We start from the raw sequence: 72089 nt of genomic DNA on the forward strand, positions 1-72089 counted from the left end.
CCCATTGCCAAAAATTGATCGTCTGGTTGATTCTACGGCTGGCCATGCCCTGCTGAGTTTTATGGATGCCTACTCTGGCTTCCATCAGATTCCTATGTGGCCGGATGATCAAGATAAGACTTCCTTCATTACTGAGAAAGGGCTGTATGGATGGCTCAGGATGCCTTTCGGCCTAAGAAATGCTCCGGCTACATTTCAGAGGCTCATTAATACCGTATTTCAGCCACAGCTCGGCCGAAATATGGAAGCTTATATCGACGACATGATCGTCAAGAGTAAAGAAGAGAAAGATCACCTGGACGATCTAAGGAAACCTTCCTCACCTTGCGAAAATTCAAGTTGAAGCTTAATCCGCAAAAATGTTTTCGTGCGTAGTTGCTGGGAAATTTCTGGGATTTTGGTTGATCAGAGAGGGATTGAGGCAAATCCCGACAAAATTCAGGCTATTATGAATATGTCTTCGCCGTCCAAAGTCAAAGAAGTTCAGAGGTTGACGGGCTGTTTGGCTGCTCTTGGACGGTTTCTCTCAAAATCAGGAGACAAATGTCACCATTTCTTTGCTACTATCAAAAAGAATGCCAAGTTTGAGTGGTCGGAAGAAGCTGAGGTGGCGCTTCAGCAAGTAAAAGATCATCTTCGGCAGCTGCCTAGGCTGATCAGTCCGGCCGAAGGTGAAAGTTGTATGTATACCTGGCTGTATCACCCTTCGCGGTAAGTGTAGTCCTCTTGGCTGAAAGAGACGCGGTGCAAATACCCGTCTTTTGTGAGCCATGTGCTGAAAGATGCTGAGAACAGATATTCTCATCGAGAAATTCGGCCTGGCTTTGTTGATGGCTAGCCGGAAGTTAAGCCTTACTTCTTGCACAGCATTCTTGTATATACAGATCAGCCACTTAGGCAAGTGTTGCATAAGATGGATGCCTCTGGCCGAATGTTAAAATGGGCTGTTGAGCTTAATATGTTTGATTTAACATTTGAGCCTAGAAAGGCAATCAAGGGCCAAGCTTTGGCTGATTTTATTGTAGAGCTTACTCGGCCACGATAGAAAGCGTCCAGACCGCAGCAGGAAGGCGTCATTGGACCCTTATGGTGGACGGATCCTCAACTGCAACGGATGTGGGGCAGGAATCATTTTTCAATCTCCAGAGGGGATAAGTTTGAATATGCTATGAAGTTCAAATTCCAGGCGTCCAATAATGAAGCAGAGTATGAAGCTCTCTTAGCCGGCATAAAAATGTCAAAGCGGCTGGGGCCTTGGAAATTGAAGCTAAAACTGACTCTCTGCTGGTTGTCAGTCAGGTCAATGGTGAGTTTGAATGCAAGGAAGCGTCCATGAGCAAGTATATGAATTTGGTCAAGGAGAGATCAAGTCTTTAAAGAGGTTCGTCCTAGATCAGGTGCCCAGATCAGAAACCATCAAGCTGATGCCCTCTCTAAACTGGCCAGCTCGGCGAAGGAGATGTTCCTAGAACGGTCTTTTGGGAGGTAAAGGCGGCCAAGAGCATTGAGGCCGGAGAAGGCTGTTTCTCAGCCGAGATGATGAGTGGATGAGTCCAATCATTGAGTTCAAGAAAACCGGCCGCCTGCCTCTTGATCCCATGAAGGCCAAGTATGTGAAAGCAAGGGACAAGTGGTTTGAATTGTGGAATGAGACCCTATACAAGAAATCTTATAATCGGCCTCTTCTCAAGTGCATCAGCCGAAAGGAAGGTCTGGACGTTTTGAAGGAGTTGCATGAGGGAGCTTGTGCTTCTCACATTGGAGGAAGAGCTTTGGCGAGAAAGGGCTCTCAGGACGGGCTACTTTTGGCCGTCCTTAAAAGAAGATGCACTCTTATGCCAAGAAGTGTGATAGTTGCCAAAAGCATGGTAATATCCATCAAAAGCCGTCCAATTACTTGACGCCCATTCTCTTTCCTCTTCCCTTTGCTAAATGGGGGATGGACATTCTTGGGCCTTTTCCTATTGCTGCCGGCCAGAAGAAATTTGTAATAGTAGCTGTAGACTACTTTACAAAATGGGTTGAAGCTGAAGCATTAAGGGGCATCACCACCAATGATGTCAAAGGGTTCATCTGGAAGAACTTGATTACAAGGTTTGGCATGCCCCAGTCGATCGTCTTTGATAATGGGCCGCAATTTGAAACACCCAAGCTTCGTCAATGGTTGGCTGACCAAGGAATTAAGCCCACTTTGCAGCAGTAGCTCATCCACAGGCTAATGGGCAAGTGGAGGCTTTTAACAAGATTCTTTCGGCCGGAAAAAAGAAGTTGGACAATGCAAAGGGGCTTTGGGTAGAAGAATTGCAGCTGGTCTTATGGTCAATAAGGACAACGGCCAAGAATTCCACGGAGAGACTCCTTTTATGATGGTTTATGGCTCTGAGGCCGTCCTCCTATTGAGGTTGAAGAACCCACCTTAAGAGTAATGATGTACTCAGAAGATGCTAACTGGGCAGCTCTTAGGACGGCTTTGGACTTAGTTCCTGAAGTCAGGGGCAATGCTCTGCTGAGGATGCAACTATATAAGTTAAGAATGGCAAGAGACTTCAACAAAAGAGTTGCAAGACGTCCATTAAAGCTGGGGGCCTCGTCCTAAGAAAATGGAAGCGGTCGGCCGAGCCAAAGAGTTAGGCAAGCTTACTCCTAACTGGGAAGGACCCTATAAGATAATCGAAGTAGTTCAGAATGGCACCTTTCGTCTAGAAGGATTGGACGGCGTCTATTCCTAGGACGTGGAATTCTGACACTTTGAAGAAATACTTTGTTTAGGCATCCTCTATATTGTAATCTTTATGATATGCATTACAAAGAAAAAGTAGAATGTATACATGTATCTTGACTATTCGTCAAGCAAATTCATATAATACAGCTCTACTTCTCTATAACTTAGTCTGATTTATTTGTTAAAGTTATAACGATCGTCCAAAGTCATTAAATTTAACAAAGCAAACAAGACAATGCACCTTTCATTGGAGGTCGGCCAACTTTGTTATCGTCCTTAAATGGATAAAAATGCAAAATTTGGCCGGTCGTTTACTTAAAGAGTTGAACACCTCCCAAACAAGGTTGGCTAGGATTAGGACGCCTTAGTAAAGGTGTCCTACTTTCCGTCAAACAGCCACAAAACTTCGAAATAACAACCTTAGTAAAGGCATAAGTTATTTCATAATTTAACAAAGATGGACGAGTTACACAAACTCTTAGAAAAACGTCCAAGTTATTTAAAAATTATGGTCTTAACTCCTTGAACAATGGAAAGTTATCGAAACTCCTCGTCCAAGAAGGGGGGCATATATAGGGGCATAATTTATAAATTGACTAAGTCTTTGTCCAATAACGAACAATACCCAGATTCTGGCCGAGCAAACTTTTATACTTGGTAATTTTTTTGAAAACCCAAAAGTTAAAAAACAAGTCTTTGCTTAAAGCATCTGGTGATGAACGTCCAGAAAAGAGCTACTGGGTCAAATAACAAATGCTTGATGAATTACTTTTATACTTGGGCATTAATGAATGTTGTAGATATAATCGGCCAAAATGTTATGACGAGTTGCTTTTGTACTTTGTATAATCATGGAGTTGTAAGACAATGCGTCAAAAATAGTAAAGCATAGAACAAGGGGGATTGAAAAAGATAGCTTCTCATAAATGTAAAAAAGATGATTACAACCTAAATTCATCTAAGTACAAAAAGAGAAAAAGTTACAAGTGGCTCACGGCCAAGATACAACAAAGGAACTAAGCGGCAGGAGGATCATTGTCCTCTTCATCCTGGGCCTCAGCATCGTCCTCCCCCTCTTCATCTTCAGAAGATTCTTCAAAGACGGGAGGGTCGGCTCCGGATATAGTCGCCTTATGCAAAGCCTCTTGGAACTCCAGCCGACGAGTATATCTGGGGATATCCTCCTCTTCGGCCATCATGCCAAAAGCTTGCACCGCCCATTCCTTTGAGGTGTCTATGACGGTTTTCATAGCCTCTTTGGCGCCAGCAATGGTCTCGGCCACCTCATTACGAAGAGCTTGGTTTTTGACCTTAAGGACGAGGTTCTCCTTGAAAAAATCAGCAGCCATCGTCATGACTGAGTTCCTCTCGTCCGTCAGGACACATTCCAATGAGGCCCGTTCGTCCAGCATCTCCGTCAACCGAAGAAGGTAGACTTTGATCTGAGACTCTAGCTCGGCAGACCGTTTTTCCAACGCAACCTTGGTCTGCTGATGCAGCACCTCTTGCTGGGCCATAGCAAACTGGGCATGATCAGCAGCCGCCGTCACATCGTGGACGAGCTTCTTGTTCTCTTTTCTGAGCTCCTTTGCCCAGTCCTCTGTTATCATGCTGCGAGCAAAAAGCTGAAAACATGAAAGGATAAGGCATGTCAGGACGAATGAAAAAAGAAGTAAATAAATGTCAAGTATAAAACATAAGCGTCTAGAAAAAGAAAGATGTACCTCGGCAGCAAGCTGAGACATGTAACCTACATGCCCAGACGATGCTCCCCTTAACCCCTTAATATAAGGTTCGGGAAAGCACTTGAACAGCTTCGTCCTGAGCTTCTCACGATCGGACGAAGACATCTTTCCAAAAGCTGGAGAAGATTCATCGTCAGAGAGGCTAGGGGAGCCGTCAACAGCTGGACCCTTCCCTTTATCTGAAAGGTTAGACTCGTCAGTACACCTGATGGGAATAACCACGGTCTGTTTGTTGGACGAACTCATCGGACGCCCGCCAACCCGTAGTGTTCTAACTACGTTGGAATAGTAAGACTCACCAGAGGAACGGAAAGCCGTCCTATAAGCAGCCGGCATCTGGCCTACGAGTTGGGCCACTGGCCCAGAAAAGGCGGACCCGTCCACAGCCGTGTCCGGCTGAGAAGATTGTCCAGCATCGTCCAATATGACAACCTCGTCAGGTTGTGAAGGTGTGGGCTGCTCGGCCGGACCGGTATAGGCCACGAGGGCCCGGGAGTCAGCTTCAGCCGGCTCTTCTTTTGCCTCCTCCTTGGCCGGTAGCTCGATCACGACCTTGGGAACCGGCCGTGTGGTCTTCCTCTTCTTAGCAGTAAAGCCCTTTGCCTTTTTTGAGGGAGGGGCCTCACTGGTGCCGGCCGGCCGTTTCTTTGCTGCGGCTTTTTCGGCCAGAGCCTTAGAGGTTGGGGCATTTTTCTGAAAAAGGAAAAGATTAGAATACACGTCAAGGTATCAACCAAGACGGATTGTTCCTCAAAAGAGTAACTCGTCCAGCGCTATTCTAGACGGACTGCCCCTCGAAGAGGCAAACCGTCAAGGTATCAACCAGGACGGGTTGCTATTCAGATGAGTAACTCGTCCTATGCTATTCCAGACGGACTGTCCCCCTAAGAGGCAAACCGTCAAGGAATCAATCTAGACGAGTTGCTTCTTGAGAAGATAGCTCGTCCAGTGTTTCTCTGGACGAATTGCCCCATGGGTAGGCAAGTCGTCCAGACACCATCTTGACGGGTTACCCTCCAAAGAAGCAGACCGGCCAGTTAAAAAAAAAAAAAAAAAAAAAAAAAAAAATGTATACATATACAATAACTTACCAGAGTGTCGGCCCTCTTTTCGGCACCTGACTTACTGTACTCCTTCCATAGAGTATCCGCAAATCTGGACGAGCTCATGTCTCCTATCCAAGACTTCCTTAGTTTGCTCCTGGCTGAATCTGCAAAAGGGAATAAAACAAGTGTTGGACGAATGATAAGCAAGTCTAGAAATTTTTACTTGGAAGATTCTTAGTTGATATACCTCTGTCCTCGTCCTGCCGTAAGCCGGCAGCGACTAGGAAGTTGTCATGGTAAAACATTTCCTTAAAAGGAATCCAATTGGACGGACCCTTGAAAGAAACATCTTCCATAGTGTACTCCGAAATCCGGAAGTACTCCACCATCTCTTCGGCAGAGTTACTCTCCAGTTCCAGGTATGAGGCCATCCGTCCAGTGTTTGTGGTTGTTCGGCTAAAATACCGAAGACGGTTCGCCACCGCTTTATTGGGCGCCTGGACGAAGAGGAACTCGCCCTTCCATGAGTGCATCTTGGAAGTCTTATCCCAAGCCGTCAAGAATCCTTGACGATTGCACACGCTCAGCTAGCTTCCTTCAATGGTCCTAGGGACCTTGGCAACATAGTGAATATGGGTGAAAGCGGCCAGAGAAGGGTCCTTTCCCTTTAAGTTGCAGACGGCCAGAAAAGTAAGGATGTTTTGCCAAGAGTTAGGGGCAAGCTGATTATGTCCTATGCCGTAGTACTGAAGAAGTTGGCTGATGAAAGGGTGAAGGGGAAAGCGCAGGCCGGCATCTAATGCCAGCCGATAAACTGCAAAATGGCCGGAAGGAGCACTGAAAATAGTGTCCTCTCGGCCGGGAAGGACAAAGTGGTAGCCAGGCATGGGCATAGCCACTGAAAAAGGTCTAAGGTCTGAGCCTAATCGTCCCAGCCATGTGTTATCGGCCAGGATGAACCTAGGGTCAGAAAGGGGACCTAGCCGCCGTCTTATTTCAGACGAAGTGGTTGATGGCTCCTCTGAGCCATTAGCAGGGTCAGAAGAGCTAGCCGTCCTCGGCTCATCTGAGATCGTCCTATGCATGGACGGGCTGGCTTCTGGGGAGCCCCTGATTTCTGGTTCCTCCTCGGCATGTTCAGGAGAAGGAGTTTGGTAGGCAGGACGAGCGCTTTGGGTCTCTCGTTCTCCATCGGCCGGAATTCGCCCAGTGGATTCCTCCCTTTCAGAGCTAGAGGCCGGCATGGTTACCCCTCTTCTGATGCGAGCCGTTTGCTTGACGCGCGCCAGATTACCCTGCACAGGTAAAGACTGGGTCGTCTGACTTTGCCGTCCATGGCTAAAGATAAAGAATGCATGCCCGGCCGAGATAGGACCAACTCTAGAAGATGCCGAGGAAGTTAGGCCCTCTGTTCTAGGGTTAGCACCAACCCTTGAGCGGCCAGAATTGTTCGAGGAAGAGGACGAATCCATTTTCTTAAAATATGTGTGCAATCAAGAAAAAGAGTTAAGAAAATACCTGTAGAAGAAAGTTCGGACGAATGTTGAAGATGACTTGAGGCCTTGGACGAACAAAGTAAGAATTTGGACGGGAGTTGTTCTTCTCTCTAAAAGCTCAGTAAAAATCTGCAGAGTCTCTCTCTCTAGAAAATTTCTCAGCGATGTTAAAATGACTCCAGGAGCGACTAAGGCACATATTTATAGAGGGTGAAAATGACCCCCTCATCCGGTGAAAAGTAACCGTTGTGCCCAAGGTTGACCTATGGAGACCGGCAAAATCGCGCCTCTTTTTTGAATGAAGGGGAAGGGTAGTTTCAGGTCGGTTAAAAGAGGAAGATTAACCGTCTTGGCGCCCAAAAGATAATAACTCCCTCTTTTAAGGGGCAAATGTTGTAGCCTAAAAATCAACGGCTCTGGTACTGACACGTGGCCTCATCTGAGTCCTACATGTGGCCTATCTGCAGGGGAATAAAAGTACAAAAGGGCCTGAAGGTGATAGGCCTAAAAGTACGTTTCTCTGAAAGTGTACTAAAAAGACCTTCTTCTGGCCCCAAAAATTGTACTTAGGCCCAGTAAGCATGATTTACACCTTTATATGAAAGTGAGGTGTACTGACCAATTAACAGCTGCCACGTGTCCCAAAACTTTGATTAGCCAATCAGATGCTCTCAAATTAGGGTGACATCAAGGCACAGCAGTCATTTCAAACAGTATAAATAGTCCTTGATTTCAGGGTGAAAGGTACGTTTTTTCAGAGGATAGTACTGTTACTCTATCATAAATTCTTCTCTCTCTCTCTCTACCTTCTCTCTCTAAAAAGTTCCTTTACATCCCTGATATCTGACTTAAGCATCGGAGGGGGAAATACCACCCAAACCTCCAGGGTGGGTCCCTTTTTTGCAGGTTGCTGGTCAGGAGTTTGCTTCGGGATTTGAACCAATCATTGTTGCACAAGTCTCCAATTCTAAGAACCCATCTTTGGGAGTTGTGATATTAATTGCTAGTTTTATACTGCATAACAGCTATGAAATTACATGAAATTCTGGAAGATCTGTAATTTCGACTGGATTGCTATGAAGAGTGCGTTTGAGTTTTCTATTTTTATTTTTAATTTTATCTCCCCTTCATCTTCTGGTTAGGGTTAGAATTTCTTTTTTCTATTTTTCATTTAGTTTATTGATTGTTCTCCATCGTTTCTTTTTTTTTTTGTATGTTTTAGTTATAGATCTGATGTTAGTGGTAATGGTGATATTTTTTTCTTGTATTTTTTTTCAATTAAAATTATATAAAACAAGTTCTTCATTTCCTTTTCAATTATATAAAATTGCAATTTGCATCACACGTAGCCCAAGGTGCAACGGAAATCACTCATCTGAGTCGCACCCTAGGCAATGTGCGACGCACATTACCCTTTGAAGCTTGGTGAATTGGGCTGGGGAGAGCCATCTGCGTCGCACCGTATACAACGTGCGACGCAAATAGCTAACTAATTTGCGTCGTTTTCGCATACGACGCAGATCATTTCAGGTCATCTGCGTCATGACCTGTGCCGTCGGACCCAAGTCCGACGCAAATAGGGGTCCAGGGTCCGACGCAAATCGACGTTTTTGTACTAGTGTGGGTATTTCATCTAAATTTAAAGATTTCATGAAAATCATAGGGATGGAATCATTTTTTCCCTTGCACATTAATACCTACCCTGTGCTTGTTTATGAATTCTACAGTAGTCTAGCGGTCACCAAACCCCGCACCAGACTTGTATCCTATGTGTCCTTTAGACTGCTTAATCAGGACTTCTGTCTAACCCTCGCGGAGTTTGCTAGATTCCTCCGAGTCCAATGTCGGGGGAGATTGGGCATCCCCCTAACTACCACCATCATGACGCCTATTATGCCATCACGGTGATGAAAGCGACTTCACCCTCTAACATTGTAATGCCTACTTCATCCACCAACCCATCTTCAAAATTTGGGTAAGATTCATGTCTAAGACACTGTTTGGGCGGGTAGAAGGGAAATTGATCTGCGGGGGACGAACTGTACTTCATAGGAAGCTATATGCTTCAAGGGAACCCTCACTGATTTCAATACAACATGCCTCATTGTGTTGCGCTCCAAATGGAGCGTATTGCTAGCGCATTCCCTAAAAGGCGAGTTGATAGTACGTTGACCTCTCGTGCCATAGTGAATGGGGGGTTGGTGACTCTTTTTTCTAGGGAAATCCCCGGTTTTGATTAGACCCGCTGCCAACTGGCCCTAGGACCTACCCTCATGGACTATGCTTACCTAGATTCCCTCCACTGGTTAGAGCGGGCTGGGGACACATACAGGCACATTAACGGGGTATTGATTTTCCCACCCATATCCCAAAGATACCTAAGCGTACCTTTCACCGCCGCCAACCCCATTCTGATGATATCGCCTCTACTTGTAATGTTCCCCCTCCCCCATCTTCAATTGTTCATCCTTATTTTGATTTTATGGATACGATGAGCATGCTCTAATAGATGGAGTCTGGCATTAATGCAAACTTTGCAGCCATCCAGAGCATCAGCCAGCAGGTTGACGTCAATTCTACAGCTCTCCTGAAAATCAGTCAGAGTGTAGATACATTGGCCAATGATCAGCATTCACTAATAGAAAAAAGCTCATCTAATGCGGTCAAAACCACTGATGCGGTTTTGGTTGAAAACCGCATCAGTATAGTAAGAATCTGATGCAGACCTTACATGACTGTTGTAATCCCCCACAATTTCAAAGAATTTTCATAAATATATTAAAGTATTTATGTAGTAATATTTAAATCCAAATGAGTTTGGAAAATGATTTGACTTTTAAAAAGGGTTGTATTTTAAAAGTCAACTGAAATTATTTTTCATAGGTTAATAAAATTTGAAATATTTTAATTAAGCATGTTTAAATAAGAGTTTTAAATATTAGAAGAATATTGAAAAGGAAATTTAATGGAATCGAAAGCCCAAAAAGTGATAAAAAGGGAAAGAGTCATTTGATGACTAAGGTCTTAATTATCCCATCTTAATTAAAATCTCTTTTCCTAAGCCCACAAGTAAAAGCCTTTATATAAATATCCTAAAAAATCCCAATTATTTCACCTTACCACTTATTTTCTCCCAAACCTCACGTGATTCTCCTTCTCCCTCTACTCGACTTTTCTCTCTCCTCTTCGTGCGCCATTGACGTCCTTTTTCTCTCAAAGATTTGTTTCTTCTTCTCAACAAGAAACGTCACGAATACCTCTCAAAGACCGAAACACCACCGCCGGATTATTATTTTCGTGGCTGCTGTGCTGCCGGCATTTCTTCCTTCCATTATTGTGGTTGTTTTCTTTCTTCCTCTCCAAGATTTCCATTAAAGTACTAGTTTTTATATTATTTTATTATTATTTATCATATTTGCAAATTAAATTACTGTTTTATATGCACATATATTTTCGGTAATCATGGATATTATTATAATAAATTTCAGATTTATTATGTTAAGTTTATTTTAGTTTTAATCATGAAATTTATAGTTTTTAGGGTTTTTAATTGCTAGAAACTATATAAATAAAGTATAAATCATGAGATTTACTTAGTACGTAATTTTATATATATTGAATATATTTTCAGAAGATTTATTAAATATTATAAGTGCTGTAATTTCAGAAAATAATTATTTAGAGAGTTTTAAATCACTAGAATAGTTGTACTATACTAGGGATTAAAAATAACGAAAGTTTGGTGCATAAAGACGATTTTAAAACACATTTAAGGGGGTTTTGATCGTTCGAAAGTTGCTGTAATTTTTAGTTCGACATATTCATTTTCATTACTTTATTTTCTAGGCGGAGATTTCGTTGTAGGAGACTTTTAGCGAGTAAAAGTGGTCTACCGATTGGTATATACAAGGTACGTACATCGTCTACGTGCTATGTGATTTAGAAGAATGCTCTAAGAGTATTTTATTTATTAGTATCATGTATAGGACTCTATTTGTTCATATATATGATTACTGGAATTATTTTACATGTTATATGCCTGTGTGCAACATGTGATCTAGAAGTGATTATGATTATAAATGTTTGTATGGAAGGTTGATGCAAGCATGATAAGTCAAGTTTATTATTAATTCGTGAGTGGATTAATATAAGTTAAAGTGAATCATGTCTTACATGTGTTCTTTGAGTATTATTTATTATCTTATAAGGACCGTGGACCTTATTTGGTAAGTTACAAGGTATCCTATATAAAGGTAAAGTTTATTGTTGGCTAGGTTCAACAAGTAAGTTGGTAAAGGTTAAAAAGAAGGTTAAAGAGTCTTGGTTAATGAGTTGTGATCACTTGTTAATCCAAAGATAAATAGAGATTTTGTTATGATTGTTTGAGTATTAGTTATGTGTTGCTTGTTTGTTGTGTCAACACAAGTAATAAAATATATTTAACGTAAAGTGAAACGAGAATAAGTTATAGACTTTAGACTGGTGCACGTCTAGAGTTGGACACTAAGGGTTGGAGTACATGGTGGTAGCCCATGGCTTTTCTAGGAATGGATTGATCACCATCCCTCTTTCAGTTCAAAGGTTCCTCGATATCGCAGGTCATTCTGGATTACGGAGTCATGACCGTATTTCCTATTTTTAGATAAGTCAACTCGTCCAATAACTATTCCACTTTAAAGAAAGAAATAATATTTAGAGTCTAGTTCAGTAAAAGTTGTCTGCAGATTAATTTATGTTATGTTATTATTTATCCCAGCATGTTATTGTTGTAGTATCATGTTAGGATTATTTATGTCTGATATGTAGTACTCGGCTTTGCTGATTACGTGCCTGTCTGTGTGTGTGATCATGGCTTTACCTATTGATCCTGTGATGATCCTTCGGGTGAGCAGAGTCGAGAAAGCATTGACATTACAGGTTCGCAGATGCATCTCATTGGGAATCTGGAATGGAGAGACTCATTGTATTACTAGAATAATTTAAGTTGCTTTCGTAGGAACATGTGTTTTTAGACATTAGTTTTTAAGTTGGTGTGTTTTAGTTTCAATATTGCTATTGATTTCATAAGTTTTAATAAAGTTGTTTGTAGTAAGTTGTTTTCCGCTGCAAACTTCTGAGTAAGCCGAAACGTTATCACACGGGCGATAATGCCTGGGTAATTCTCTAAGGTTTATTATAAAAGTATTTTCTAGAAAGAGAGAATTATCGGGATATTACAAAGTGGTATCTGGGAGCTTTAGGTTAGTTTAAGAGTCATAGGCGCCTAACTAACTAATTAACTAGCTTACTAAGTGATTTTAGCTTACTAAGTTATCTAGCTTATTAGTTATTTGAAGGAAACCTTAGTATTGCTCCTACGTTTTCATTTCGAAAAGTTGGACATAGAATATTATTATTTTTTTAGAACCAAAATTTTTTTTATACATCGGGAAAAAAAAATTCCGGAAATTATTCGAGTTCGAGATTTTTCCGAAAATTTTAAGGAGTCCGAAAATTTTGTTTCAAGTCGGAAATTTCTTTTTTCTTTCTTCGAGTGTCCTTGGGTCCGAATTCTTTTACTCGAAAATATATTTTTTCAGGCACTTAGATAATATTATTTATTAAAATGTCTGCATTATATTTTATGCCTTTAAGGTTTATATTATTGCATTGTGAGAGTGGGTAGTATAAGAAGGGCATATAGGATAGAAATATTATATGCCTGCATTAAAAAGTTAGTTCAGCATCATTATTATTTTCTTCCCTGCAAATAAGTGCATTATTATTATACTTCCCTGCTAATGATGCATGAATATTTATTTTTTTTTTCTTCCCTGCTAACTGTTTATAGTTCTTGTCTGCAAAGTGTATATTTACATGCCTTTGTTTTTGTTTACCCCTTGTCATTTGTAGGAACACGTTAGAGAGAGAGTGCTAAACCATTATGGTTTATTGTGTTGTAGCTCTACGAATATGGCTGCTAATCTAGGAAACTATTTTAACCCCATCGTTCTGACCGACGATGAAGCCGACGAGTTTCATGCACCTATTGACCATAGAGAGTATGAAGATCTGCATTGGACGATGCGTTGGATTTTGAGGACAGAATTTGCTAGGGATGATGAAGTCATCATAGAAATGGACCATGCTAGAGGTACTACTAGGGAGGATATCTATCATGCTTGTTTCAGGTATGAATCTGAACCTGCAGAGGACGAAGACACTATACCCATTAGAAGATCTAAGATCCAAAGGAAATTCATCGATGATTATGAGGACGAATGTAATCCCCCACAATTTTAAAGGATTTTCATAAATATATTAAAGTATTTACGTAGTTATATTTAAATCCAAATGAGTTTGGAAAATGATTTGACTTTTAAAAAGGGTTGACTATTTTAAAAGTCAACTAAAAATATTTTTCATAGCTTAATAAAATTTGTAATGTTTAATTAAGCATGTTTTAATAAGAGTTTTAATTATTAAAAGCATATTTGAAAAGAAAGTTTAATGGAATCGAAAGCCCAAAAGTGATAAAAAGGGAAAGGATTATTTGATGACTAAAGTCCTAATGAGCCCATCTTATTAGTCATCAAAGTTTTAATTATTAAAATCTCTTTTCCTAAGCCCAAAAGGAAAAGCCACTATTTAAATATCCTAAAAACCCAAATTTTACCCTACACACTTTATTTCTCTCTCCTCCTTTCACGTGACTTCTTCTTTTTCTCTCTCTACCCGACGCCTCTTGTTCTCTCTCCTCTTTGAGCGTGTTTTCCATATTTTCTCTCAAAAGCTTGTTTCTTCTTCGCTAAGTAACGTTTCTTGTTGAACAAGAAACGTCACAAATCTTTTCAAGAACCAAAGAAGTGCTGCCGCCGTCCTCTTTCGTGCTACCAGTCGTCCGGCGCCCTTCCTTTCCTCCTTGTTGTGGTTGTTTTTCTTTTCTTCTTCTCTAAGATTCCATTAAAGTATTAGTTTTTATATTATTTTATTATTTATTAGCATGTTTATGATTTAAATTATTGTTTTATATGCAATATATATTTCGGCTGTCATATATGTAAAAATAATAAATTTCAGATTTATTGTATTAAGTTATTTTCAGTTTTTATTATGAAAGATATTGTTTTTAGGGTTTTTAATCACTAGAAACTATACTTATAAAATATAAATCATGAGATTTGGTTAGCATATAATTTTATATGTATTTAATATATTTTCAGAAGATTTATAAATTTTTATAAGTGCTGGAATTTCAGAAAATATGTATTTTAAGGGTTTTAATTGAATTTTAATCACTAGAATAGTTGTACTATACTAGGGATTAAAAATAACGAAAGTTTGATACGTAAAAACGATTTTAAAACACGTTTAAAGGGTTTGGGTCGTTTTTAAAGTTGCTGTAAATTTTTAATTCAAGGTATTCATTTCTTTATTTTATTTTCTAGGCGGAGAATTCGTAGTAGGAGACTTTTAGAGCGTAAAAGTGGCCTACAAATTTGTTTATCGGTACGTACATTGTCTACGTGCTATATGATTTAGAAACCTGCTCTAAGGATGTTTTATTTATTAGTATCATGTATAGGACTCTGTTGTTCATATATATGATTTACTGGAATTGTCTTACATGTTATTTGCCTGTGTGCTACATGTAAACTAGAAGTATTTATGAGTATGAATGTTTGTATGGAAGTTTGATGCAAGCAGATAAGTCCAGTTTAAGTATTAATTCGTGAGTGAATTAATGTAAGTAAGATTGAATCATGTGTTACATGGATTCGTGAGTATTATTTATTTATCTTATAAGAACCGTGGATCTTATTTGGTAAGTATGAGTTATACCTATATAAAGGTACAGTTTACTGTTGGCTAGGTTCAACAGGCAAGTTAGTAAAGTATAAAAGAAGTTAAAGGAGTCTTGATTGATAAGTTGTAAACACTTGTTAATTCTAAGATAAAAAGGATTTCTGTGATGATTATGTGATTATTAGTTATGTGCTATGTGCTTGGTTGGTGTCAACACAGGTATTAAAATGTATGCAACGTAAAGTGAAACGAGAATAGGTTATAGACTTTAGACTGGTGCACGTCTAGAGTTGGACACTAAGGGTTGGGATGCATGGTGAGCGTGCCATGGATTTTCCTAGGATTGGATTGATCACCTTTCCTCATTAGTTAAAGGTTCCTCGATATCGCAGGTCAATTTGGATTACGGAGTCATGACCGTATTTCCTATTTCAGTATAGACAACTTGTCCCATAACTATTCCATTTAAAGAAGTAATAAAAGTTTAGAGTCTAGTTCAGTAAGAGTCGTCTGCAGATTATTATATGTTTCATTATTATTTATTCCTGCAAGTTATATTTTTGTAGTATCATGTTTAGGGTTATGAATGTCTGATATGTAGTACTCAGCTTTGCTGATTACGTGCTTGTCTGTGTTTGTGATCATGGCTTTGCCTATTGATCCTGTGGGGATCCTTCGGGGGAGCAGAGTTGAGACGACATTGACATTACAGGTTCGAAGATGCATATCATTGGGGAATCTGGAATGGAGAGGCTCTTGTATTACTAGAACCATTTAAGTTGTTTTCCTAGAAGTTTATGTTTTCAGACAATAGTTTAAGTTGGTGTGTTTAGTTTCCGACATTGTTATTGGTTTCATAAGTTTTAATAAAGTTGATTTTTTTTTAATAAGTTATTTTTCGCTGCAAAATTCTGAGTAAGCCGAAACGTTATCACACGGGCCATAATGTCTGGGTAATTCTCTAAGGTTATTACAAAAGTATTTTCTAGAAAGAGAGAATTATCGGGGTGTTACAACGAAGAAGAGGATGAAGCTAGTGATGAAACCTTCACACCTGAGAAATATGAAGAGGCTAAGGATAAAGATGGCAATGTAGTGCCATAGGTTATATATATACTTATATACTTTATTTTTTATATACATAAGATATTAGTTATAAGAATAATGTTGGATGTGTGCCAACAAGGACAAAGGTGTTTTATAGAGTTATCATTTTAGGAAAAATATAGATACTATTATGTTATTTTTTTATTTCACATTTTTTCCCTTCTATGGAAGAATAAAGATATTATTTATTTTATTGGAGTGAGTAAGAATTTATTTTGGGCACGTGATGGGAATATTTTTTTTAATTTTATTTTCATTATGTGATCATATTTTTTTACTTGCTCAATTCCATTTCATGTTGATATGAATATATTTACGTGAACAATTATGTGGTTATTAGAGAACACTTCATGTTGAAACTTAGTGGAATTGTTTGTTGATGCGATCTTTAATGATCAAATCAAATGTGGCCTTATTAGATGACTATGTAAGTTTTCTGGAACCCAAGTAGAGTTATATTACTTTCAGGTCCCGGAGTAGAATGGCTAACAATACTGAATTAGCTGATGTTATTCGCCTCTTGGCGGAGAAACTAAATCAGGACAAGGTCGAACGTCCAGAGACTGCTGGAGAGATGTTCGAAAGACTGGCCAAAGTGAAACCACCTTACTTTAAGGGACAATCTGACCCAACCTTCCTAGAGAACTGGATTAGGGAATTTGAGAAATTATTTGAAGTAGTAAATTGCCCTGCTAATATGAGAGTAGGTCAGGCTGTATTATATTTGAAGGATGAGGCTGACCTTTGGTGGAGGGAAAATGGTGCTAGATTGAGTGCTGCTGAGGGATTCAATTGGGAAGCCTTTGTGGTTGTTCTGAGGGGAAAATTTTACCCTGCCTTCATGAGGAAACAGAAAGTTCAAGAGTTCATCAACCTTAGAATGGGTAGTATGACTATTTCTGAATATTATAGTAAATTCATAACCCTGTCTAGGTTTGCACCTGAGGTGGTAGCTACTGAGGAGCTTAAGGCTCAGAGGTTCGAACAAGGGTTGACTGATGAAATCCAGTTGGGATTAGGGGGTGAAACCTTTACATCTTTAGATGTGGTGTATGGGAGAGCTTCACATATATATGGGTTGCAAACAAGGAGAGATAAGAGGAATGTGGTAATAGGCGAAAGAGAAAAGAGGTTACAACTGGAGGAAACCAAGGGAATTTTAAGAAAAACCGGAATGGTAATGGGAATTTCCAAGGGAGGAATAACCAAGATAGTCACAAAGGGAAGCCTGAGAGAGTGCATCACTGCAAGTTTTGTGACAAAAATCATCCTGGGAAAGAATGCAAGGGAGAGTTAGTGACATGTAATTATTGCCAGAAGAAGGGTCATAGGGAGTACGAGTGTTTCTCCAAGCACGGTAAAGATCTGAAGACTCAAGGGAATGGTAACCAGTTTAGACCAGGGTCCAACCAGTCAGAGAACCAGGTTCCTGAGCCTGGAGGTCAGCAGAATAACCAAGGAAACTATAGTAAGTCTGCAAATGAGAACCCTACCCAGAATAAGCCTGCAGGAAAAATGTTCGTGATGAGTCGTAGCGAAGCTGAGAGGTCCGCTGATGTGGTCACTGGTAATTTCTCTATTAATTCAGTTTTCGTTAAAACGCTTTTTGATTCGGGGGTGACTTATTTTTTTATATCGTCTTCTGTCCTAAAGAGTCTGGGGTTAGTAGAATTCGAATCAATTGAATTGTCTATTAGTATTCCTACTGGGGAAGTCATAAAGTGTACTAAGTTGTTCAAAAACCTGCCTTTGAAGATAGGAGGGAGTGTCTTTCCATCCGACTTAATTGAGTTTAACTTGGAGACCTAGATGTATTCTTGGGATGAATCGTTGAGTATTTACAAGGCTAACATTGATTGTGAAGTTCAAAAGGTAGTGTTGAGAAATCCTTCGGAAAATTGACCTCATATAGACGATTTGGGAAACCCAAGAAGTTTGGAGTGATCTCTGCTATGCAAGTGCAGAAGTTGATGAGAAAGGGGTGTGAGCTATTCTCTGTAGCTGCAGATGTGAGTAAGGAAGCTGAGTTAAAACTTGAGGATGTTCCAATAGTGAAGAGTTTATGGATGTATTTCCGAGTGAATTTCAGGTATGCCCCTGCAAGAGCTGTTGAGTTTACCATAGACTTAGTTCCTGGAACTGCACCTATATCTAAGGCACCTTATAGAATGGCACCTCCTGAGATGAGTGAGTTAAAGACGCAATTGCAAGAACTTTTGGATAAAGGTTATATCAGCCTAGTGCATCACCTTGGGGAGCTCCTGTATTGTTCGTGAAGAAAAAGGATGGGAGTAAGGTTATGTATCGACTATAGGGAGTTGAACAATGTTACCATCAAGAACAAGTACCCTTTGCCTAGAATAGATGACCTATTCGATCAACTGAATGGAGCGAGTGTGTTCTCGAAGATTGACTTACGTTCGGATATCATCAATTGAGGGTAGCGATAAGGATGTACCTAAGACTGCCTTTAGAACGCGTTATGGTCACTACGAGTTCACTGTAATGCCATTTGGGTTAACCAATGCTCCTGCTATATTTATGGACTTGATGAATAGATCTTTCATGAGTTTTTGATAAGTTCGTAGTGGTTTTCATTGATGACATTTTGATATATTCGAGGAATGAAACCGAGCATGATGAACATTTAGGATTATTTTGGAGACTTGAGAAGAACCAACTATATGCCAATTCTCTAAGTGTGAGTTTCGTTTGGAGAAAGTAGCATTTTGGGTCATTTTGTGTCTAAGGAAGGAGTCTCAGTAGATCCTGCTAAGATTCAAGCTGTGAGTGAGTGGCCAACTCCAAAGAGTGTGTCGACATTAGGAGTTTCTTGGGTTTAGCTGGCTATTATAGGAGATTGTGGAGATTTCTCAAAGATAGCAAGACCCATGACCAATTTAATGAAAAAGGAGTCCGAATTTGAGTGGAATGAGAAGTGTGAGGAAGCTTTTCAGATCTTGAAGGATCGTTTAACCACTGCACCTGTTTAACCCTACCTGATGGGAATGAGGGATTTGAGGTATATAGTGATGCTTCGAAAAATGGTTTGGGTTGTGTGTTGCAACAGAATGGTAAGGTAATAGCTTATGCATCGCGTCAATTGAAACCTTATGAGGCTAATTACCCTACCCATGATCTAGAGTTAGCTGCCATAGTGTTTGCATTGAAATTTGGAGACATTATCTTTATGGAGCAACTTGTAGATATTTACAGACCATAAGAGTTGAAGTACATATTTACCAAAAAGACTTGAATATGAGGCAAAGAAGATGGCTGAGTTGATTAAGGATTCGATCTAGACATCCAGTATCATGAGGGGAAACCAATGTGGTGGCTGACGCCTTGAGTAGGAAATCGAGTCATAGTTTGAGTACTTTGATAGTCCCTGAGGAGTTGTGTAGAGATATGCAAAGGTTGAACCTAGAAATTTTAAATCCTGGGGAAAGTGAGGCTAGACTTAGTAATCTTTCTTTGGGAGTGTCAGTTTTCGACGAGATTATTGAGGGTCAAGTTGGGGATGAGCACCAGACAAGATAAGGAGAAAATGAAGCAAGGAAGGAATAGACTTCAAGTTCATGATGATGGGAGTCTAAGGTTTAAAGGGAGGGTGTGTGTACCACAAAGTGCAATGACCTTAAGAGATGTCTTATGGACGAGGGGCATAATACTCCATATTCTGTGCACCCTGGGGGTGACAAGTTGTATAAAGACCTTAAGGTTATCTATTGGTGGCCGAATATGAAGCGAGAGGTAGCTGATATGTGTCTAAGTGCTAACCTGTCAGAAGTGAAGATAGACCATAAGAGACCCATGGGGAAGTTCAATCGTTAGAGGTCCTGGATGGAAGTGGGATTCATTTCTATGGACTTTGTGACTGCCTTACCCAAAACGAAGAGTGGGAATGATACCATTTGGGTTATTGTGGATAGACTGACCAAGTCCGCCGTGTTTCATACCTATTAAGGAGACATGGAAAAAGAAGCAACTCGCTAAGACCTATATCAAGCATGTAGTGAGATTGCATGGAGTTCCAAAGGACATTATTTCGGATCGTGACTCTAGATTTCTATCTAAGTTCTGGAAAAGGCCAATTAAACCTTGGGACAACATGAAAATGAGTACCGCCTTTCACCCTGCGACCGATGGTCAGACTGAGAGGACTAATCAAACTATGGAGGATATGTTGAGAGCTTGTGCATGAATTTTCAAGGAAGTTGGGAGGACCAATTAGATTTGATTGAGTTTTCTTACAACAATAGTTACCATGCGAGTATAAAGATGGCACCATTTGAGGCATTATATGGACGGAAATGTTAGAAGTCCCATTTGCTGGAATGACTTTAGTGAAAATATAGTTTGGGGACTGAATTTATTGAGGAGACCGTCAAGAATGTCAATTGATTCAGGCTCGAATTCAAGCTGCGCAAGATAGGCAGAAAAGTTATGCAGATTTAAAACGTGCGAAGATGAGTTTGCTGTAGGTGATAAAGTATTCCTAAAGTATCACCCACTAAAGGCGTTATGAGATTTGGGAAAAAGGGCAAGCTGAGTGCTAAATATGTAGGCCCATATGAAATTCTGGAGCGCATTGGGAAAGTAGCTTATAGATTGGCATTGCCAATGGAATTTGAAAAGATGCATGATGTATTCCACATCTCCCAACTTAAGCGCTATATTCCTAATCCCACAAGTAAAAGCCTTTATATAAATATCCTAAAAAACCCAATTATTTCACCCTAACACTTATTTTCTCCCAAACCTCACGTGATTCTCCTTCTCCCTCTACTCGACTTTTCTCTCTCCTCTTCGTGCGCCGTTGACGTCCTTTTTCTCTCAAAGATTTGTTTCTTCTTCTCCAAGTAACGTTTCTTGTTCAACAAGAAACGTCACGAATACCTCTCAAAGACCGAAACACCACCGCCGAATTATTATTTTCGTGGCTGCTGTGCTGCCGGCGTTTCTTCCTTCCATTATTGTGGTTGTTACTTTCTTCCTCTCCAAGATTTCCATTAAAGTACTAGTTTTTATGTTATTTTATTATTATTTATCATATTTGCAAATTATATTACTGTTTTATATGCACATATATTTTCGGTAATCATGGATATTATTATAATAAATTTCAGATTTATTATGTTAAGTTTATTTTAGTTTTAATCATGAAATTTATAGTTTTTAGGGTTTTTAATTGCTAGAAACTATATATATAAAGTATAAATCATGAGATTTACTTAGTACGTAATTTTATATATATTGAATATATTTTCAGAAGATTTATTAAATATTATAAGTGCTGTAATTTCAGAAAATAAGTATTTAGAGAGTTTTAAAGGATTTTTAATCACTAGAATAGTTGTACTATACTAGGGATTAAAAATAACGAAAGTTTGGTACATAAAAACGATTTTAAAACACGTTTAAGGGGGTTTTGATCATTTTAAAGTTGTTGTAATTTTTAGTTCGAGATATTCATTTTCATTACTTTATTTTCTAGGCGGATATTTCGTTGTAGGAGACTTTTAGCGAGTAAAAGTGGCCTACCGATTGGTATATACAAGGTACGTACATCGTCTACGTGCTATGTGATTTAGAAGCATGCTCTAAGAGTATTTTATTTATTAGTATCATGTATAGGACTCTATTTGTTCATATATATGATTACTGGAATTATTTTACATGTTATATGCCTGTGTGCAACATGTGATCTAGAAGTGATTATGATTATAAATGTTTGTATGGAAGGTTGATGCAAGCATGATAAGTCAAGTTTATTTATTAATTCGTGAGTGGATTAATATAAGTTAAAGTGAATCATGTCTTCCATGTATTCTTTGCGTATTTTTTATTATCTTATAAGGACCGTGGACCTTATTTGGTAAGTTACAAGGTATACCTATATAAAGGTAAAGTTTATTGTTGGCTAGGTTCAACAAATAAGTTGGTAAAGGTTAAAGAGTCTTGGTTGATGAGTTGTGATCACTTGTTGATCCAAAGATAAATAGAGATTCTGTTATGATTGTTTGAGTATTAGTTATGTGTTGCTTGTTTGTTGTGTCAACACAAGTAATAAAATATATTTAACGTAAAGTGAAACGAGAATAAGTTATAGACTTTAGACTGGTGCACGTCTAGAGTTGGACACTAAGGGTTGGAGTACATGGTGGTAGCCCATGGCTTTTCTAGGAATGGATTGATCACCATCCCTCTTTTAGTTCAAAGGTTCCTCGATATCTCAGGTCATTCTGGATTACGGAGTCATGACCGTATTTTCTATTTTTAGATAAGTCAACTCGTCCAATAACTATTCCACTTTAAAGAAAGAAATAATATTTAGAGTCTAGTTCAGTAAAAGTTGTCTGCAGATTAATTTATGTTATGTTATTATTTATCCCTGCATGTTATTGTTGTAGTATCATGTTAGGATTATTTATGTCTGATATGTAGTACTCGGCTTTGCTGATTACGTGCTTGTCTGTGTGTGATCATGGCTTTACCTATTGATCCTGTGATGATCCTTCGGGTGAGCAGAGTCGAGAAAGCATTGACATTACAGGTTCGCAGATGCATCTCATTGGGAATCTGGAATGGAGAGACTCATTGTATTACTAGGATAATTTAAGTTGCTTTCGTAGGAACATGTGTTTTAAGACATTAGTTTTTAAGTTGGTGTGTCTTTTAGTTTCAATATTGTTATTGATTTCATAAGTTTTAATAAAGTTGTTTTTAGTAAGTTGTTTTCCGCTACAAAATTTCTAGTAAGCTGAAACGTTATCACACGGGGGATAATGCCTGGGTAATTCTCTAAGGTTTATTATAAAAGTATTTTCTAGAAAGAGAGAATTATCGGGGTGTTACAACTGCATCAGAGCAAAAATGACAGAAAATCACATACTAAATCACCAAACCATTATAATCTCAAATCACTAAATCACCTAACCAAATCAAATTACGATACGAAAAATAGAGAGTGATTTACAAAATCACCAAACCCAAAATTAACAGAAAATGACAACTAAATTACATTATAATTACAAAAAATAATATAATAAACATTCCAAAGTAATTACCAAAACTTATACAACAATATAACCCAAAAAAATAGAACAAAATATCGGAATTTAAAAATAAAAATAATGTGAAACCCAGATCTAGAAAAAAATTTCAAAATAACAATGATAATAAAAAATCAGAAATGAAATTAAAAGCTTAAAACTAACGTAATTAAAACGAAAATGAAAATTAAAAACAAAAAAAATAAACCCAACCCTAGATCTAGCAACGGTTCATGGTGGTGGTTGTCGATAGCGACGAGCGACGGAGGATGATGAAATCGAAGACGGTTCGTTGGCGTGTTTGTGGATGGTTCGTTGATGAGTGTTGAGATCGAAGACGAGCGTTGAGATCGACGGTGAAAACGAGAGGAGAGACGAGACGATTTTCATTTTCGATGCTACTTCATGGTATTTGGGTGGGCCTCGACTTTCGATCGGTGGTTCATGCTCGCCTCGATGTGGTTGACGGTTTGTGATTCATCGGTGGAAGAGGAGGGGCTTTTTTTAGGAGAGAGGAGCGAGAGAGGAAAGGAGGGATTCAGCCGTGTGTGAGGAAGAGAGAAGAGAGAGAGAGGAGGAGGGAGATTAATTAGGGTTTTAGACTTTTAGATTTATGAGGGAAGGGAGGAGAGAGAGTTCAGATTTATTAGAGGTAAGAGGCGCGCATTTTGGGCCTGGTCCACTAAAAAGAGGCGCGCGTTTTTTGGGCAATTTTTGTGGGTTGAGCGAAAATATAACCATTTTTCTGATGCGGTCCACGAGCCGCATCAGATTTTTAATAAACCGCAGCGGTTTATTTGATCTGATGCGGTCCACAAGAAGACCGCATCAGATTGTTCTGCCAATTTTGCCTCTCATTTTTTGGTTGATTTTCGGATGCGATTTTACAAAAACCGCATCTGTAACTAAGTGATATATAATACTTTTTCCACTAGTGATCTAACTATGTATCCCATGTATAACGAGTATTGCCGACTTCAACGGATTGCTGAACAAGATGCGCACCCATCTTGGTACACTTGGAACCCGAGTTACAGCCAGCCAAGATTTAGTAGGGGTGGTGGAGGTGATGAGGATGATGATGATGATGATGGCACCTACATGGATGACTGATATCCATGTCGCTCCTTCCCCTTGTTGCAATGCGGCAATTGCCAAGTTCAGCTTGCGAGAGGATTTTTGTAAGTACTTCTCTTTCTTTTACTGCTTTTTATGTTAGTTAAGTTAGTTCAATTGCTTTGAAAAAAATGAAAAAACACAAAAAAAAAAATGAAATATTGTTGAAAAAGCACCAAAAATACGAGTTGAATATGAATAGATTGATTGCTTCCTTGTGCCCCGAACTTTGCGTTGAAAAATGATTTAACTCATTATACTGGATAGTTTGGCATTTTTTATTGGGATGTTGTGATGTGATCTATGATTGCCTTCATCTTGAGTAGATTTTCATGATAAAGCGACTACTTTAATTGCATGCTTGAATTGGTTACATTGTGAGGATTCATTCTAGCCTTCAGATGTATATCTATGTCCGGTCTATTCTTGTGTGTTAGTTCCTCGTAGCATTATTATCTTTTTATTTTGGCATTGTACTCGTTGATTTCTGATGACTTGGACATGTGTTGTGATAGAGGCGTTCATTTTGTTTAATTTTTAAGCCTCAAAGTTGTTAAATGAACCATTTTTCCTTCCTAGCCCGATGAGCCTATGACTTTTTGGATCTTTATTAAGCGACATTACACGTCTTGAGCCTTTACAATGATTATTGTCCCAAGCCTAGCTTGGGGGAGCATTTGTTAAGTTGATACTATATTGTGTGGTTGATTCTGTGGGTTGGTTGGAAAATAATGTTTTGTTGGTACAAAGTAAAGTGAAAAGAAAAAAATAATACATAAAAAGTCTCCATGGTTTTCATTCATTAAGTTTCAAGAAATTATGATTCATGAAAAATTATTGAAAATTATATTGAAGGAGATAATTATTGGTTGGTTCATAAAATATCAAAGTTGGTTATTATCTTGGTCATGTGTTTGATTGTTTATTGGAATAATACAGAGTCAATACGCCAAAGTTGAAGATTAAGTTTGTTATTTGAGTCAAATTGATTAGGATGAGCGATATTATACGTTTTTAAACACATGAGAGTGTGAGTGGGAAGGGATATAGTTGGGTTGATGAGCGATTGGGCACACTTTATGCTCGCCACATAATTGAGAGGAGTGACACCTCGGTGAGCACCTTTTCAAGATTTGCATGTTATGTAGGTCAGCTGCATCTAACGGTTTGCTTAGGTGATTGGTAGTCAAGGTGATCTGAGCAGCGGAACTTGAATTTTGCTTGCTTGAAGGATTTTGAGTTAAAAATGTTTGAGTTTGAATTTCTTATTTGAGGGGTGAAGCAATTTTATTCATATTCATGTTATGCTTTGCTTGGGGACAAGCAAAGGTTTATCTTGGAGGAGTTTGATGTTATGATTTAATATATAGTCTTTCCCCCTACTTACATGTTAAAAAGGATATCTAAGGTGCTCTTAGGAGCCATTTTGTACTAACTTTCTCCATCTAGTTGTGGCTTGTTATTTTGTGTCGAATTGCAGGTTTTAGAGAATTATTCCCTATTTTCTACTGTTATATGATCGCTACACTAGATTGGAGAGGTTTGATGTTGAGTCCCAAGGTCCCGAGTACACCTTCCGGGACCCTTGAGAAAAATAAGTTTTGAAGACTTGGCACTTGGAGCCAAGAAACGAAGATAAGTGGCCACGCCCGGTTAGATCAGGCAGCCTAGCCCGATTGGGCACCCATGAGAGACACAAATCACTTTGGTTGCGGGCCCGATCAAGTGCTTACACCCTGTTGCAAATCGCTATTGAAGCCCGATTGGGCGGTTCGGCCTGATGAAATTGGGCGCCTATGAAGATGTGTTGCATGCACTGCTGAGATAGTAGTCGGCCCGATGACATCGAGCGGCTCAGCCCGGTTGCATCGGGCGCTGGTGATTTTTGCGCTGCTTCCCGCTTAATGAGCCCGATTATATCATGCATACTTGTCCCGATCGAGAGGTTAGACCGTCACGCGCGTTTCATGAATTATGGGCTATTTTTATAAGACTTTTGATTAATTGTTTTATAAGGCTAGTATAACTAGCCAAGTTAGAATATCTTTTAATCATCTTTGTTTCAGCCATTAGTTTTGATAGTTTTATCTAGAGAGTGATTTAAGAACCCTAGTTTATTGCTTTTCGCTTTGATTTCAAGATCAAAGCTTTAGATTATTTACAAGTTCAATACAATTCTTCAGTTTGGTAATCTTTCTTTATATTGTTGATTAAATTACTTTCTTAGTTCTTTGCAATGTTTCAAAGTATGAGTTTGTTATATTAATTATGTTATTGTTTTCATAAATATGAGTGAGTAGCTCTATATCTAGGATTGTGGGGATCTATGTATGCAATGAGGGATTGATAGATTAGTCTAATTGTCTTGTATTTCAATTGTTTTCTGTGGTTGAATCGTTCATGCTAGATTTATAAGTTAGGCGTGATTTATATTTCTAATATCGCAATACTGAATCTGTTTCGAGAGGAGAGATACTGTATAGGCTTTCAATCATTAGGAAGAGTGATCCTTGACCATGCGAGAGCGTCTAGGTGATCTTTGAGGGGGTAATGTTTGAGAGAAATTACATGTGCCCTAGATAAAATAACTTATTAGATAGTTGTTATTCGTCCCTGATTTCCCAAATTATATGCATAGTGATCCACAATCCTAGTTCTTTATTAATTGATTCATACATTTGTGTTTAATTCTGTTATTTGCTTAATTTCTTAACACAACCATTCTCATCTGATTTAGTTAGTATAATATTATAGTTCAGATACAATAATATAACTTTCTCCCTATGGATTCGATCCTGGCTTCTCTGACTACTAGTGAGTGGACCTTAGGTTATTATTTTTGATTAGGTGATACGACTTTAGCCTGTCAACCAGCCACCCCCAACCACCGGAAACACTATATCTACCCTCCTCCACTCCTGAAAACACCATGTCTCCCCTCGCCTACCCTCGAAAACACCACATTTTCCCACCCCAACCGTCGATAACACCACGTCTCCTCTCCCCCATGCCCGAGAACCACCAAACACAACAACCCTAACCCTAAAAAACAACCAAACCAAGCCACCCCCGACCTCGAAAACCTTCGCCTTTTCTCTTCCCATTACTGATTGCACACTTTCTCTTCGTCTTTGTCTCTGTTCACTGGTGGAGAAAAACAGAAGGGTTGCTGTTAAAACATGTCTAAGCGTTGCGTTTTTGGCCAGCAGCCCTTTCCGTAGGAGCCCTTCGCTGAAAGTGAAGGGCTGCGGTTTTGACCATAACCGCAGTCCGCAGCCCTTTTGACCCTAAACAAAAAAAAATATTTTGGCAATTTTTTACTCCTAAATATATCATGAAATTTACAACAGGAAAAATCAAAAAACGAATCAACAAACAAACAAAACGAAATTATTTATTAACAATCAACAAGAACATCAAATTAGAATTTACAGTAAAAAAAAAAAGAATAATTTAAGGCATTAACTATCAAAAAAACGAACAACAGTAATATTCGAAATTATATATCAACAAGAACGAAGGAAAATAAAAAAAAATTACATAACAACAAGAACAGTCGAAATTTATAGATCTGAAAAAAAAAATTATCGTCAAAATTTATAGATCTGAAAAATAAAAACACGAAATTACATATCAACCAGAAAAATGAACGAAAATGAAAAAACAAACGAAAATGAAAAAAAACGAACATGGCAACTACAGATCATGATGAAACTGAAACTGTAAACTAAACAGATTCACAAGGTATGTCAATCCAAAAACTTCAGCTTCGGTTCGAGAACGTACCATATTTCCGCAGGCGATAAAGAAGGATTATATATTAGTCGATCTATTAGAACTATGAGTAACATTTTAAACCACAAGGGACTAAATTAGTGCCTACCATATGTCCGCAACAAAAATTGACAAATTTGAGGAGTATTTTTCTGGGAATGCTCAGAAAATTTCATTTCCCAGTCAATATTCTGGCATAATTTCATCCTTAACCATCAAACCTAGTTCTTATGATGGTTAAGGATGAAATTATGACAGAATACTGACTGGTGGTGTGCGCAAATGCCGGCGAGAGACGATGGAGGTTGAGCGTCGCCATAATTCGGCGGCTATAGTCGGCGAAGAGGAGTTTGTGGTCGGCGAAGAGGAGTTTGTGGTGAAGATTTGTTAAATTGAGGAGACAGAAAGATGAGGACCGTTCAATGAAAATAATGCATGAGAGAGTTTCATTGATTATAAAGCGCGGGTTGCATTGTTTTAACCTAAGCCCATCAGCCCGCGAGAATTAATTGTAAAGGGCTGTCTTTTTTAAAAAACGCAGCCCTTTATTACTTAAAGGGCTGCTTTTTAAAAAAACAACACATAAAGGGCTGCGTTTTTAAAAAACGCAGCCCTTTATTACTTAAAGGGTTGCGTATTTGCATTGATCGCAACCCTTTGTTTGTGAAGGGCTGCGGATTGTGGGCTAACCGCAGCCCTTGCACCGCAGCCCTTCCATTTTTTTCCCCTAGTGGTTATTCTCTCTCCTTCTCTTGCTCACGCACAATCTTTTTCTAAATTGCCTCCTTCTTTAGCATGGAATTAGACTTTCATTATTATTTCTCTTCTATACTCCCATCAATCACTCTTGTACTAACAATCACTAACACTACTCATTTTCCCCCTTTTACTTGTTTCTACCCCCAACACAAATACCATCAATTCCCATGTTTTCCTATCTTTTTTCCTCTATTTCCAGTTTCTCATTTCACCCGCAAATATTGAAAAATGAGCAACACCAGCAGCTGAATATCTTACCTCATTGATCATTACAATTCATTTTCGAATTCACTTGAGAAAACCCTAGAACTTCGAATTAGTTTGAAACTCGAAGATGCATGTAAATGGAGTTGAAACACAAGCAGCACCACCTTCTTAAGCACTGATATTTTTAGAGGATTGGTTCTAAGATGCGGGTGCAAAAAAGGGATTGTTTTAGGGTTGGGGGTGGTGTGGACTTGTGAGGGCTTTTTCGGGTGGACAAGTGTGGGGGAGGAGGGAAAAAATGAACCTTTAAAAAAAAACATTTCACTTGTTTTACAGGTCACAAGTCAACTTGACCTGCTGTAGAAATTATTGTGTGAAGTTTGTAAAATTCAAAAATAATCCAAGTTGTATTCTTGCGAGCAAACCGTTGAAAATTTGTATTATTCTAGCTAAAAAATCCTTTTATAAAGTGGGCTTAGTAAAACTATATGTAAAATATGTTCATTAAAGGTGGGCAAAGAAAATGGGTTAAAATATTTTATTTTAGGCTCGTACATTATTCTTCCCTCGATCTGAACCAATTAAAGTAGGGTATTAGTCATCATAGGATACTCAAATGAGGAGATACAATTATGTGTCTAGAAGTAGGGTTTGGGTTCTCCTTTCTTTTCTCTCCCCCTATTTGTTCCTTAGCACAGTGTAAGATGTTGTCCAATTAGTAGTCTTCCCAAACAGTTTGTCTTGGGAGTCAAAAGTTTCCCCTGCCAGTCTAGACAGTCTAAACTGCAAGACGTAAAGTCGAGCCTTGTTTAAATTTGCAGGCCTTTAGTTCCTCAATGGGGACAATCTGAGGTGCAAATCTCCTAAGGTATATGAACTTAACGTAATATTACTCAACAATCATACTTCCCATCTCTAGGCTTATGAATTATTGGGTTTTCTGTTACTTGAGATAGGATGGTGAAAAATCTAACCACCTAATGTTTCAAAATACATATTAAGGCAATTCTAAAAAATCCAACATAATAATGTCTTGTTATTCATATATTATTGAAAGAATATGGTCAAAAATCAAAATCCATGAATTTTGACCTTGAATAACTAAAATGAATCTAGTTTTTTTAAGACACAAGGAGTGTGTCAAAAGGGGTATAAGCAAGACATGGAAGGGAAAATGGTAATTATTTACTTGAATAAATCTCACAAGATCAAAAACAAAGGTCGTAGTATGAAGGTAGGAATTTTGAGGATAGGAGTTAGCTCAAGTGGATAGAGCACTCCCCCTTGGCCCCTGAAGTCAGGGGTTCGATCCTTACCCCCAGCATTATGTTGGGGCATTTCCTTTGCATGTTATGCATGCCTTATCAGCCAATGTATTGGTGTTTCCTACAAGCTAGTAGCCTTGTAGGGATTAGCCCTTGGCTGACTTAATTTCCTAATAAAAAAAAAGGTAGGAATTTTAGCAGAGCATCAAACATATCTCCACTTAGGGGGGGTTGGGGGTAATAGAAGACAAGGAAAAACCAAAATAACATAAATGCATAAGATTTCATTTCGAATTTCAATACTTTTACAGCTAAAATCAAGGACCAAGATGCTTCTTCGCACTTACGAGTCACGACTGAACTAGTACAACCAATTTCTTTAAGCAAACGCTCGTTCATACACTTAAAAACTTCGAGATGACACAATAATAAATGCCTGCCCATAAATATATTAGACAAGCAGAAGGCAACGCTGTCTTAGCTTTGACCACACTCCTGTACAAAATAAATAATTGAGGTTCTTCGGATTATAATGTGAAAGAAAGAGTCCAATACAAAGATTTATGGTATGTCACTACTAAAGATCTAGAGCTCCTGCTTCAGAAAATACATTGAGGGGAGCTGATTACCGGATCATAAATTGTGTAAAAAACACTTATAGATAGATGCTCATATTTCAGAGATAGATGCCATGAAAACTGCAGCAGATGCGAAAAGTACAGCAGCCTTCTAGATCAGATTAATGAGATGCTTTCGGACCCTGAGCTTTAGTAGTTTGACATGCAGCAGCCATTGCACGTAACCTACCCGCAATTTCCGTAAATGAAGGCCGAACAGCAGGATTTGGGGCCCAGCACTGTTCCATGAGCATTCTCCACTCGGCATCACAGTAATTAGGAATAAGGGGTCGCAACGTGTTATTCACAATTCCCCCTGTATTACGAAAACCACAGTTTTGTTAAGATATGACATACATTACCTTGAAATGACAAGTAATCAGTACTAGGGTTTACAATGGGTTTTCGGGACATTTCTAATGACAACCCTAGCACCCTTTTTTCCCTACCTGAAATACTTGAAAGGGAAGCAAAACAACAACCAAAAAAGAAAAAAGGAAGAAAAGAGGGCTCAAATAGGTTTGCAAAAAACAAATATGACGGACACATGCACAGCCTTGAAACCTGAAATTTACCTAATCCGTTAACAATATAAGCAGAAAATAATCAGAACAATAACGATCATGGAGTCATTTGTAACGCAAGCCATATCTCAATCTAAAATATACGAATCTATATGACCTCCACTACTTGAACCAACCAAATCAACAACCATACTCCAGATGCTAGAAAGCCACAAGTGGAGTGAAAACAAACCAGCAGAGATGGCATATGCAAGAAAATAGAATGATTAAACAAAAGTGAGTTGACACAATGAAAAGCCAGAAAAACAAGTGAAAACAAATGTCCATATAAGGAAACAAGTGTAAAGGAGCCAACATGCACACAGCGACAACCAATAAAAGAGAAAATTCATGTTAGTATTTTTAAATGTTTATCAAGCTATTCTGGCTTTACTCAAAACAGCATAAGGTGAATATCACATCTCTGTGCAAGAAGCGGTTCTATGATTCTTCGCATTCATCCCTCACTTCAATCTGCCAGAACTAACGGATTGATGAAGGTCACATAGAACACTATTACACCAGCAAAAGACTAAGTAGCCCAGGAACTTTTTGGTTTCCAATTGCCATAGATATATGACATTGCAGAAAGTTGTTTATTCCTTCCAATTTTAACACTGTTTATACATTACAAAGCATCATGCAAAAATGAGAAACAACAGGCAGTAGTAGTAGCCACTTATGTCATTGGTCATAGAATAATATCTGGCAGAATTTGCAACTTTGCAACCGTCATTTGTTGAATAAAACAGAAAAGCAAACACTGTACTCGTACCTATTATGGCACCATAATGCATGTTTGCATAGGGTTCTTCCCCCGTAAGAATTTCCCATAGTACAATACCAAAAGAAAACACATCAACCTGATCCAGATAGCAGAAACCAGTCAGCCAAAACGTACTTAAATATGAATTTATGTGTTGATTTGAGTATGTATATTAAGGAAGCCTGAGCTGACAGAAGGTAGTGTAGGCTTTATATAGTCCACAAAGCGTCCCCAAAACTAAAGAAAAAGACACCACATTACCTTCTCAGAAACCTTGCTGCTACTTCCATTCAGAAGTTCAGGAGCCATCCACGGTAGAGTTCCTCTTACACCACCAGAAACCAATGTGTTTCGCTTGATTTTTGATAGACCAAAATCACCAACCTGAAGTAGATTATCAGAAATACGCTGTTATGTTGATTATAAAATTTATTTGCCATCAGATCGCCCTTAAAAAGGTGAGGCAGGGAGCAAAAATTAAAATAAATCGTTGCCTTTTACATGTAAAGATACCTTGCATATGGGCCGTGAAGGATCTTTCAAATTCACAAGTAAATTGTCACATTTCAAATCAAAATGCACAATATTCTTTGAATGTAAATATTCCATTCCAAATGCAGCATCCATTGCAATTATCAGCCGTTTGCGACGGTCAAGATGCCTAAATGGTATCATATTAGGAAGAAAAGTGAGATGCAGATTATTGTGAAAAAATATAGATAATGATACTAATAAAAGAGAAACAAAAGAAAATAGGAAAGAAACGACGCAGACAGCAACCAAAAGGACTAAGTGAAGTGACACTGCAGTCTCCCGTTTTTGAAGAGGATGACACAAGAAAAAACAGTCTTGATAGCTAACAAGAAATCTCCCGTCAGCCATTCTAAAAAAATGAACCAACCAGAACGGGACACAAGAACAATTTTACAGAACTTCACTCTCCACCACTTAAAGTCGAAAAGACCAAAGCTACTGGAAACTAGAATGTACACAAGATGGTCTCAGAACAACACCACTGACAGATAAAAGAACAAGGCATCAACATTAAAAGATAACTCATGTGACAGTGTCTCTAAAAGGCTCCCATCATTGCAGCAAATTTGGGGGAGGGGGCAGTTGCACTTAACATTAACAGAGAATCGTTTCAAATTAATCCTTGACCCTAAAGGCAACATTGCTGATACTTCACAAATAAGATAGAAGCACAAACAATTCGATTAACCACTTTGATGTAGTCTGTCCTAATCCAAAGACAGATAAATTTTGGCTGCTTTGAAAACGGCCAAACATGTAATTAGACAAACTGAAGTTTTGAAAAAGATGCAATCGAGACCTTCTCACAAGAAACAGATTGTATTCTCTCACACTTGGCTCATCTAATTAAAGTTTTTATGTATATCGCTATCATAATTTAGCCAAGCTATAAAAGATGTAAATAGTCATTCCTCTTATGAAAGGTTAAGAAAAGCTGAAAAGGGAACTAGAATCTTTACCTGTCCTTCCTAAGAAGAACATGTCTCAAAGAACCATCAACCATAAACTCTGTAACAGTGGCTAATGTTCCTCCAGGTCCATCTTGCACAACGCCATAAAATGCTACCACATTTGGATGGTGAAGCTTGGAGAGGATTTCAGCTTCATGCCAGAACTCTACAGTCTAAGTAGATTGTAAACCATGAAAGCAAAGTTAATAACAGCTAAGAGGTACTACCTCTGTTTCTCATTAATTTACACAATTTGACTTTCACGCTTGCAACGCAGATGTTTGACCATTGATATCTTTAATTATCAAATAGTAAAGATAACAAAAGGTTAATATTATGAATACACATTGAGACGAATATAACGAGATCTCATATGACTATGTATTTCCTTACATATAAATTACAAAAAATGGTCAAAGTGTGTAGAAAATGCAGGGTGTATCTAACATCCAACTGAGGTAAAAACCGGAAAGAATTACTATTCCTCTTATGAAGGGAAGCTAGTCAATATTTTTACTAGAAAACCCTTTTGCAGGTTGATACATATGCTAAACTTGCATATATTGACCTCCCAATACCCTGCTCCTGGCAGGATCTATACATGGTGGTCATCAGCTTGTTATTGGTAAAGTACACAGAGGATCCACTATCATGTATCTTAGCAAAGTGCCAAAGTGTATTGGTTATCATTTCCACCCTCTTCTAGCAAAGTATGTGAATACAAAAGCTGCTGTTACTATACTGGTTATCTTAGTGAAAGCTTTTGTATCTAAAAGATGGTCAAAGTTAATTTATATTTGGATCCATTGAAAAATTCTTCTTGAGCTGAAGTAACAAGAAGCATGTATCATTGCCTTCAATAAGACATTACATTATACTATCACAAAAAAAAAAAAAAAGGAGGGTATTCTATTTCAGACAAAACTATGGCGTTTATAATCATTTGCAGGAAACTATAATGAGAATGGTATAAAAAATTAAGGTCTAACAGAGCTTCAGGGTTATAGAATAAGGTACCAATCTTTCTTGCTCTGATGATCGACCAGTGAAACAACTTTTCTTAATTCGTTTAATAGCAACATCTGTTCCTCTCCATTTTCCATGATATACAGTGCCAAAAGTTCCTGAACCAAGCTCTCTAAGCTCTTCAAGGTCTTCATTTTTGATGATCTGCTTCAACAACAGAAAAAACCATTAATGGTATTCATTTTGGAAGTGAACCAGATCTTGCGTGTCCAAGGTTGTAGTCACCTGTAGCAGTAAACCTTAATATACTACTCAAAGAATATAGAGGCAATCATGTATATCCTCTCGAATCTCAATTTAAATGACTTTCAGTATTATAAATTACCACAACAATGCTTAACAAGTGTGAGAAGCACTTCATCCAAAACGACTGTTAGGCAAGTAAAATGCATAAAATTCAAAGGATATGAGGACTAGCTTCAACGGAATAGCTAGAAGAGGTAATGGATGTTCTCAAAAACTAACTTAACAGCAACTTGGAAAAATAATTCTGGATAATGATAACCCGTATAGCACCCAAATATCTTCTATAGAAATGAATTATTTAAAAAGAGTTGGTCCAACAGGTAAGAAAACTAGGGGGCACATGACATACATAAAATTTGAAATCAACTAAGAAGGTCACGGGCCTTACATGGACTTCTCTATAGAGAGTAGATACGTACACTCTAGAGCTCACTTTTGGTTTAAACTCTTGAGTCTGTGACTACCACTTACTGTTGGCCTCCAAGGTACAAATTATGTGGAGCCTCTGAGAGAGCTCCAAACTTTGTAGCCTTGTGGGTGAAGAATAATATAGTATTCCCTTCATCCCATAATGGTCTCCAAGACACATTTGTAAACATTAATAACATTATCAATATTTACTCTTGCTTCTCTCATCGTACAATCCTCTTCTCAACGGGCCCCCCTTCTCCTTGGTCCACAAAAACAAAAGGTCCGGCTGGTGCCAACAGTTCACCACCAACTGTAGCAGCACCATATGCAAAATTTGTCCTTTTTTAACGCATTTCCCCCATGGGAATGGGGTTTTTGATGCGTACAAGTACTTTTGTAGGAAAATTGATACATAACTAATGGAATACTTAAAGAGTAATTCCCATTGTCTGATAAAACGATCTTGTCATTTTTCAACATTAATGACATTATCAAAATTTACTTATTGATTGAACACTACAAAAAGCTAATATTTCAAAATTACTCATTGAAGCGAAGCACATAAAATCCCACATGATAAGTTTTACTTCCTCTGTTTCTTTTTACTTGCAACATTTGAGTTTCACACTTGCCAATGCACAACTTCAACCATTAATATCTTTATTCACCGATAATTAAAAACTATAAACATAGATATCTGGAAAATATACATTCAGACGAATCTAACAAGAAGCCACATGAATATGTTTTTGTTTAACTATAATCACCAAAGATAAACTAAGTAGAGTTTGTGAATAGTATAAAAGTCAAACCATTGGAAATAAAAAGGAACGGAGGAAGTATATATTAGTGGAAATATATGGTCAAAGTTGATGAGCTTTGATCGTGGAAAAAGCTAACAATATACTCTATGATGTGGTGGAGGGAGTATATAAAATATATCATATCTAACAATGGAAAATTTTCTCTTCAATGAAATCAAAAGATCACATTTCCCATCAAGAGACAAGTTCTATTTCCATTTGCATATTTCCATTATTATGCATTTAAATAAACCAAAGGCCATCAACTAGAACGACAATTTTGAATATCAAATTTGCTATATAGCTCTTGAAGTTCCTTCATCTAAGCAAAGAAGGTCAAGTTATGAGAATATAATGGTGACCACTAGATTAAGCTCTTAAGAATAACGCTTAAACCATTATTATCTCCAATCACACAATTGCAATTGTTCATTTCATTCTGTTCTTGAATCTTTAACCAACAAATTTTGGTCCAACAAGGTTTCTTTCTTCCATTTACATGGGAAAAGGTTCCTATGGCTGAGAGGACATCAAAATTCTCATGATATTAGAAATCACGTCTTGAGGAGGCTTCTATTGTTTCAACTATGTTGGTCTTTGAAAAAACATAAGCTGACACTTCAAAATCATTACTGGAGAATGACTCCTCCGTTATCAGTTTTGCATTAGATACAATAATTTTTGGATAGAACCAGATATTACTTAAGGTGTTGTCATCCAAAAAAGAGTTACCGGACTATAGATAATTAGATGAGAAGAGCATCAGTTAAGGTGGCGTTCATCTCACATTTTTAGACACCATTCTTTTCAGACAAACTATTTGCTTATCTTAAGAGGTATCCTTCACTTAAACAAGAAAAACAACTCAAATCAGACAAGTTGAATCCACTGTTAATAAATAAATACATGTAATGGCAAGATGATAGTTGATACCTGCAAGGTACTAATGTCGAAATTCACAATAGAAGGATCTAAAGGAGGAAGACCAACATGCTTTGTTTCTTGAATTGCCTCCTAACAAAATCGAAATAGTAGAAAGTCTATTTAGTATGCATATCCAAACACATCTCAGAAAAATGATTTATCTAAGATAATTTACCTCGTAATCTGAGTAGGGTGCCCCAACACCATCAAATTGGACAACTTCACTATATTTTGCCTGCGAGGGGTTATAATCTGATGTAGTTGTTACCTGATCAGCTAACACAGTATCAGGCAAATCTCTCTGACCATATTCACCAAAAATGCGAGAATCAACATCACTGGCAGGAACCCCGTCTGTAGATAAAGTTGTATATTGGTAATGTCCAGAAACTTCTCCATCAACCTTGGCAAGTCCGGATGAATATATAGGATGATCCTGATCAATCAAAGAAACATCTTTTCGAAAATCATCCTTGGCAAGATTTTGAAAGAAAGACCAATTCTTTGGTTCATGGTTCTCAATATTCATGCTCAAGCCAGCCCCATCATGGGGAAGTTGATTGACACTAGATGACTCCTCGAATAAAATTGCTTGTGAGAATATATCTGATAGCAGATCACGAGGGAATCGGTCATTAATATCTATAAGGATACTCTCAGCCACATTACCGCTGGAATTTTGAGCAGCTTCATCTTCCCATTTTAACTCGGGGAGAGTAGAAGCATGATCATGTTGTTCGCTATTAGAAGGTTGGCTAACATCTGTACGTGCATGCCCAACTTCAACAGCATCACCCAGGTGTTCCTTATGGTTATAGGTTGGACAAGATGTTTCTGAGTTACGGTCCATAAATGGGTTATCTTGACGTGCATCTTTCCCATCAACAGCGCTTGAAGTTGTTTGCCTTGACACACAATCCTTGTCTGCTGCAAATTTGACCACTTGATTTTCAACCATATTAGAGCCAGCATGCATGTCAGACTCAGCTACCGCATTCATATGCTGAAACTTTCCAGATGACTTTGTGACTGAATCCTGCTGTCCTACTGGCATTTGCGAATGTGACATGAGGAATTGAGGGTTCAGTGAGTCATCAGACTTAGTTAGCCTGCTCAGCAGCTCGCCCTGCTCCCTAGGGATGTTCACTGAGAGGTAAGGCCTCTGGGTTGCAGGAAGTTCGTTGTGATTCATATTAAATGAATTAGGTTCCGAGTGAGCATGTTCAGAAGTGTATGCAAAGTCAAAAGGGTTAGGATTTTCAGGATTGATTGGCTCCGAAACCCGTGGTACATACACAGCATCAGACGGAGAACTCTGAATATGTTCCTGGTGTCTTTTTTCACCTTTTGGAGGTAGATCTGAGAATTCTTTCACTGAAGCACCATTGACAGTGGATCCAAATGCTTCTTCAGCAGGAAGATTACCCTTTGTGTGACCTTGGTTTGACTGAAAGAACATGACCAAGCTTAGAGAGGCTAACTCATTATAAAAAACAACAAATTTCTTGTCAAATTAGTCAACACATACCTCAGCTTCGGTCGTTTTCTGCTGATTAGTTGACAGTCCATTAAGTGACGTAGCAGTAATACTTTCCTCACGAGGCATGTGTACAGAGGGATGAACATCACCACCATGCAGCTGATACCCCTTTGAATCTTCGTGATGAATCACCTGTCCTTGAAACTGAAGAGGATGTTGTGGATAGCTGTTGGTGGTTCCAGGTACAATTGGCTGTGCAGGTAGTATTCCTGTTGATGGAACAGCACCTCCACCATGAGCTGAGCTGCTTAATCCAATCGTGGCCGGTACACTGCTAACACCCCTGTTAGCATTCTGTCCCATTAATGCATCTAAATCATTTGCGGAAGAGCTTGCTATATCATGCATGCCTGAGTTTTTTCTAATTCCCATCTCCATGCAATTGACAGCAACAACATACTGAAACTCTGAATCAACATCCCCGATACTCAAACTATAATGAGAATCCTCCAAATCACTCAAGGTAAACAGAAATAGCCGGAGTTTCTTTGCCCCTTCTCCATCTCTTAAAAAATTACACTCTTCCATCATATTCTGCAAATCCTCTTCACTAGATACCGACACTAAAGCATCAAGATCTTCCCCTGGAAGTTGATACTTGATGGTATGAGGATCGTCTAATATTGTAGAGGTTCTCCGCTTGAGCTCTTGCCAAGAGATATCTTTGTTTATGCGAATGATACGTGTCTCACCCCCAACATACCGAAGTTTACCATCACTCGGACGAGGTAAGATCTTACCTCCAAAGCTGCAGAGAACCTTTATCTTCATTGATGAACCATCTGCCATTCCAGATGAAGCATAGCCATGAAAACCTCGACTACTTCCATATTCTGAGGAATTATGATGTTTTGATTGCATTGATCCACGGGTAGTTTTTCCCTCATACAATGATGAGTTCTTTCTGTCAAACTCTTTAGGACCTTTTTCTGACAATGCAAGCATAGATACATCTGATCCAGTTTCAGACTCTGCACGATTGATGCCTAAAATACCTTTAAGATCCATATAACCTGTTACCGCATCTGGGTCACCCACTGCCTTTGAGACAACAGGTTTGCGTGGCAGCACACGGTCGCGCATAAACTCAAGAGCAAATTCCTCTCCTGTCTGTATAGAAAAATTATGAACTGGTTTGACTTCTGATGTACTCACCTCGGGAGGTCTCATGTTCATGTTTATGCAGTTTGTAGCATCTTGCATAAACCTCTCAGAGACAGGATGAACTTCCTCATTTCCAGCTGCTACAAAATTGTGGTAATATTGGGTATATTCATTTGGATATTCCATGGTCAGTATTCAAGTATAAGGACCTTTCTCTTAACACATCAATGAGGATTCATTTTCATCACAATAGACCTAGAGGATTGAAGAAAGGAGATGGTAGCTGGAAAATAAATCATATTTAATCTCAGGGAAAAGGCTACCACCATGACAAGCAAAACAGTAGGTATCCAAAGATGGATCGAGTAGGATGGAACTGAAATTACCTGTCATAAAAAAATTAAGTTAAGACATGGTATTACAGTAAGAGGCACATTATGATCACAAGTTTAAGCAAACACACCAAAACAACATTCAAGGAACAAAATGACCTATCTTTATCTTTGACACAAAGGATGTCGATAATGGAAAAACTCAGGCTTAACGGTATTATCATATGACACAAACAGACAGTGGCGGATCCAGGATTTTAAGTGAGGGGTAGCGTAATATTAAAATATTATAAATACAAAAAAAAAAATATTATGAACTCCAAAAGTAATAAAAATCCAAATACAACTTAATATTACCTACTAGATTAATTTATTACAATAGTTGATATCGATTTCTTATAGTTCAAAACCTATTTACAATTTATTAATAATCTTTCTCAAGACGTCATTAAAAATATTAATATTAGCTTATTAGAGTTTTTAGACTCTATTGTTTACGACCTTTTTTTTTACGGGTATTTTTTACCACCTTATTATAACATACAATAAGAAAAGTTTTGAAAAAAGAGTTCAAAAAAATAAACATAAGAAGAAAAATTACGAAAATTAAGCAAAAATAAGATAAGTTAAAATAAGTTTTATAAAAAAATAAGATGGAGAGAACAAATCCTTAATATCAGAAAACTTTTGCCATATAAAAGAAAACTTGTATTTTTTAAAAGCAAAAAGGATAAAAAAATCATAATATTTCTTCCTTTTCAAACCCGTGCATCACCCTATAAAGCTAATTATTTATCAAAAAAATTTAACCTAAAATATACATGGGTAAGAAATGAATTATATAAACTATTCTATAATTCAATGTGACTTTGTAAACTAAAATGCTGAAATCCCAAATATAAGTAGTCTTATGTAAGCAAAGATGTTTGAAAGATATTTTGTATTCTTAAACTAACAAGATCATGAGTTTTGAGTATTATTTTAATGACTAAAAAAAAACTAAAAGGCACTACAATCATGCAGATGGAGACTCTCGAGTCTCGATCACGGAACCTTCAACATTGACTATGAACTTAGCAAACTTCCAGCAATCCAACTTCGCTACTCCCGCATCTATGTAAAGGGCAGGAAAATAATTTTTTAAAAAAATACAAGGGGTAGCAGATGCTACCCCTTGTTCCTTAGTGGCTCCGCCACTGCAAACAGACATCCTCCGATCAATTTTCAGGTTGCAGGCACCTAAGTCAATCTAAGGAAGGAGTTACATAGTAATAGGTGACTTATGTTTACTGCCAATACATAACAAACTTAATCTCACCCTTATAGCAGATGACGCAATTAGAACAGAGATGAAATCTACAAACTGCATTTAGAATGTGACAGTAAAAGACTACAGTAACCAAAATGGAAATAAAAAAATTAGAAACTCCTTAAATCAAACCAATTCTTTCATCCCATCATGAACCAAATAGCCAAAACAAGTGTACCATTTTTATCAATATTTTCAAAAGCAACCTAGGATGAATAAGAGAAATAACCGTATTGAAAGGAATCAACTCAAAGCACAAGTTTATAGATCTTCACCATTGAGGGTAGCGAAGAATAAACAACATAAAACTACACAATTTAAGAGCAATCCCTTGACATAATTTTTTTTGTCTATCAATACTAAAAACACATTTCCTCTGATGTTACTCTACATTAGAATGTATTCACCATCACTAAATCAATTATTACAAAATCTTTATTTGACCTTCCAAAATAAAAATCACACCGCGGTCAAGACAAGTGAAGCAAACAAGCAATTTCAAAAATAACAAAATGAAGAGGGGGATTAATTAGAAATGAAGAAGTTAGCATGCATCGCTGTCGAATAATGAAGTCAAGTAATTTTGATGAAACTACTTAAAGTTTTAAAACAATTATACTATTGCATCACAATGAATTACCAAGAACAACTTCGAATACAAATATTTAAAAAAGAAAGATTTATTAAAATAAAGAAAAACCCACTTCAAGTTATAATTAGAAACAGATGAATGCCAAGGAAGACACCAGTTTATTAGATCAAGCATATGGACATGCGAATTTTAGCAAAAAAAACTGATATATCTTATCTGCATGGCTTAATATCAAAGAAATTAAAGCAAAATCAGAACAACAAAAAATGAAAAATATATAAAAATAAACTAACCAGAGGTTGGGAAGTGGAGCGACCGACAGTTTGCGAGTGACCCAGTTCATGGAATTGAAGAAGGCAGCTTAATAATAAGAAATCTAAGGAAAAGACTTTGAATGGAATTGGGGATTTGATTAGGGCTTGTTGTGGGGGGAGAAAATGGTGAAAGTGGGAAATAAAAATGATTTAGAAAAAGGTGAAGAGATAGGTAGATCGAAAGTGGGAAGTGAGAAGAAGAAAAGAGGAGAGAGAATTAATGAATGTTAGTGGGCGTTGTGAAGAAGAAGAAGAAGAAGAGACAAAAAGGAGGCGATAGAGTGCAGCTGCAGTCAGGTGAAGGTGGGAGGGGTTTTCTGAAAACTGCAGTTGGGTTATGGTTGTATGGAGAATGGAGATGGATGGGCTCGGTCAAAGGGGGGGTTGATAGGATGTTTCCTCTTTTCGTGTCTGCTTCGTATTCATTTCTCGTATTGTATTTGAACTAGAATTTGGGTCCGAGCTATATATGGATATTTATATATTTTATTTATTAATGTTTTACATGGAAATTATGACACTAAAATATTACTCCTTTGTCCTTTATTAGTTTACTCGTATTTCTTTTAAAGTGTTCTTTATTAAGTTATCCCTTTCCTATTTTTTGTTATTTTTGGAATGGGACTACAAACTTTTCATCACACATATATTCAACTTTAAGAGTATATTCAATGGTTAGACTCTTCAAGGGGTTTATCAAATACTATATTAATTTCTCTTTCATCCACATCACTCATACCCAATCTACTCAAAAACCTCTAATTTCTTACTTTCAATGGTTAGACCAACTTTTGGGGTCATCAAATTCTCTCTCCTACTATTCACTAATACCCCATTATATTTTATTTCTCCTTATTAATTTGATTCATCTCAATTCTTCACCATATTTATCATTTTGGAGTAATTAAGATACACTAATAAGGAACTGTTATAATATTTATAATTTTTTTATTTGTATCATAACTAATTATTTTATGTTAATCAAAATTATTGAAAAACCTTCTTCAAATTATATGAATGAAAAATTAAGTACAAGAAAATTATTTCATTCAATCAAACATTAATACATAGATGTTTTACTAGACATTACCGACTTTTCTTAAATAAAGATTGATATACCATATTTAAAAAATATAAATAACACACACCTATAACTAGTTTGTGCTGTTTTTTACCCGAATTTAAGCCAAATATTTTCTACGAGATCCAATTTGAGTCGTCTATGCATAGCTTAATCACGGACACGATCCCTATTGTTCATGAATGTCTGTAAATTTCTGTTACGATTGACTATTATGATATATAAAAGGTTCATCGGCGTTTTGTCGCCGGCTTGAGGATGGGCGAAAAATCTTGGTCATAATCATGTGGATAAACGAAGGGAGTACGAATCTCGTTCATACAGTTATCATGTTATGTATTATAATGCAAGTAAACATTATTTTTCCTAGCATATATTTATCACGAGCCAGTGCCGGTTGACCAATTATTGCAAAACGAGCTTGTAATACTCCAAATGCACGCTCCACATCCTTTCGTTTGCTCTCTTGCTTTTGGGCAAAAAGGCTTTCCTTCTCATTCAATGGAAGAGATATTGTGGGAATAAACGCGGCCCATTGAGGATATATACCATCTATTAGGTAATAACCCATGTCGTACTGGTGGCCGTTGATAACATAACTTACTGGAGGTGCACGACCTTCAAATACATCGTTAAATATTGGAGATCTATCAAGAACATTTATATCATTGCACCTACTTGGTGTTCCAAAGAAAGCATGCCAGATCCACAAATCATATGACGCAATAGCTTTGAGAATTAAAGTTGGCTTACCAGCTCTTCCCGAATAGAGTCCTTTAAATTGTAGTGGACAATTTTTCCATCGCCAATGCATGCAATCAATAGAACCCATCATTCCCGGAATTCCTCTTTCCTCACCTGCATATAACAATCTCGTTAAATCTGTTTCATTAGGTCTTCTTAAGTATTCGTCACCGAACTCGGCAACCACACCCTCAACAAAATGTTGTAGTGAATCTCTAGCAAGAGAGCCACTTATTTTAAGATAATCGTCCACTAAATCTGCTGATGTGGCATATGCTAACAACCTTATAGCCGCAGTGCACTTTAGCAATGTTGATGCACCAAGTCTCCCTGTGGCATATGGCCTTTGTTGGAAGAATGTGTTCTTATTAGTCAGCGTTTCTACTATACGAAGGAAAACGTGTTTTTAATTTGCATGCGAAATCGGCAGCGAAATAATCGTGGGGGGTAGAGGGCAGTGTCGGCAAAGTAGTCGTTCCATAAGCGAGTGTGTGCATCCACACGATTTCGATCAACTTGTTGCCTAGGTGCCCTAGAAACTTGAGTTACCATTGCATATTGTAACACCCCGATAATTCTCTCTTTCTAGAAAATACTTTTATAATAACCTTAGAGAATCACCCAGGCATTATCGCCCGTGTGATAACGTTTCGGCTTACTCAGAATTTTGCAGCGGAAAACAACTTATTAAAAATCAACTTTATTAAAACTTATGAAACCAAAAACAATTGTCAGAACTAGACACACCAACTTAAAACTATTGTCTGAAAACATAAGCTCCTAGGAAAACAACTTAAATGAATCTAATAATACAAGAGTCTCTCCATTCCAGATCCCAATGATATGCATCTTCGAACCTGTAATGTCAATGTCGTCTCAACTCTGCTCCCCCGAAGGATCACCACAGGATCAATAGGCAAAGCCATGATCACAAACACAACAAGCACGTAATAAGCAAAGCTGAGTACTACATATCAGACATAAATAATCCTAAACATGATACTACAAAATAACATGCAGGAACAAATAATAACATAAGTATATAATAATCTGCAGACAACTTTTACTAAACTAAACTTAAACCAACTTTTTATCACTTAGATGGAATAGTTATTAGGACGAGTTGTCTTGCCTACTAATGTGAAATGCGGGCGCGACTCCGCATTTCAGAGTGACCTGCGATATCGAGGAACCTTTGAAATAAAAGAGGGATGGTGATCAACCCATTCCTAGAAAAGCTATGGCACGCTCACCATAACCCCAACCCTTATGTCCAACTCTAGACGTGCACCAGTCTAAAGTCTATGACCTATTCTCGTTTCACTTTACGTTGAATATATTTTATTACTTGTGTTGACACCAACCAAGCAAATAACACATAATTAATAATCACACAATCATAACAGAATTCCTTTTTATCTTTGGATTAACAAGTGATCACATCTTATCAACCAAGACTCCTTTACTTCCTTTTTTTAAACCTTTACCAACTTACTTGTTGAACCTAGCCAACAATAAACTTCACCTTTATATAGGTAGAACTTGTAACTTACCAAATAAGATCCACAGTTCTTATAAGATAATAACAATACTCAAGAATTCATGTAAAACATGATTCACTCTAACTTACATTAATTCACTCACGAATTAATAAATAAAACTTGACTTATCTGCTTGCATCAAACTTCCATACAAACATTAATACTCATAAATACTTCTAGTTTACATGTAGCACACAGGCAAATAACATGTAAAACAATTTCAATAAATCATATATATGAACAACAGAGTCCTATACATGATACTAATAAATAAAACATTCTTAAAGCATGTTTCTAAATCATATAGCACATAGACAATGTACGTACCTTGTATAAACAAATCTGTAGGCCACTTTTACGCTCTAAAAGTCTCCTACTACGAAATCTCCGCCTAGAAAATAAAATAATGAAATAAATATCTCGTACTAAAAATTTACAGCAATTTTAAAACGACCAAAACCCCCTTAAACTTGTTTTAAAATCGTTTTTACGTATCAAACTTTCGTTATTTTTAATCCCTAGTATAGTACAACTATTCTAGTGATTAAAAATCATTTAAAACCATTAAAATACTTATTTTCTGAAATTACAGCATTCATAAATTTTATAAATATTTTGAAAATATATTTAATACATATAAAATTATATGCTAATCAAATCTCATGATTTATATTTTATAAATATAGTTTCTAGTGATTAAAAACCCTAAAAACTATAACTTTCATAATAAAACTGAAAATAACTTAATATAATAAAATCTGGAATTTATTATACTATTATATATGATAGCCGAAATATTTTTAAGCATATAAACAACAATTTAAATCATAAACATGGTAATTAATAATAAAATAATATAAAAACTAATACTTTAATGGAATCTTGAAGAGGAAGAAAAGAAAAACAACCACAACAAGGAGGAGAGAGGCGTCCGACAGCAGCAAGAACCGAAAGGAACCGGCGGCAGCAAATTTCTTGGCTCAAAGAAAGATTTGTGACGTTTCTTGTTGAACAAGAAACATTACTTAGCGAAGAAGAAACAAACTTTTGAGAGAAAAATATGAAGAACACGCACAAAGAGGAGAGAGAGAAAGAAAACGCCGAGTGAGAGGGAGAAAGGAAGATCACGTGGAAAGAGGAGAGAGAAATAAAGTGTGTAGGGTAAAATTTGGGTTTTTAGGATATTTAAATAGAGGCTTTTCCTTTTGGGCTTAGGAAAAGAGATTTTAATAAATAAAAGTTTGATGACTAATAAGATGGGCTCATTAGGACTTTAGTCATCAAATAACCCTTTCCCTTTTTATCACTTTTGGGCTTTTGATTCCATTAAGCTTCCTTTTCAAAAATACTTTTAATAATTAAAACTCTTATTAAAACATGCTTAATTAAAACATTACAATTTTTATTAAGCTATGAAAAATATTTTTAGTTGACTTTTAAAATAGTCAACCCTTTTTAAAAGTCAAATCATTTTCCAAACTCATTTGGATTTAAATATAACTACATAAATACTTTAATATATTTATGAAAATCCTTTAAAATTGTGGGGGATTACACATATACTTCAGTTGGATTAGCCAAAATGAAGGGCTCCATCATTTGGTCCATCATACGATTTGCACGTCTACATCTTTCAAAACGCCGCATGTAGTCATTGTTTTGCTCTTCTGCTATATGATCTGGTGGAATAAAATTGACATCATCGGAACTAGAAGAATTTGAAGATGAAATGAAACTATTATAACTTGATTCAGATGACATTATAGAGAATTTATTTGATGCTACAAGAATAGATATTGTGTGGAAAGCTGAGTATATTGAAGTATAAAGCATTGTGAAGTAAATATATAGAAAAGGTGAGGAGCAATAATACACTGTGTTGTAGCCTAAAAATCAAGGGCTACCAAGATGACACGTGGCCTCATCAGAGCCCTGCACGTGGCGCATGCTCAGAGAGGTAAAGTACACAGGGCCAGAAGGTTATATGGCTAAAAGTACATTTCTCTAGAAAAGGTGTACTAAAGCCCCTCTTATGGCCCAAAAATTGTACTTAGGCCCAGCTAAGGCAGCCTACATCTCTGCATAAAGGTGAGGTGTATTGACCAATCAGAACCTGCCACGTGTCACTATTTTACTGCTTAGCCAATCAGATGCTCCCAAATTAGGGTGACATCAAGGTATATCAGTCATTTCAAACAGTATAAATAGTCCTTGAAATCAGGGGAAAGGTACATTTTTCAAAGCATAGTGCTGTTATTCTGCCATAAATTCTCTCTCTCTCTTTACTTTCTCTCTCTAAAAGTTCCTTCATTTCCCTGATATCTGACTTAAGCATCAGAGGGGAAAATACCACCCAAACCTCCAGGGTGGGTCCCTTTTTGCAGGTTGCTGATCGGAGTTCAGAATCAGGATTCGAGCCCAATCATTGTTCCACAAGTCTCCAAATTAAGAACCTGAAGTTGGGAGTTGTTGTCTTGCAATACTAGTTTCATAACACACTGAATATACAAATTGAATTGTTTTTTCATTTTAGAGTAATCATATATAATATTAAAGCAAGAAAAAAAAATCCAATGTGGCAGTCCCATATTTTTTTCTTGCCTCTCATTGCTCTTTGATTTTTCGACCCTTCTCATTCACTTGCCACGTGTCACTTATTAAAGTAATTTTGCAAATCCTCTTTAATTGAGGCAATGAAGCGTGTATGGCAAATTAGCACCAAATCAATTCCTTCCAAATTCTTCAAATGTGCTGCTGCTATATTATAATTGATTCTTCAACATGGTTTGGTAATTCTTTCCAAATATTAGGCTCTTCTTCAAAACGTATGATTCTTCAACATAGTTATAATATAGTAGCAGGCAATTCATTTTGTATTATGGCTATCAAATTCTTCATCTTCCTATTATTATATATGATAAACAAAATAATTCCTTCCATCTCACCACATGTGATTTTCATTATTGCTTAGGGATTGAGAAACTTATGCTTTATTTAATAGAATTAGGGATCAGGCTTTGAGAAGAATGCAAAATTTTGAAGGAATTGTGTTGATGTAAGAATTTCATCAGATTATAATTGATTGTGATGAATCGATGATTGATAGATGTCACCCCGTCTAACAGCAGCTTCATCTCTTGATGCGAGAACTATGGTGAATGACATCAATCTTATTGACTTTTTTCAAATTTAAATTTTGTAGAAATTTATACAGATTTGGAATTTCTAACAAAATTGAATGTTTGAAGGAGATATGAGGATACATATACACTTTTTCTGTATTTAGTGATAAATATTGTACATGCATTACCATCTTATTTCTAAGCTAATCATTCATTAAGTTATGGCCTGTTTGTTATTATTTTTTATTTTGAGTTTTTACAAAAACTAAAAAGAAAATATGTAAACTAGAAAAATATGTATTTAAAAAAAGGTAAGTCAAGAAATATAATCCAATTATTTTCAAGTACTTTATTTAATTTGCAAGAATATTATATTATTTTGAAGATATATGTTTGTTAACTAAAGGTTTGCAATATTTTTTTGGGAAAAAAATTAGTTGTACGTAATTTAGGTAGTGCTTTTTCTAAATAATGAACATAAAGCATCTAACTTTTTAGTGGTATGAATTACATTTGAAGTGGGAGAATTACATTGATGCAATGTTTTCCATTAGTATCAATATATTTTCAAAAGGATAGTAATATCAATTACTATTATGCAAACATCAATCAAACTTACATGTGTAATATTAGTTAGAAGGATCTATAAGAAAACTTATATGGGGAGTAAAGCAGATTAATAATAGATAAAAATGAAAAAGGTTTCAAAAAGATTTCAATTTGAAACAAAATTTTGAATGATATCAGTGACCACCTAAATAGAATAGAAAAATGATCACTTTGGTAAACATAGCCCGATTGGAAAAGTTACAAAAGTATGTAAGGGCCTGTTCTCTTCAGCATAAAACAGCTGAACTGAACTGAACTGATTGGAGCTGAACTGAACTGAACTGAACTGATTGGAGATAAACCGAACTGAACTGATTGGAGCTGAACTGAACTGAAAATAAGTTGGGGAGAACAGGCCCTAAGGGATGAAAAAGGAATTGTAATTTCTTGACAATAGTTAGAAGAACTAAAATCAATAATTTTACCATACTTTTAAAATTCATATCTATGTTAATATATACTATTATCTAAAGCAAAATTCTAAATCCTACGTGGCACGCTCATGTTTACCAAGCAATTCAACTCTGGAAGGATGTATATACGAAGTTCAATCTATATGATATATGAACAAAGCCATGGAGGATGTATCATCATATAGATTATTGAACTTCGTTTATTGAGCAAAGCCAAGTTCGAAATTATGCAAAAAAAAAATCATTACTTGCTTATGTAGCTTCCGTCAATCAAGGAAATAATTTGCGTATATGACATAATTGGTGTATTGCTTATTGACTAAGAAGAAAACAATCAGTAAGAGAATATAATTTATGTATGTGTTTTAGGGAGTTGGAGTTTACATATCAACATTTACTTTTGAAAATATAACTTTTTTTTCTGAATAATTCATTTACCGGAGTTAAAAAATTATAAGGATCTATCATATGTTGATCCCTGATCATGGGCCCTTTTTCGAAAAAAAAAACATAAGGCATTTTATATGCAGCTTGATTTCTTTGCCACATATATACCATGTCAGTTAAACAATATTACTAAAAAACTCTTTGAATCTCAACAGTAGAAAAAATAGGCAACTATTAAGTTAAATAAAGTTAGGAGTTAATTAGGTAATCAGTCAAATAATTAAGTATATATTGAGAAAATAATATGAGAGAGTATTATACTTATTATTCGAAATAAGTTATAAGTCAAAATCTTATAACACATTTAGTGGCAAATCCAGGATTTTACAACTGGTGAGTCACCACTGTCCACAACAAAATGTCAATCAATAATGAATGCATGAATTTAAAACTTCATAAAAGTTTCACTCTAGAAGTAATACTCCGATCCAATTTTCCGAGATTTAAACCATATTCATAAAAAAATGTATTTTCATTAAAAAAAACCATAATTAAATTAAATATGAACTAATACAAGATACTCAAAACACGAGTTTTCAAATATAAAACTAAAGATCAACTAATTTCAAGCCAGTTGGTACATTGGTACCACAACTTGAAGTTATTCACCACACCCATCAAATTTTTTAAAAGATTAATAATGGGTCAATGAATATTAACTACATCAACTGCTAAACACACAAGTCATAAGCAATTCTCAAGGTAAATAAATACATGATTATAAAACTTTAAATTATAAGATACTATTTATACAATGATTTGGGAAAAACAACATAAAATCTTAAACTTATGGAACAAAATTTCGCGCGCAATTTGTACAGGTATAATAGCAAATTAAAATTTACATCTATGTATATACTTATTTTTTTTATTCTTAACTTTTATATCATTTATTTGATAGATGAACGGGTTAAATATTTTCACCCTGATTTTAGGAGAAATAACATAAAATTTTAAATTTATAAAAGAAAAAACTCCCCATGCAGTTGCACCTGTATAAAATTAAAATCATCACTAAGTGATCAGATACCAGTGGGTGGCCAAATATGATGCATTGGTAGTGCAAAAAGGTAGAATAAGACTTCCATAAGTGGTTGTTGAAACCGGCGTATGGCTGAATGTTATTGGTGGTGCGAATTGTGATTTTATCTGAGACTCGATAGGAAGCAATAGACAGAACAAATATTATTCCTATCAACTTTTTAAAAAAAATATAGGTAGGTCATGTGATCATCCACCATCGCATTAACTATATCAGCTATTGAACACACGAGTTATAATTCAGTTTGTAAAATAATCTCAAAACATGATTATGAAATCTTAAATCCCAAGTTAATATTCACCAACATGATTTTTAGGACAAACTTCTTAAAATCTTCAATTTATTAGACAAAACATTTCCCGTGCAAGATGCACGATGCTCGGAAAGTTACTGTTATTTCCAAAAGCAATGTTGGAGAAAAAAATATTTATCCCAAGAATGACACGAATCCCGTCTAACTTCACTAAATTTCCTATCATATATCAGAGAAGGCAATTTACTTTAATTAATGATTTGTTTTGCTATGACTATAAATAAAGTCAACAGACAAACTCTGTCTCATGTAGGCATGTATCTTCAGATACCTGTTTTCAGCCATGGACAATTTTATGATGACATTTTCAGAATTATGAGGAAAATAGGTCTCAAGATCCTTCTGTTTGATAAAAAACATTATTTGCATGAAAATACGCCAAATGTAGTTTACAAGGAAGTGTTCGCAAACATATCAATTGATTTGGAAATTTCATTTGTAATTTTTGTTCATCACCACTCATACTTTATGTTTTATGGTTTTGTGTAATATAGGAAATTAAGTCAATGTTATTATGCGACTTCCTTTAAATATGCAACAAAATAATAAATCCTCCCGTGCATTATGCACGGGTCTTAATACTAGTAATACACTAAATATAGCAATTGAATTGTCACTTCATTTTAGAGCAATAATGCATTGAAGAAAGCAAGTAAAAAATCATTTCACCACAGTATTTATCAGAGCAATAATGCACTGAAGAAAGCAATTGAATGGTCATTTCACCACAGTATTTAGCAGAGCAATAATGCACTGAAGAAAGCAATTGAATGGTCATTTCACCACAATATTTATCACAGCAATAATGCACTCAAGAAAGCAAGTGAATGGTCATTTCACCACTTTATTTATCACAACAATAATGCACTATTTCACTGAACAATTTTAATTTCAGAATTATAAGATATTAAAAAGACTTCTTATTTGAAAATAACTTTTACTAAATACGTGAATAGAGTTTACATATAATAGAACAACAATTAAAAACACCACTACTAAATTCATAATTAAACAACTGAATAACACATACACTTACAAATTTAAAATTACATTAATAGATGAGATCACATCTCATGGAAATAAAACCTTCACTAAATGACTCTTTAAATTTTCCTCTTCTTCAGTTAAGTAGTCTTTTGATGCAAGCACTTTGAATAATTCCAAATTGATCTTGTTTTGTTTCATAGAAACTTTCCTATTTTCCAACAAGACCCTCTCATTTTGAGCTTCCCTTTCGTATTTCAACCTCTCAATTTGTGAGTCTCCTTCATACTTCAACCTAGTTAGTTCCATTTCAGTTTCTAAATTTATTTTCTCAATATTATCCACCCATTGTTGGAATGCTTCTGATGGCATGTTTACAACTTTTCCCTTCCCCTTATTTTTGGTGGACCCATCGCTTGGTGTTTGGACAGAACACCCTATATCACCACTGGTTGGTGTACTTGGGTCAGTTGAAGTGGAGTAATTTCCTGTTTCATTAATCCTCCACCTCTTTGAACCACTTTCTTGAGTTGTTGCCTTCTTCTTGCACTTGTTAACAATATCCCCATAAGGCTTCCATACATCACAACCCTTAAGAATTTCCCAACAATGCCGGTCATTAAATCCCTATGGTGAGGCTTGTTGTCACTCTTGTAAATAGCATACGATGTCTTCATAACATCATCATCGCATTCACCACTTTTTCTCCTTGACTTTGCTTGAGAAAATGCACCAACAAATTTCGATACACTAGCATTTATTCGTTTCCAACGACTTCTTAGAGGATCTAATTCCCTTTCTTTTAATAGATCAGTTTCTCTCATCCCTTCAGCTCTCTCTGCCCACATTTTGTTTCTGTATACTCTAACCTGCTCATACATATTTGTAATTCTACCCCAAAAGGTCTCTCCATTTTGTTTACTATTTTGAAACTTGTTAGTACTCACCTGAAGCCAAGACTTTACAAGGACTTCCTCTTCAGCTACAGACCAATATTTTCTTAGTCCCTTTTCAACTTGCGACTCTCTACCTTCATCATCATTTTCTTCTTCTTCATTAGCGTCGTCACCTTCAATAGATGGAGCACGGGTATGATATGAAGTATTGAAGTTCGGAAGTGAACAGACACCTTGTGATGTTTGAAAATGTTAGGAAGTGAAAAAAATTGTTTCATCTACAGAAATATGATTTGGGATAACATAATTTTGTTGTGAAGGAGGAAATTGGGAGAAAGAACTAGGATTAGAGAAAGAACTCATATTTTGCATTCCATAATTTGGATATTGTAGAAAGTTTTGTGAACTGGGTTCAACATAATTATTAAGATCGATTTGAGAATTACAAAAAGATTGCAAATTTGGATTAATTTGGGGTTGTGGAGTGTTTTTGGATTTTTGTTGGTTTTTTCCCTCCCATTTTTTGGATCCATATCATAAATAAGTGTTTAATGAAAAAGAGGTGTATGAAAAATATATGGAAATACCTCAATATTGGGCTCTATTTATAGAGAAGCGAAAAATAGAGCTGTTGGTAAAGTTTTTTTTAATTTAATTTTTAATTATTAAATATGACCGTTATTTTAAAAAGGGTCAAAAAAGCATGAACAAATAATTCACAATCTCAACCGTTCACCACAATCAATTATCAGCCTTATTAGATCCAAATACACAATTCCCATAAACCAATAATACTTTGCCACTTGTCACACCCAATTGATACTTTTCAGATTTTTTCTTTTGTAAACGGTCCATATTCATGAACTGGGCAAGCCTCTCTCTCCTCCCTTTTTTTCTCTCTCTTAATTGTTTATTATTTTTCTAACCTTCTCTCTCCTCATAAACTGTCAGTGGACCAATCACTGGACATACTCTAAGTATAAATAATCTTTTCTCTCTCTTTGTATGCCCCACAATACTATTTCTCCTAAAACTCTATGCAAAAGAAAAGGGTAAACTAATAGAGGATGGAGGGAGTATTTGATTTAGTGATTAAGATATTAGTACACAAGTTTGAGGTCATGGCATCAAATCTTATATTATCCACAATTTAATTTTTTTTATTTGTATGTTGAGTACAAAAACTCAAAACTCTAATATATAGCGCCACGTGACACAGTTCCTTGTTGAGGAACACCTTTTAATATGTTAGTACTACCTTTAAATGCACGCGATGCGTGCGACGATATTTTCCCCAAATCAAACCACTACTCCCCCAATTACCATACCCATATTTCTGAATTTCACACAATATTTTCTCTCTCTCTATTCAATTGAACATCATCTCAAGCAAGTTGCAGAGTTGGTTTTGGCAGTCATGAAATTGGCTTTCGCTCAGCCCGTCATGGATCTCCGAGCTTGCTTGCGGTGATGGCCCAACCTCTGCAATTTATGTTGAAGTTCGATTATGGGCACAATTTTTTGATTCTAATATATGGGTTTAAGTATTTTTCTTTTATTTCCCCCAAAATTGAGCTCTCATATTATATCTCAATTTTTTGAAATATTTGGACACGAATATTGAAGTTATAGTTACGAAATTCGTTTTTTTTTATTTTAATATATGGGTTTAAGTATTTTTCTTTTATTTCCCCAAATATGAGTTCTCATATTATGTCTCAATTTTTTAAAATATTTGAGCAGGAACATTAAAGTTATATTTACGAAATTTGATTTTTTTCATTTTAATATATGGGTTTAAGTATTTTTTTTTCTCAAATTTTTTTTAATATATGGCAACAAAAACAATTCAAGTTCTCATATTTTGTCACAATTTTTTTTATATCTAGGGCACGAATATTGAAGTCATTTTTGACGAAATTTCATTTTCTTTGACCATTTATGATGTAATTTTAATTTGAGTTTCAACTATCTTCGAATTAAATTTTAAATAAACTATAATTTAAGTTTAAAAAAATTTTGGAATAAAAAATATAATACAGTACATATTCGTAAGAATTACTGTAATTTGAGTGTAATTTTAATCGAACATAGTATATATTTTTAAGATTTGCTGAACATAGAACAACAAACATAATTTTATTTTCAATAACGAACTACGTAGCTGATTAACGGTAAAGAATCGGCAAATTTAGAGTTTCGTATTTGAGAATGTCGTGAAGTTCCAATCTATGAAGAGAAATGTTTTTTTTTTGTTTGGAGTTTGTGTTATGGAAAATTTGATTTGAGGGAATGTTATGTTGTAATTTTTTTTGTTATTGATTGTAGTATTAACATTTGGTAAGTTCTTGATTATGAATCTTTTTTATTGGCAAGTTAATGTGACTGAATCTTATATGAGCTAATTGGGTTTAAATTTGATTTGATTGATATTTTTGTTTTGGCAAGTTTATGCATGGAATTGGGATTGATTAGGTGGCTAGAGGTTATTTGTGGAAACTTGAAATATAATACTATGTTGGGGGCATTTAAGTAAATTTCAAGGGGGATACCATTGCTCCCCCCTTGGCATATATAATGGATAATCTTTTCTCTCTCTTTGTAGGCCCCACAATACTATTCCTCCTAAAACTCTGTGCAAAAGAAAAGGGTAAACTAATAGAGGACGGAGGGAGTATTTGGTTTAGTGATTAAGATATTAGTACACAAGTTTGAGGTCATGGCATCAAATCTTATATTATGAACAATTTAATTTTTTTATTTGTATGTTGAGTACAAAAATTCAAAACTCTAATATATAGCGCCACGTGATACAGTTCCTTGTTGAGGAACACCTTTTAATATATTAGTACTACCTTTAAATGCACGCGATGCGTGCGACTATATTTTCCCCAAATCAAACCACTACTCCCCCAATTACCATACCCATATTTCTGAATTTTACACAATATTTTTTCTCTCTCTATTCAATTGAACATCATCTCAAGCAAGTTGCAGAGTTGCTTTTGGCGGTCATGAAATTGGCTTTCGCTCAGCTTGTCATGGATCTCCGAGCTTGCTTGCGGTGATGGCCCAACCTCTGCAATTTATGTTGAAATTCGATTATGGGCACAATTTTTTGATTTTAATATATGGGTTTAAGTATTTTTCTTTTATTTCCCCCAAAATTGAGTTCTCATATCATGTCTCAATTTTTAGAAATATTTGGACACGAATATTAAAGTTATAGTTACGAAATTCTTTTTTTTTTTATTTTAATATATGGGTTTAAGTATTTTTCTTTTATTTCCCCAAATTTGAGTTCTCATATTATGTCTCAATTTTTTAAAATATTTGAGCAGGAATATTAAAGTTATATTTACGAAATTTGATTTTTTTGATTTTAATATATGGGTTTAAGTATTTTTTTTCTCAATTTTTTTTAATATATGGCAACAAAAACAATTCAAGTTCTCATATTTTGTCACAATTTTTTTTATATCTAGGCACGAATATTGAAGTCATTTTTGAAGAAATTTCATTTTCTTTGACCATCTATGATGTAATTTTAATTTGAATTTCAACTATTTTCGAATTAAATTTTAAATAAACAGTAATTTAAGTTAAAAAAAATTTCGGAATAAAAAATATAATACAGTACATATTCGTAAGAATTACTGTAATTTGAGTGTAATTTTAGTCGAACATAGTATATATTTTTAAGATTTGCTGAACATAGAACAACAAACATAATTTTATTTTCAATAACGAACTACATAGCTGATTAACGGTAAAGAATCGCAAATTTTAGAGTTTCGTATTTAAGAATGTCGTGAAGTTCCAATCTATGAAGAGAAATGTTTTTTTTTGTTTGGGGTTTGTGTTATGGAAAATTTGATTTGAGGGGATGTTATGTTGTGTAATTTTTTTTGTTATTGTATGTAGTATTAACATTTGGTAAGTTCTTGATTATGAATCTTTTTTATTGGCAAGTTAATGTGATTGAATCTTATATGAGCTGATTGGGTTTAAATTTGATTTGATTGATATTTTTGTTTTGGCAAGTTTATGCATGGAATTGGGGTTGATTAGGTGGCTAGAGGTTATTTGTGAAAACTTGAAATATAATACTATGTTGGGGGCATTTTAGTTAATTTTAAGGGGGACACCATTGCTCCCCCCCTTGGCTTATATAATAGATAAATAGAGAACATATTTGCTTTTTTTTAGTAATAAGAAGGCCCATTCTCAGCAGCAATGATAGCCAAATGGTGTTGGCTTTACATTTGATTACAAAAATCATGAGATCGAGTCTCACCTCTTATAAAGAGGGATTTTCAATTGTTCCTCTTCTTTGCAAGAGACTTCATCTTACCTTAAAAAAAAGAACAAAATATATAATAAGGCCCATTCTAATAAAGGATGAAAGAAAGTTCTTTCTAGAGTTTGGTGATATTTGACCCTTAGCCTCCCGCTTGAAAGTCGAAGTTTTAATCAACTATTGTGATACTAACAAAGCCTAGAACTAATATTTCGTTAGTATTGTGATATCTAACTTTAAAATTCGAGGAAGAACTTGTTTTCAAGGAGCAGTAGATGTAATACCCTGAATTTTCAGAGCTTATTTTATTATGAGAACGTATTGTGTCGGACTCGTCCGACACAACACTCTCATCGGACGAGCAACGCGCGCTACTTATTAAAGACCGAAAAAATAAAAAAAAATAAAAAAAACACTTTCATCCCCTTCATCCGCTTCATCCGCCATTGTTCAAAAACAAAAACAACCGAAACATATCCAACAGATCCACTTTCTCACTGCAAATCTAGTTCCACTACTGAAATCTAGTTCAACCAAGAATGTCAACCGAAGATTCGAATTCACAAATCGGAAGTTCATTACAAATTGATCTAAGCAATGAGAATACTGACAGAGATCTCACATTACAAATTGAACTAAACAATGAAAACCGTAACACAGATATCACATCAGAAAAAAAAAAGAAAGAAATTACATGAAGAATCAGCTGGAAAAGAAGACAAAGAAACAGGTGTATGTCTAAAATTAATTTTCAATTGCATTTACTCATTTTCAGTTAGAATTTTGATTGTATCAGTTAGTATGTATAAAATTAGCATTTACATTGCAACAAAAGTCTATTTTTCACTCATTAACTTCTTTTTCAGTTAGACTTATTTGTTTCAGTTAGACTTATTAAGTGTTCAGTTAGAGTAATTTAGTTTTCAGTTAATATAGTTTTCAGTTAGACTTATTTAGTTTTCAGTTAGACTTATTTAGTTTTCAGTTAGACTTATTAAGTGTTCAGTTAGAGTAATTTAGTTTTCAGTTAATAAGTTTCAGTTAGACTTATTTAGTTTTCAGTTAGACTTATTTAGTTTTCAGTTAGACTTATTAAGTGTTCAGTTAGAGTAATTTAGTTTTCAGTTAGACTTATTTTATCTTCAGTTAGACTTATTTACGCTTCAGTTAGACTTATTTACTCTTCAGTTAGACTTATTTACTCTTCAGTTAGACTGATTCAGTTAGACTAATTAAGTTTTCAGTTAGACTTATTTAGTTTTCAGTTAGACTTATTAACTCTTCAGTTAGACTTATTTACGCTTCAGTTAGACTTATTTACTCTTCAGTTAGACTTATTTACTCTTCAGTTAGACTGATTCAGTTAGACTAATTTAGTTTTCAGTTAGACTTATTTAGTTTTCAGTTAGACTTATTAATTTCAGATCTCTACATTTACTCTTCAGTTAGACTTATTTACTCTTCAGTTAGACTTATTTACTCTTCAGTTAGACTTATTTACTCTTCAGTTAGACTATTCAGTTAGACTATTTAGTTTTCAGTTAGACTTATTTAGTTTTCAGTTAGACTATTTACTCTTCAGTTAGACTTATTTACTCATCAGTTAGATTTATTTACTCTTCAGTTAGACTGATTCAGTTTTCAGTTAGACTTATTTAGTTTTCAGTTAGACTTATTTTCTTTTCAGTTGGTCCTTAATTTATTTCATTTAGTATAATTATTCTTTCATTTGATACTATTACAATCATTTTCAGCTACACTTGTTTAGTTTTCAGTTAGTGCTTTTGTTCTTTCAGTTAGTGTCCTTAATTTTTTGTCAATGAACTCAACAGCTGAACATGAATATCTCAAGTACATCAATGACGAAAATATCAGTAGCAGTTTAATAGGGAGACATGTTACAGATCACAAAGATGGTTACAACTTGTATCAAGACACTCAAGAGCATTAGGATTTAGTATTAGGAAACAAACTCTAAGGAGGAGGAGAATTGATAATTCAATATACGAATTCTACTTGGTTTGCTCAAAGGAAGGAGCCTCAAAATCAACAAACAAAATAACAGAACCAAAAGAAAAAGACACACAACAAGAAAAACCTGTTCAGATACCAGATGTTGAGCAGCCAACCAAGGAAAGAAAGGAAAGAGTAGTCAATGAAACAAGAACAGCATGCAAAGCCATGGTCAGATTTAAGCAAGAAAAACCTGGTCAAGACTTTGTTGTAGTAGCTCATGAGTTCAGCACAACCATGAGTTGGTAATACAACAAGAAATACATCATCTGAAATCAGAAAGGAAGATAACTGAACAAAAAGGACAACTAATAAAACAATGGTTGAATCTGGCATAAAGCCAATGCATGCATACAACTTTTTGTGTCATGAGGCTGGATCAGAAGAAGTAGTGGGCCACACAAAAAGGGACCATCTAAACTATATCACACAGTACAGAACAAGATTGGTTGAAGGAAAGGATATGCAGAGCGTGTTGGACTTACTTCAGCAAAGAGCGGATGATGATCCTGCATTCTTCTACAGGCTGAAATTTGGGGAACATAACAACACTTGTCAGCTACTTTTGGCGAGATTCAATGATGTTGGAGGACTTCAAAGCATATGGAGATGTTATGATATTTGACACAACATATAGGACAAACAAATATGGACTGATATGTGCACCATTTGTTGGCATAAATTGCCATTGGAAAACAACAATGTTTGCATGTGCTTTCATAACTAATGAAAAGGAAGAGAGCTTTGAATGGCTACTAGAAACATTCAAGAGAGCAATGTGCCAACAAGAGCCAAAGACAATTTTCACTGATCAAGATAAGGCAATGGGCAATGCAATTGAAAAGGTATTTTTCAGTTAGAATTATTTAGTTTTCAGTTAGAATTATTTAGTTTTCAGTTAGACATATTTAGTCTTCAGTTTGAGTTAATTATTATTAAGTTAGACTTATTTATAATTCAGTTAGACCTATTTAGTTTTCATTTAGACTCATTAATTTTTCAGTTAGCCTTACTTTTCAGTTAGACTAATTTACTTCTCAGTTAGACTAATTTACTTTTCAGTTAGACTCATTGAGTTTTCAGTTAGACTTATTTAGTTTTCAGTTAGACTCATTTAGTTGTCATTTAAGTTAGTGGAAATTTTAGTTAGATTTCCACTATTTCAGTTAGACTTCTTTCTTTTTGTTTAGACTTATTGATTATTCAGGTAGACTTAGTTAGTTTTCAGTTAGACTTATTTAGTTGTCAGTTACACTTATTTACTTTTCAGTTAGACTAATTTACTTTTCAGTTAGACTTATTTAGTTTTCAGTTAGACTCATTTAGTTTTCATTTGGGCTTCATATTACTTCTTTTTGTCTAATGAAATTTTCAGTTAGCATTTACACTGTTTTCAGTTAGACTTCTTAATTTTTCAGTTGGTCTTCATATTATTTCTTTACTTATTCAATTAGATTCACAAGCATTCAAATGAAAGTGATTTCTAGCATAATTTGTACTATCTTAAAACAGGTTTTCCCAAATCAAGACATAGGCTTTGCCTTTGGCATATAGAGAAGAACTTTGTAAGCCACTTCGGATCCCTCAAGACCAATGAAGACTTCAAGAACATGTTCAAGAACTGTTGATGGGGTGTCAAAATGAATCAGGCTTTGAAGAATTGTGGGCGAAAATGATGGAATTGTATGGACACGAGAAAAAGGAATGGTTCGAGCAAGTATATGATCAGAGACACAAGTGGTGCACCAGTTAAATAGGGATATGTTTTCAGCTGGAATCTTATCATCACAAAGAAGTGAAGTCACAAATAAGGCAATATCATTCAATGCAAAAGCAACAACAAACCTGTTTGAATTCTATCATATATTTGAGCAAACAGTGAAAAGATGGAAGAAGCAATGAAACTAGTGACAACTTCCGGAACAGAACGAACGTCCCAAAGCCGTCAAATCCAAATCAAAGCTTCTGAAACATGCACTGATGTATACACACTAGCACTGTATATAATGACTTTGAAACAGAGTATGAGTGGGCAATGGCATCATTTTTACGAGCATTTGCAACAGAAAACTCACAGTGAAGTTGTTTGAAGTCTCACCAGAAGAAGATTTCACCAATTCACATACAGTAGCATACGATGAGGCTACAACAGAATTAGTGTGCTCATGTCAATGCTTCACAGAGACGGGGATGCTTTGCTTTCACATAATAAGGGTCATGCACATGTTCAGCATATTTCAAATACCACAACAATATATCCTTAAGAGATGGACAAGACTTGCAAAGTCAGCAGTATGGGAGAATGTTCAAGGTTAGTGAAATAAATCAATATGACTAACTGACAAATGAAAGCAACTAACTGAAAAACTGAAGACTCCAACTGAAACAATTAACTGATCACCTGAAAGATTTAATTAGTGAACTGAAAAAAAAAGGCTCCAGCTGAAACATTAGTATAACTAACTGATCCATTAATGTTACTACCAGAAATTAATTGGGGGTTTTGTTTGTGTGTGGGAGGGGGGATATTAGTGGTGGGGGGTTTTGGGGGTGTGGGGTTTAACACTTAACTAACTGAAACAATTAACACACCACCTGAAAGAATTTATAAGCTATCTGAAAATTTAGTTAGTCAAATGAAATAATTGACTAAGAAACATTTATTAAGCAGACAAGGACCAAAGCCAAAATGCACTGTTGTGGACACCATGGAGACATGCAATAACCAAGAATTTCTACAACCTAGTGTCAATATGTCAATCAAATGAGGATGCAAGAACATTATGTGACAATTCGTTGAAGGAATTATACAAATCAGTGAAAGAAGTTTTCAAGACCATCAACAAAAACAACAAGAAATCGAAGACGAAGAACTACGAAGACAAACAGTTGAAAATCCTGAGGTGATAAAGACAAAAGGAAGACCCCAAAGGGAAACAAGAGAGTAAAAGGACATTTTGAGAAGCGTAAAATGAAGACAAGGCATCCGAACGAATATGGAACAAAAACCCCAAATGTACCTCAAGTTGAATAGTGTTCAAATAATATTAGTTTTCAATTGTATTCCAGTCAGTAATTGTATTCAAATTTACACTTGTTTATTTCTAAGCTACTCGAAATTCAGTAATATTAGTATTTATTGTCCTTCAGTTAGACTTGTTTTTTTTTCAGCTAGTGTTTCTAGTGCTTCAGTTAGACGTGTTTACTTTTCAGACTTATATTAATTGAGTTTCAGTTAGACTTGGTATTTTTAGCTAGTGTTAATTCTGCTTCAGTTAGACTTATTTATTTTTCAGCTAATCTTTATACTGCTTCAGTTAGACTTGTGTATTTTTCAGCTAGTCTTAATTATGCTTCAGTTAGACTTATTTATTTTTCAGCTTGTATTAATTGTGCTTCAGTTAGACTTGTGTACTTTTCTGCTTCAGTTAGACTTATTTGATTTTCAGCTTGTATTAATTGCGCTTCAGTTAGACTTGTGTATTTTTCAGCTAGTGTTAATTTTCCTTCAGTCAGACTTATTTATTTTTCAGCTAGTATTAATTGTGCTTCAGTTAGATTCTTTATTTTTCAGCTAGTGTTTATAGAGCTTCAGTTAGACTTGTTTATTTTTCAGTTAGACTTATTAACTCTTCAGTTAGACTTGTTTGTTTTTCAGCTACTATTTACAGTGCTTCAGTTAGACTTAAAATTTATATTTACAAATATATGTCATACACTTATTATTATGAGTTAGATTTTTCATTTTTCAGTTGGTGATTGTATTTTTCCAATTAATTTTCAAACAACTTCATTTACACAAATGTATTCCATTCAAAGTAAGTGTAAATGTACAATTCATTAAAGAACACATATATAATGTAAAATGAGTTTGTGCTATTTCTACTGTACATTCAAAATTTAATGGTGTGCTATTTCTACTGTACATTATAATAATAAAAAAAAAGTTTGGCACCTAAGAATAAGAAATTTCAACAGTTGCTCTATTTTCACTTTTCTCCAAAATTATTATTCAACACTCTTCTACTTTCGCCTCATGATCCCTCCTTCGCCGTAAAAGTGTGCTTCTTTTCTATTTGTCTCTTTGATCGATTAAATGCTAATTTATCTAGAACAGCCTCTTTATCCTTCCTTAATTCTGTCTTGCCATCAGTTAGGTTTCTTTGCAGACCAAACATAACAGTCATGCTTCACTTTTCTCTCAGTTTGTTTAAAGGATGGTCCACAAGACGAAGCACAAGCCTCACCGCTCAAGGTTTTTGGTGGCTGCCTGAAAAATAATAAAATCAACACTATTAAAAAGTTTCAAAAAAGAATGTAACAATTAAAAAACAAAACTAACTGAACAACAACAACATCAACTAGTCTTTATAGTGCTTCATTGTTTTTCAGGTAGTCCTTATAATGCTTTCAGCTAGTAATGATTGTGTTTCAGTTAGACTTGATTGTTTTTCAGCTAGTATTTATTGTGTTTCAGTTAGACTTGTTTATTCTCAGCTAGTCTTTACAGTGCTTCAGTTACACTTAATTATTTGTCAGCTAGTCTTTATAGTGCTTCAGTTAGACATCTTTGTTTTTCAGCTAGTCTTTCAAGTCCTTCACTAACTGGCTATCATACCTTTTTCTATTAAAAAACTTTCAAAAACAGAAATGTAACAAGCAAAATACTCCCTAAAAACTATAAAGTAATCATACCCTTTTCAGGTCAACAAGTGCAAATGGTTAGTATTTTGACCGTCATACAGCTCCATGGTTTTGATTGCATAGACACCAAATCAAAATTGTTGTCCTTGCTTCTCCAAGGGAAGTAAAGAGTTGATGTTTGCCAATGGTGGAGATGATCAAAATCACGACATCTCATAGTATCTTGCATAAAAGAATCAAAAGCACGACACTGCATTTGAAGATCAAAAAGTAAACAACAATTAAAAAACAAGTAATAAAATGGAACAAAAAAAAAATACAAATGCTCATAAAAAGGTACGTACAAAGTATGTAAGACCGTTAAATTCCTCATGCTTATATCTATCAATGTCCTTCATGTCTGTACGATTGTCAATATTTTCAATCCTTTTTGCTTTCTTGTTCAGCACCAAGAGAGTATAATGATCATCCTTGTGAACAGGAACAAAAATCTGGAAGATAAACATAAGATGCAAAAGCAATAAGTCTACCTGACAGAGAACAAAAAACAAAATGAAATACTAAAAACACTAGCTGAACTAAAAACATACACTAACTGAAAACATAAACTAGGACTAACTGACAAGTAACATACACTAAGTGAAATAGAAAGATACACTAACTGACAACAAACATACACTAAATAAAACATAAAATAATACTAAGTGAAATCAAAACAAATAAAAAAATGGTTAACAATAATACAACTAACCAGTTCAGCTTCCCGAATATCATTCCCTGGAAATGATTTCACCCATGAAGAAATAGCTTCCTTACATTTCTTGTAGAATAAATCATCATCTTTTGTAATCAGCTTTTTCTTCTTTTCTTCCCATTCCTTCAACTCCTGATCATACTGACTAGTGCCCTCCAGCTTTTTCAAAATAATCTCATTTTCAGCAATCTCACTCTCAAACTGAACCTTTTTTACCTTCTCAGCACACAACCAATTGATATAGTTCTACAACAAAAGAAAATAGATATTATGACAAACTGAAAGACAGAAGATAACCAACTGAAAAAATAAATTTAGTTTTCAGTTAGACTTTTTAAAATGTCAGTTAGACTTATTTATTATTCAGTTAGATTTATTTAGTTTTCAGTTAGACTTATTTAGTTTCCAGTTAGACTTATTAAGTTTTCAGTTAGACTTATTTAGTTTTCAGTTAGACTCATTAAGTTTTCAGTTAGACTCATTAAGTTTTCAGTTAGACTTATTTACTTTCAGTTAGACTATTTACTTTTCAGTTAGACTAATTTACTTTTCAGTTAGACTCATTTAGTTTTCAGTTAGACTTATTTAGTTTTCAGTTAGACTCATTTAGTTGTCATTTTAAGTTGTGAAATTTTAAGTTACCATTTCCACTATTTCAGTTAGACTTCTTTATTTTTCATTTAGACTTATTTATTATTCAGCTAGACTTATTAAGTTTTCAGTTAGACTTATTTAGTTGTCAGTTACACTTATTTACTTTTTATTAGACTGAAAAATAATATGACCAACTGAAAAACATAACATGACAAACTGAAAAACAGAAGATGACCAACTGACAAAATACTATGACCAAATGAAAACAAACATATAAAACTAAGCAATAACAACACTTACAAAAGGCATAATATTAAACCAGAATCTCCTTGTTGCAGAAGGTGATTCCTCTTCTTGCCTATTGAACATGAAGGCGCATCCGTCAATAACTCCACTTGTGAGCCAACCTTGACGAGGCATGCTAATTAAGTCGAATTTGTACAACTGAACCGCATAGTTGCTATGAGGATTATCAAAATCCACAATGAGATCACTTGTTAGTTCACTTTGCATAATTTCATTTTTCATCTTCACTTCTTCAGAATCTGTATCCAATGACATAAATGCAACATCTTCATACTCATTGTAAAATAGATAATCAACCAGCAACCTCTGCTCAGGAGACAGATCACTCAAATATCTATTATAATGTTGCAAACTTCGACACAATATTATGCCATGGTTGTTGACAGGAACATCATGCAATCCAGGGTAGAAGATGAAACAACACCAGCTTCCTTCTCATCCTCTTCTTTTTTAGCCTTGTCAGAAGATGAACCAACTCCTTGATACAATCCTATCAATGAGGTCCTCCAAACCTTCATCGTCATAATCATCACCTGGTTCCTTAACTCTCACAACTTTCCAACTTTCTCTGAAGTAGGGTCATAGTCCCACCCCTTCAATAATTCAGGTGTTGAAGGATTTCTGACTTTGATTGTTTCTGAGGTTTGTAGGATTTGTATGATGATTGATCAGAATAAGAGCCATCACCCTGCATTCAATTAAAATATCAAAAAAAATGACAGATATACTAACTGAAAGATAAACATACACTAACTGAAAATAGAAACAGATACTAACTGACAAGAAACACAAACCAAATGAAAAATAAACTATTACTAACTGACAAGAAAGATACACTAACTGAAACATAAAATAATACTAACTGACAAGAAACAAACACTAACTGACATGAAACTTACACTAACTCAAACTAAACTATACTAACTGACAAGAAACAAACACTAACTGACAACAAACATACACTAACTGAAATAAAAGATATACTAAATGAAAAGAAACATACACTAACTGAAACAGAAAAATAAACAAATTAAAACAAAAACTAAAACTATACTTACTCGAGGATATTTTACATTTACTGGAGTGATGATTGGAATTGAACTTCCAACACCCTCACCACTCTCTGCACTGTCTGCAACATCCTCAACAACAGGACTAGGAGTTAATAGTTGGAATGAAGGGCCATCGAAATCAGCAATGTTTTTCCTTTTAGCAGAAGAATCAACTCTCCAAGACTTTCTGCTATATACATTCTCAACAGCTTCAACAACAGGAGAAGGAGGAGGAGTGGAGTACGAAGATCAACAAGATCAATACCAGCAGCGGTGCGAGTAGGGACGTGTGTAGAAATCTTACACTTATCCTTATCCTTAGCCCCTTTAACTTGATCATCATCAGCATTCCTCCTCTTTGTATCATCTTCCTTTGGTTGTTCTTTCTCAACATCTTAATTCAAAAACAAAAAACAATAAAAAATAAATATAAAAAGTTCCATTTGATATTTATATGATATTCAGTTGGTATTAATACTATTTCAGTTAGAGTATCAAAGTTTTCAGTTGGTCTGAATATTCTTTCAGTTTGACTTGTTTATTGTTCAGGTAGTCTTTATAGTGCTTCAGTTAGACTTGTTTATTTTTTCAGCTAGTCTTTATATACTTCAGTTAGCCCTATTTATTTTTCAGTTCGTTTTCATATTGTTACAAACTAAAACAGTATTTCAGTTGCTATTTATAAGATATTATTTCCTTTAGAGCATCACATTTTTCAGTTGGTCTTTGAATTCTTTCAATTAGTATAAAATAAAAGAAACTTACTTCCTCCTTTCTCTCCATCTGCATGAACCCCAACATCCAACTCTTTATTTCCTCCTTCCTCTTTATCTCCTTGAAGACCACCATCATCATCAGCATTGCCAGTCTTCTTATCATCTTCCTTTGGTTCTTTCTCATTATCTTCATTCAAAAACAAAAATAATAAAAAAAAAATTACACAATAACTGAAAAACACAAAATCAGAAATGAATAAATTCATTGACAAACTGAAACAATTTTTCCACCAGATTAAATAAAAACAAATACCAAAAGTTTCATTTGGTATTTATATGATATTCAGCTAGTATTAATATTATTTCAGTTAGAATATCAGACTTTTCAGTTGGTCTTTTTATTCTTTCAGTTAGCTATTTAACTTTTTCATTTAAGCAAACTGAAACAATACAATAAGAAGAACTTACTTCCACCTTCCTCTCCATCTCCATGAACACCAGCATCCTTATCTCCTCCTTTGTCTTCATCTCCTTGAAGACCAAGATCACCATTATCATCAGCATCATCATCCTTTGTCTCATTATAATTCTGGTGATCCTTATCATCACCATCATCATCATCATCATCATCATCATCATCATCATCATCATCATCATCATCTTTATGCTGATCATCATCAGCATTCCTCTTCTTCTCATCCTCCTCTCCTTCTTTTTCATCATCTTCATTCAAAACATAAAAAAACAACTAAATACACATAAACTGAAACAATGTTTCCACCAGATGAAAAAAAAAAAATCAACTGAAACATCCAGCAATCAAATGAAAACTTAAGTGAAGTGAAAAAATTCATTTAGTATTCATCTCATTTTCAGCTGGTGTTCATATTATTTCAGTTAGACTGTCAAAGTTTTCAGTTGGTCTTTTTATTCTTTCAGTTAGAGTCTCAAAGTTAGCTATTTCACTTCTTCATTTAAACATTTCTTTCAGTTAGAGTCTAAAATTTTTATTCCAACCAGATTACAAAACTACAACAACAAAATGAAAACAATATAATGAAAGGAACTTACTTCCTTCTTTCTCTTCAACTCCATGAACACCAGAATCCAAATCAGGAACATTTTTCATTTCTTCCAATCTCCAATTCAACAGGCCGCTTCACCAATAGTGAAATTGTAGGATCAACTTTGTTTGCACTGTCTTTCGCTTCCAAATGACGCTTGCATATGTCGTCAATTTGACTCAGAAAATCTGGGTTAAATACTTCACTATCATCCAGAGAAATATTGTCTTGAGACAGCTTCTCGCCTTCCTCCCGAATATTCTGGGCAATCTCCAAATTCACTTGACAGAATGCAAGCGCATTCCTCTTCAACTTGTGCATGTTCTTCACATATTCCTTCAATTAAAAGAGCAAAATAAAATAAACAAACAAATCAATATGATGATGACACATAAATAACATAAATAAAAATATAAGGACCATCTGAAAGAATCCAACTATCAAATGAAAACTTAAATGAAATAAAAATAAACTTATTTAGTTTTCAGTTACACTAATTTAGTTTCCAGATAGACTTATTTAGTTTTCAGTTAGACTTATTTTGTTTTCAGTTAGACTTATGTACTCTTCAGTTAGACTTATGTACTCTTCAGTTAGACTTTATTAGTTTTCAGTTAGACTTATGTACTCTTGAGTTAGACTTCTTTAATTTTCAGTTAGACTTATTTAGTTTTCAGCTAGACTTATTTACTTCTCAGTTAGACTTATTTACTTTTCAGTTAGACTAATATAATTTTCAGTTAGACTTATTTACTATTCAGTTAGATAGTTTCAGTTAGACTTCTTTATTTCTAAGTTACACTTCTTTACTTTTCAGTTAGACTTATTTGCTCTTCAGCTAGAACTGACATTATTTCAGTTAGAGGTTAACAGTCTTCACTTAGAGTTCAAGAGTAAAAAAAATAAAAACATAAGATAAATGAAACTCACAGGAACATCAAGAGCATCTATTTCCTCATCAGTCATCAAACTATGAGGAAGATCCATAATAAGCTGCCTAATTGAAGGTGATGGACCCTCAACCACCTTACTTATTGGAGAACCAGACTTCCTACTAGCAGCACTAAAACTGGGAGTTTTAAACTCAACCTTCTGTTTTTCACGCTTCACCGGCAGAATAAAATCCATGTTGATCTCAAACTGCTTCACAACATCACTCAAATCCTTCTCTTCCTGCCAATAAGTGATAAATGGCTTACTGACATTTGAATAATCCAGATTACGACACTTGAAGTTATGAATAACAGCAAGAGTCAAAGCGCTAACGCATCCCCGAAGCTTGAATGATACTTTCTTCAGTCCAAGCTCATTCTTCTTCATCATAATAGACTGATGACAGTCCAAAACAGCAGTACAAAGACTTCTCAATATATATCCACACCAGTCTGACACAGGTAAACCAGCTATAGGACATAGAAGCTTGGACAACGAAAAGATAACAAATAACTTCTTCAAATCATCCCCGGATTGATATTTTTTAAACAAATCATCCCAATTTTTTCTACCAATGTATGGCTTCTTGGGGTCAGAAATACCAAGAAACCTATGCCAATCCTTCCTGGCACTTCCAGCCTCTATCTGACTACCTTTCCTCCTAAAGGCATCATCATCTATAACCTCTATTGGTGTATCTGACACAGGTAAACCCAAAACATCACTAATGGTAAACTTATTAAAAATCAGTTTACCATTCTTTGTTGAAAACATCATTCCAGATGCATTGTAATTCAACAACACCTCCAAATTCAGATTAGGACAAAATTTCTTTATCCTAATATCTAAGAGACTCCCAAACCCAATATCCATAATGTCTCTTTTTGCTCATCACTCAAATTACTAACCACTTCATTTAAATGGGAATAGTCTGACAATACTTGTAGACTAATTGACTTCATTTCTTGCTCAGTGAAATTCCTAACAAAAGTGAACAAAAATAACTTTAAAACATAAAAAAAAACACAATCATATAATATAAAAGGATAATAATGAAAAAACATACGATCTATCAAATGTGTCTTTCTGTTGATCGGGATTAGATCTTGAAAATGAAAACTTGATTGGTGATAAATCAGATTTGCCTTTCTTCTTAGACAATGATTTATCACATCTGAAAGAAAGAAAGTTTAATCAAACAATAAAACTAACTGAAAACAAAAACAACATCAACTGAAAAAATACAAAGATCAACTGAAAGAATACAAAGTTCAACTGAAAGAATACCAACATTAACTGAAAGAAGACCACCATCAACTGAAAGAATAATTATATCACTATTTATATTGCTTCAGTTACACTTGCTTGTGTCTCAGCTAGTCATTATTGTGCTTCAGTTAGCCTTATTAATTTTTCAGGTAGTCTATATAGCGCTTCAGTTAGCCTTGATTATTTTTCAGGTAGTCTATATAGTGCTTCAGTTAGACTTCTTTGTGTTTCAGGTAGTCTATATAGTGCTTCAGTTAGACTTGTTTGCATTTCAGCTTATATTAATTGTGCTTCAGTTAGACTAGTTTATTTTTCAGATAGTCTTTACAGTCCTTCAAAGTAACTTCTTTGTTTTTCAGCTAGTATTTGTTGTGCTTCAGTTAGCCTTGTTTATTTTTCAGCTAGTCTACATAGTGCTTCAGTTAGACTTGTTTATTTTTCAGCTAGTCTATATAGTGCTTCAGTTAGACTTGTTTGTTTTTCAGGTAGTCTATATAGTGCTTTAGTTAGACTTGTTTGTTTCTCAGCTAGTCTCTACAGTCCTTCAAAGTAACTTCTTTATTGTGCTTCACTTAGACTTGTTTGTTTATCAGCTAGTCCTTATTATTTCATTTAGTATAATTATTCTTTCATTTCATTCTATTCCAATTACACTTAAAATTTTCATTGAAAATTTACATTGCTTCAATTAGACTTGTTTGTTTTATCAGCTAGTCTATATAGTGCTTCAGTTAAACATGTTTGTTTTTCAGCTAGTCAATATAGCGCTTCAGATAGACTTGTTCGTTTTTCAGCTAGTATATAAAGTGCTTCAGATAGACTTGTTCGTTTTTCAGCTAGTCTATATAGTGCTTCAGATAGACTTGTTTGTTTTTCAGATAGACTTATTTAGTTTTCAGTTAGACTTATTTAGTTGTCAGCTAGACTTCTTTATTTTTCAGTTGGTCTTCTTACTATTTCATTTAGTATAATGACTCTTTATTTCATTGTTTTCCAATGAGACTAAAAATATTCAGTTACAATTTACATTGTTTCAGCTACACTACTTCATTTTTCAGTTACACTTTTCATTTTTCAGTTACACATCTTTATTTTTTTAAAAAAAGTAAAGAAAAACAAATGAAAAACACCAAAAGAAAGGTAG

At 35.5% G+C, this 72089-nt stretch overlaps 3 protein-coding genes and 1 long non-coding RNA gene across 4 annotated transcripts in view; all 4 read right to left on the reverse strand.

Annotated features, from left to right (window-relative positions):
* Positions 1–30495: 30495 nt before the first annotated feature.
* On the reverse strand, positions 30496–42491 carry LOC104906362 (uncharacterized). Its single transcript, XM_010695103.4, has 10 exons — positions 42088–42491; positions 38446–39947; positions 37093–38364; positions 36927–37007; positions 34525–34677; positions 33517–33680; positions 32537–32684; positions 32285–32407; positions 32033–32120; positions 30496–31010 (listed from the first exon to the last, which is right to left on the reverse strand). Exons 2-10 carry the CDS (start codon positions 39745–39747, stop codon positions 30817–30819), a joined length of 3525 nt encoding a protein of 1174 aa, XP_010693405.1. The 5' UTR covers positions 39748–39947; positions 42088–42491; the 3' UTR covers positions 30496–30816.
* Positions 42492–43505: 1014 nt separating this feature from the next.
* On the reverse strand, positions 43506–52776 carry LOC104906381 (uncharacterized). Its single transcript, XM_010695121.2, has 3 exons — positions 52507–52776; positions 51692–51762; positions 43506–44277 (listed from the first exon to the last, which is right to left on the reverse strand). The coding sequence occupies exons 1-3, from the start codon at positions 52774–52776 to the stop codon at positions 43506–43508; spliced, it is 1113 nt and encodes a 370-aa protein (XP_010693423.2).
* Positions 52777–64395: 11619 nt separating this feature from the next.
* Positions 64396–66429, reverse strand: LOC130590473 (uncharacterized). Its single transcript, XM_057392922.1, has 3 exons — positions 66296–66429; positions 65906–66245; positions 64396–65257 (listed from the first exon to the last, which is right to left on the reverse strand). Exons 1-3 carry the CDS (start codon positions 66427–66429, stop codon positions 64958–64960), a joined length of 774 nt encoding a protein of 257 aa, XP_057248905.1. The 3' UTR covers positions 64396–64957.
* Positions 66430–68968: 2539 nt separating this feature from the next.
* LOC130590590 (uncharacterized) overlaps positions 68969–72089 on the reverse strand; it is a 4014-nt gene continuing 893 nt past the window's right edge. The window contains exons 2-3 of the long non-coding RNA XR_008968438.1: positions 70743–70850; positions 68969–69079 (exon numbers count right to left, since the gene is read on the reverse strand). This is a non-coding gene — a long non-coding RNA (uncharacterized LOC130590590). The remainder of the gene's footprint in view (positions 69080–70742; positions 70851–72089) is intronic.

The sequence above is a fragment of the Beta vulgaris genome, chromosome 2 (assembly GCF_026745355.1).
Source record: "Beta vulgaris subsp. vulgaris cultivar EL10 chromosome 2, EL10.2, whole genome shotgun sequence".
NCBI classification, from domain to species: Eukaryota; Viridiplantae; Streptophyta; class Magnoliopsida; order Caryophyllales; family Amaranthaceae; genus Beta; species Beta vulgaris.

Coding starts and splice junctions, on each gene's coding strand:
- LOC104906362 (XM_010695103.4), bottom strand. CDS start 39,747: ATGGAATATCCAAATGAATATACCCAATATTACCACAATTTTGTAGCA. Junction 32,408..32,536: donor CTTCACGGCCCATATGCAAG/GTATCTTTACAT, acceptor AATCTACTTCAG/GTTGGTGATTTTGGTCTATC. Junction 32,121..32,284: donor GCAGCAAGGTTTCTGAGAAG/GTAATGTGGTGT, acceptor TATCTGGATCAG/GTTGATGTGTTTTCTTTTGG.
- LOC104906381 (XM_010695121.2), bottom strand. CDS start 52,776: ATGCCATCAGAAGCATTCCAACAATGGGTGGATAATATTGAGAAAATA. Junction 51,763..52,506: donor TAAAGAGTCATTTAGTGAAG/GTTTTATTTCCA, acceptor TTTATCAAACAG/AAGGATCTTGAGACCTATTT. Junction 44,278..51,691: donor TTGTCCATGGCTGAAAACAG/GTATCTGAAGAT, acceptor CTTCCAACAAAG/GCCATATGCCACAGGGAGAC.
- LOC130590473 (XM_057392922.1), bottom strand. CDS start 66,429: ATGAAGGTTTGGAGGACCTCATTGATAGGATTGTATCAAGGAGTTGGT. Junction 66,246..66,295: donor CTGGATTGCATGATGTTCCT/GTCAACAACCAT, acceptor ACATTATAATAG/ATATTTGAGTGATCTGTCTC. Junction 65,258..65,905: donor GGTTTAATATTATGCCTTTT/GTAAGTGTTGTT, acceptor CTTTTGTTGTAG/AACTATATCAATTGGTTGTG.